The sequence below is a fragment of the Scyliorhinus torazame genome, chromosome 1 (genome assembly GCF_047496885.1).
Source record: "Scyliorhinus torazame isolate Kashiwa2021f chromosome 1, sScyTor2.1, whole genome shotgun sequence".
Taxonomy (NCBI): Eukaryota; Metazoa; Chordata; class Chondrichthyes; order Carcharhiniformes; family Scyliorhinidae; genus Scyliorhinus; species Scyliorhinus torazame.
Window position 1 is genome coordinate 129,390,481 of NC_092707.1, and position 72,089 is coordinate 129,462,569.

The window sequence follows — 72,089 nt, forward strand, 5'->3', positions numbered from 1 at the left end:
AACGTCTGCTTGCCTTCCTGAGGACGTCCACCTCCGGGGTTTCGCTCCCAATGTGGCTGGCAGCTCCAGGACCCATTCTCCTCCACAACCACGTGCGGATCCACAAGGCGGACCCGTTGATCGAAAGGGTACAACTACTTCATGCGCACCCGCAGTACGCCTACGTGGCGTACCCCGACGGCCGCCAGGACACAGTCTCCCTCAGGGACCTGGTGCCAGCTGGATCCCCACCCACGGCCCATCACCACCCAACCCCCCCCCCCTCCGATTGCCCTGGCGCCACTCCCCCTCCTCCCAGCGCACCTCACTACAGCCCCCGCCCCAGGACGATCCGTCCTCCCACTGGTTCCACCCGGGGATGAAGATGAAGACAACACTCTCCCGGAGTGACAGGCGACCAAGTCGGCGCCTGCATCACCACCGGGACCGAGGCGCTCACAACGGAGGATCAAGGCACCCGACCAGCTGAATTTGTAAATTTTCACCAGACTGTAAACTTAAAATTTTCACAAACCTGGAAAAAAAATTTCCATCACCCTCGCTGGACTCTTTTTTAACAGGGGGTGAATGTGGTAGTCACCACTGATTGTATAATAGTTGTTATTAGAGGTAATACGGTAAGGCTCCTGTACTACAGGTACGGGGGTAGATCCCTGGCTGCTGGCTCCGCCCAGTACGCAGAGTATAAATGTGTGTGCACACCGAGCTGCTCCCATTCTGATAGCAGCTGCAGGAGTCCACACATCTCTGCTTAATAAAGCCTCGATTACTCTCTACTCTCGTCTCGTCATAATTGATAATGCACCAAATAGTTTATCAGATCAAACGGCACTTTGTGGTGCTTTAGGTGAAATTGCTGGGGTGGGGTGGGGTGGGAGGGTGGGGGTGGGGGTGGTGGTGGGGGTGGTGGTGGGGGGGGGGGTGGTGGGGGGGTGGTGGGGTGGTGGTGGGGGGGTGGTGGGGGGGTGGAGGGGGGTGAGGGGGGTGTGGGGGTGGGTGGGGGGGTGGGGGGGTGGGGGGGATGGGATGGGGGGTGGGGGGGTGGGTGGGGGGGGTGGGGGGGATGGGGGGGTGGGAATGGGGGGGTGGGGCGGGTGGGGGGGGTGGGGGTTGGGGGGGGTGGGGGGGTGGGGGGGGTGGGGGGGGGTGGGGGGGTGGGGGGGGTGGGGGGGGGGTGGGGGGGTGGGGGGGTGAAATGGTGACAGGAAATACAGGAAATTGCACCAAGTGAATTGAAGGGCCTCCATCTGGATTATCTCTCTTATCAATCGAGAAGAGTTTGGACAGGCTAGGCTTGTATCCACTCAGAAAATTAAGGGGCAGTCTTATTGAGATACATAAGACTCTAAGGGAATTTGAAAAGGTGGATGCTGAAAGGATGTTTCCCCTTGTGGCAGAGACTAGAGAGACTAGAATGAGGGGACACGGGTAAAAAGCAAGGGCTTTCCCAATTAAGATGGAAACTTCTCCGAAGGTTGTGAGTTTGGGGAACGCTCTTCCCCAGAGAGTGGTGGAGGCAGAGGCATTGAATATTTTTAAGGCAGAGATCGATAGATTCATGACTAACAAGATATCAGGGTGCGGGGGTGGGGGGCGGGGGGGATGCGTAGATGGGAACTTGGAGTCGAGACCACAATCAGATCAGCCTAGATCTTGATTAATGATGGAACAGGTTCGAGAGGCCAGATGGCCTAGTCCAGCTTCTAATTCCTATGTTTATAAGTACTTGTGTTTATATATCTTTATGGCCAAAAGTGCTTTATAGCTAATGAAATACTCTGTTGTAATGAAGGAAGCATAACATTGCAGCCAATTTGTTCACAGCAAGCTCCAATAAATAGCAATGTGATAACAGCCAGAAAATCTGTTTTTAGGAACAGTTAATAGTAGCAGGAATTTGTTACATTAACTGCGAAAGCAGGTAGGCCCTGGGTTTAATGTGACATCCTAAATTTAGCACCATTTCAGTACTCCACTGAAGTGTCAGCCTGGATAAATGCTCAGCCTCTGGATGGGGCTTAAACCAACAACCTTCTGACTCAGAGGAGATTGTTACCCAACAGCCACTGCTGACAGTTTACGGATGGTAACCTGGAATGAAGTGAAACATTTGACCTCTTAATGAGGATTTTTTTTTGGATTCCCTATTGATAGCTTCAGCACACAAGGGATAAATATAGGTTTTTGTATAATTGTGGGGTTTTACTTGGAGCTAATTTATTCAGTCACAATTTTTGGCCCTTCCAACTTAGACTGATTCATAGCTCTAGTGGGCAGGGGCGATTTCCAATGAAACATTTGGCGGGATTCTCCCGCAATCGGTGAATTGGCCCGACGCTGGCGCTAAGAACGGCATCAACCACTCCAGCGTCGGACCAACCAGAAGTTACGTAATCCTCCACACGTCCGGGGGCTAGGCCGGCGGTGGAGGGGTTGGCGGCGCGCAGACCGGCGGCAAAGGACTGATGCGACTTAGCGCATGCGCAGAACCGCCGGTGTGGTTCCGCGCATGCGCAGACCAGCCGGCGTATTCTTGCGCATGTGCAGGGGGTTTCATCTCCACGTCGGCCATGGCGGAGCCTTACAGAGGCCGGCGCGGAAGGACGGAGTGCCCCCACAGCACAGGCATGCTCGCAGATCAGTGGGCCCCGATCGCGGGCCAGGCCACCGTAGGGCCCCCCCGGGGCCGGATCCCTCCGCGCCCCCCCCCGCCCACGAGGACCGCACCAGATGGCCTACCAGCCAGTTCCCGCCGTGTGGGACCATATCCATTTCATGCCGGCGGGACTGGCCAAAAACGGACCGCCGCTCGGCCCATCCGGGCCCGGAGAATTGCCGGGGGGGCGTCGGAGCGGTGAGGCGGGATTCACGCTGCCTCCCGGGGATTCTATGACCCGGTGGGGGGGTCTGAGAATCCCGCCCACTGTGCCCTGACATGGGGCCCCCAAAGGTATATATAGGTAGCAGATACAGCTGAAGTTAACTAAAGTTAACTAAAGTCATTTGAATGCCAAAAATGCATTGGAAAAAGAACTAACCAGATGGCATTCCCATGGTAAAGCTTTATAAGTTCTGTTAATGGCCCAAAAAGCCACAATGGTCCTTTGAAAGATTTAGCATGGTGGTTAGGATGAGGGAGTTTTATATGGCTGAAAAGTTTTCTTTTAATACAATTTAGAGTACCTAATTATCTTTTTCCAATTAAGGGACAATTTAGTGTGGCCAATCCACCTAACCCGCACATCTTTGGGTTGTGGGGGTGAAACTCAAACAGACACTGGGAGAATGTGCAAACTCCACATGGACAGTGACCCAGGGCCGGGATCGAACTGAGATTCACAGCGCCGTAGGCAGCAGCACTAACCATTCTGACACCTTGCCGCCCCATATGGCTGAAATGTTAATATATGCACAAATGATATTGACTCCATAAAAATAAATGTGTAAATGGCCTTAACTTGGCTTCAGGCATTGAAGTTTAATCAAGTTGCTGGACCTGATTTTGTTTGCACTGAGTGCTGAATTTGGTGCTTTTTGAGTGCGATAGTGAGAGTTTGGTGACCGAGGGAGTGCTGAATTTGGTGCTTTTTGAGTGCGATAGTGAGAGTTTGGTGACCGAGGGAGTGCTGAATTTGGTGCATTTGAGTGCGATAGTGAGAGTTTGGTGACCGAGGGAGTAAGGTGCTCCTTTCATTTTGTTTCCGACATTTCCGCAAAGAGTGCGAAGAGAGCCAGGAGTTTACAGGAAGTGTAGCTGACTGGGAGCAGAGTCGGAGGGCGGAGATCTAGTTAGTCCACACAGCAGCTATATTCTTTAAGGTAAGAGGGGATGGAGGCTAGGCCAGTTACATGCTCCTCCTGTAGGATGTGGGTGGTGAGGGATACCACCGGTGTCCCCACTGACTATACCTGCGGGAAGTGCACCCAACTTCAGCTCCTCAAAGACCGTGTTAGGGAACTGGAGCTGAAGCTGGATGAACTTCGGATCATCCGGGAGGCAGAGGGGGTGATTGAGAAGAGTTACAGAGAGGTAACCACACCCAAGGTACAGGACAAGAATAGCTGGGTTACAGTCAGGGGGAAAAAAACAAACAGGCAGACAGTGCAGGGATCCCTCGTGGCCGTTCCCCTTCAAAACAAGTATACCGTTTTGGATGCTGTTGGGGGGGATGACCTACCGGGGGAAGGCCCTAGTGGTCAGGTCTCTGGCACGGAGTCTGGCTCTGGGGCTCAGAAGGGTTAGGGGGGAGAATAGAAAAGCAATAGTTGTAGGAGATTCAATGGTTAGGGGAATAGATAGGAGATTCTGTGGTCGCGAGCGAGACTCCCGGAAGGTATGTTGCCTCCCGGGTGCCAGGGCCAGGGATGTCTCGGATCGTGTCTTCAGGATCCTTAAGGGGGAGGGGGAGCAGCCAGAAGTCGTGGTGCACATTGGTACCAACGACATAGGTAGGAAAAGGGGTGTGGCGGTAATAAACAAGTTTAGGGAGTTAGGCTGGAAGTTGAAAGCCAGGACAGACAGAGTTGTCATCTCTGGTTTGTTGCCGGTGCCACGTGATAGCGAGGCTAGGAATAGGGAGAGAGTGCAGTTGAACACGTGGCTGCAGGAATGGTGTAGGAGGGAGGGCTTCAGGTATTTGGATAATTGGAGCGCATTCTGGGGAAGGTGGGACCTGTACAAGCAGGACGGGTTGCATCTGAACCAGAGGGGCACCAATATCCTGGGAGGGAGGTTTGCTAGTACTCTTCGGGAGGGTTTAAACTAATTTGGCAGGGGAATGGGAACCGGATTTGTAGTCCAGCAACTAAGGTAGCCGATATTCAGGACGCCAAAGCATGTAATGAGGCAGTGGGGAAGGGAACACTGACAAAGGAGAGTATTTGCAGGCACGGAGATGGGTTGAAGTGTGTATACTTCAACGCAAGAAGCATCAGGAATAAGGTGGGTGAACTTAAGGCATGGATCGGTACTTGGGACTACGATGTGGTGGCCATCACGGAAACTTGGATAGAAGAGGGGCAGAAATGGTTGTTGGAGGTCCCTGGTTATAGATGTTTCAATAAGATTAGGGAGGGTGGTAAAAGAGGTGGGGGGGTGGCATTATTAATTAGAGATAGTATAACAGCTGCAGAAAGGCAGTTCGAGGAGTATCACCCTATTGAGGTAGTATGGGTTGAAGTCAGAAATAGGAAAGGAGCAATCACCTTGTTAGGAGTTTTCTATAGGCCCCCCAATAGTAACAGAGATGTGGAGGAACAGATTGGGAAACAGATTTTGGAAAGGTGCAGAAGTCATAGGGTAGTAGTCATGGGCGACTTTAACTTCCCAAATATTGAGTGGAAACTCTTTAGATCAAATAGTTTGGATGGGGTGGTGTTTGTGCAGTGTGTCCAGGAAGCTTTTCTAACACAGTATGTAGATTGTCCGACCAGAGGAGGGGCAATATTGGATTTAGTACTGGGTAATGAACCAGGGCAAGTGATAGATTTGTTAGTGGGGGAGCATTTTGGAGATAGTGACCACAATTCTGTGACTTTCACTTTAGTAATGGAGAGGGATAGGTACGTGCAACAGGGCAAGGTTTACAATTGGTGGAAGGGTAAATATGATGTTGTCAGACAAGAATTGAAGTGCATAAGTTGGGAACATAGGCTGGCAGGGAAGGACACAAGTGAAATGTGGAACTTGTTCAAGGAACAGGTGCTACGTGTCCTTGATATGTATGTCCCTGTCAGGCAGGGAAGAGATGGTCGAGTGAGGGAACCATGGTTGACAAGAGAGGTTGAATGTCTTGTTAAGAGGAAAAAGGTGACTTATGTAAGGCTGAGGAAACAAGGTTCAGACAGGGCATTGGAGGGATACAAGATAGTCAGGAGGGAACTGAAGAAAGGGATTAGAAGAGCTAAGAGAGGGCATGAACAATCTTTGGCGGGTAGGATCAAGGAAAACCCCCAGGCCTTTTACACATATGTGAGAAATATGAGAATGACTAGAGCGAGGGTAGGTCCGATCAAGGACAGTAGCGGGAGATTGTGTATTGAGTCTGAAGAGATAGGAGAGGTCTTGAATGAGTATTTTTTTTCTGTATTTACAAATGAGAGGGGCGATATTGTTGGAGAGGACAGTGTGAAACAGATTGGTAAGCTCGAGGAAATACTTGTCAGGAAGGAAGATGTGTTGGGCATTTTGAAAAACTTGAGGATAGACAAGTCCCCCGGGCCTGACGGGATATATCCAAGGATTCTATGGGAAGCAAGAGATGAAATTGCAGAGCCGTTGGCAATGATCTTTTCGTCCTCACTGTCAACAGGGGTGGTACCAGGGGATTGGAGAGTGGCGAATGTCGTGCCCCTGTTCAAAAAAGGAACTAGGGATAACCCTGGGAATTACAGGCCAGTTAGTCTTACTTCGGTGGTAGGCAAAGTAATGGAAAGGGTACTGAAGGATAGGATTTCTGAGCATCTGGAAAGACACTGCTTGATTAGGGATAGTCAGCACGGATTTGTGAGGGGTAGGTCTTGCCTTACAAATCTTATTGAATTCTTTGAGGAGGTGACCAAGCATGTGGATGAAGGTAAAGCAGTGGATGTAGTGTACATGGATTTTAGTAAGGCATTTGATAAAGTTCCCCATGGTAGGCTTATGCAGAAAGTAAGGAGGCATGGGATAGTGGGAAATGTGGCCAGTTGGATAACGAACTGGCTAACCGATAGAAGTCAGAGAGTGGTGGTGGATGGCAAATATTCAGCCTGGATCCCAGTTACCAGTGGCGTACCGCAGGGATCAGTTCTGGGTCCTCTGCTGTTTGTGATTTTCATTAATGACTTGGATGAGGGAGTTGAAGGGTGGGTCAGTAAATTTGCAGACGATACGAAGATTGGTGGAGTTGTGGATAGTAAGGAGGGCTGTTGTCGGCTGCAAAGAGACATAGATAGGCTGCAGAGCTGGGCTGAGAAGTGGCAGATGGAGTTTAACCCTGAAAAGTGTGAGGTTGTCCATTTTGGAAGGACAAATATGAATGCGGAATATAGGGTTAACGGTAGAGTTCTTGGCAATGTGGAGGAGCAGAGAGATCTTGGGGTCTATGTTCATACATCTTTGAAAGTTGCCACTCAAGTGGATAGAGCTGTGAAGAAGGCCTATGGTGTGCTCGCGTTCATTAACAGAGGGATTGAATTTAAGAGCCGTGAGGTGATGATGCAGCTGTACAAAACTTTGGTAAGGCCACATTTGGAGTACTGTGTACAGTTCTGGTCGCCTCATTTTAGGAAGGATGTGGAAGCTCTGGAAAAGGTGCAAAGAAGATTTACCAGGATGTTGCCTGGAATGGAGAGTAGGTCTTACGAGGAAAGGTTGAGGGTGCTAGGCCTTTTCTCATTAGAGCGGAGAAGGATGAGGGGCGACTTGATAGAGGTTTATAAGATGATCTCAGGGGAATAGATAGAGTAGACAGTCAGAGACTTTTTCCCGGGTGGAACACACCATTACAAGGGGACATAAATTTAAGGTGAAAGGTGGAAGATATAGGAGGGATATCAGAGGTAGGTTCTTTACCCAGAGAGTAGTGGGGGCATGGAATGCACTGCCTGTGGAAGTAGTTGAGTCGGAAACATTAGGGACCTTCAAGCAGCTATTGGCTAGGTACATGGATGACGGTAAAATGATATAGTGTAGATTTATTTGTTCTTAAGGGCAGCACGGTAGCATTGTGGATAGCACAATTGCTTCACAGCTCCAGGGCCCCAGGTTCGATTCCGGCTTGGATCACTGTCTGTGCGGAGTCTGCACATCCTCCCCGTGTCTGCGTGGGTTTCCTCCGGGTGCTCCGGGTTCCTCCCACAGTCCAAAGATGTGCGGGTTAGGTGAATTGGCCAATGATAAATTGCCCTTAATGTCTAAATTGCCCTTGGTGTTGGGTGGAGGTGTTGAGTTTGGGTATGGTGCTCTTTCCAAGAGCTGGTGCAGACTCAAAGGGCCGAATGGCCTCCTTCTGCACTGTAAATTCAATGATAATCTATGATTAATCTAGGACAAAGGTTCGGCACAACATCGTGGGCCGAAGGGCCTGTTCTGTGCTGTATTTTCTATGTTCTATGTTCTATGATACCTAGAATCCCACAGAAAATTGGAGAGCTATTAGTCAGCTGATGTGTGTGAGGGATGGGGGAGGGAGGTTGTGTGTGTGAGGGGTGGGGCGGGGGGGGTGAGAGGGTGTGTGTGAGGGGTGGGGGTAGAGAGAGTGTGTGTGTGAGGGGTGGGGGTGTGGTATTATCAGGTATTGCAGTACCCGAGATGCTGAAGTTCCATTGGTTAAACCTGGGGGTTTACCATTGGCTGTATAGTATGTAGCTCCGCCCTGATAGGCGGGGTATAAGAATCAGTGCCGTCCCAGTAGCCCTCATTCTGTACCTGAGCTGCTGGGGAACAGTTCTAGTCTATTAAAGCCTTCAGTTGTGCTACAACCTCGTTTTGGTAGTAATTGATCGTGCATCAATATAATAGACTTCACTTAAGTAGAAAGGATTGATCTCCGAATCAAGCCGGAGTGTCTGCAACTCAGTCCCCACGCGGCGAACTCAGCGGCGATTTTCAAGCACTGGCTGCCGTGTTTCAAAGGCTACCTTGAGACGGCTGGAGGCACACCCTTGGGGGAGCAGAAACTGCATCTCCTGCAGTCAAGGGTAAGCCCTGGGATCTACACCCTCATCGAGGAGGCGGAAGACTTTGATGCAGCAATTGAACTTTTAAAAGGACATTATATCCGCCCAGTAAATCAAGTCTACGCACGTCACCTGCTTGCAACGAGACAACAAAGCCCCGGGGAATCGTTGGAGGAGTTCTACCGCGCGCTACTGGTGCTGGGCAGAAGCTGTGGCTGCTCACACGTTTCGGCGAGCGACCACACGGAACTCCTAGTCCGGGATGCCTTCGTAGCAGGTATGAGCTCCTCAGAGATCCGCCAGCGTCTTTTAGAGAAAGACACCCTGGGACTTAGGGAGGCACGGGATCTGGCAGGGTCCATGGACGTTGCCTCCAGGAACGCACAATCCTACGTGCCCAACCGCGCAGTGGCCCCCTGGGCAGCATGAAATCCCTCAGCGGCAGCCCCACAGACCTTCCCCGTGTCCCCGCAGGCCTGCACTGTAAGGTGGCCCGCCAACTCCGATGGGCCCCGCTGTTTCTTCTGCGGGCAGGAAAAGCACCCCTGCCAGTGCTGCCCAGCCCGCACATCCACCTGCAAAGGGTGCGGCAAGAAGGGCCATTTTGTGGGGATCTGCCAGGCACGATATGTGGCCGCGGTCTCCAGCAGCGACTCTGGCCTGCCACAGCGAACTTCTCCTCGGGCCCGAGGCGGCCAGCAGTCACCGCCACCCCCGTATCCTAGGGCCACGTGCGGCCCACGGGCGCCGCCATCTTGTTCCCCGGACACCTCGCTGGATGGATGGGTGCCACCATTTTGTCCATCTCTGACCACCTCGTGCGACCCATGGGAGACACCATCTTGGATGGGGCCCCAGGACCCCAGCCCGGCCGACTACACACTGCCCGATCAAAATTCACAACTACTGCGTCTGGCCTCGGTGACTCTGGACCAAACTCGACACCGAACACTCTCAACAGCAACGACGACGGTCTTCATCAACGACCGCGAGACGTCCTGCCTGATCGACTCTGGGAGCACAGAGAGCTTTATACACCCCGACACGGTAAGGCGCTGTTCACTTTTTACCCACCCTGTAAATCAAAGAATCTCCCTGGCCTCCGGTTCCCACTCAGTGGAGATAAAGGGGTTCTGTCTAGCAAACCTCACGGTCCAAGGAAGGAAATTCAACAATTTCCGCCTTTATGTCCTTCCGCACCTCTGCACGGCTACACTCCTGGGGTTGGACTTCCAATGTAACCTGCAAAGTCTGACCTTCCAATTCGGCGGCCCTATACTCCCCCCTTACTGTCTGCGGCCTCGCGATCCTTAAGGTCGACCCGCCTTCCCTGTTTGCAAACCTCACCCCGGATTGCAAACCCATCGCCACCAGGAGCAGACGGTACAGTGCCCAGGACCGGACCTTCATTGGGTCAGAGGTCCAAAGGCTACTGAGGGAAGGAGTCATTGAAGCTAGCAACAGTCCCTGGAGAGCCCAAGTAGTGGTGGTAAAGACCGGGGAGAAACATAGGATGGTCATTGACTACAGTCAGACCATCAACAGGTTAATGCAGCTGGACGCGTACCCTCTCCCCTGCATATCCGACCTGGTAAACAGGATCGCGCATTATAAGGTCTTCTTCACGGTGGATCTCTAGTCCGCCTACCACCAGCTACCCCTCCGCACTAGTGACCGCAAATACACTGCCTTCGAGGCAGATGGGCGGCTCTATCATTTTTTAAGGGTTCCCTTCGGTGTCACTAACGGGGTCTTGGTCTTCCAACGCGAGGTGGTTGACCGGTACGGCTTACGCGCAACATTTCCGTATCTCGATAACGTCACCATCTGCGGCCAGGACCAGCAGGACCACGACACCAACTTCCGAAAATTTCTCCAGACCGCTAAAATCTTCAACTTAACGTACAATGAGGATAAATGCGTGTTTAGCACCGACAGTCTAGCCATTCCCGGCTACGTAGTGCGAAATGGAGTTATAGGACCCGACCCTGAACGCATGCGCCCGCTCATGGAGTTCCCCCTCCCTCACTGCCCCAAGGCCCTGAAGCGCTGCCTCGGTTTTTTTAGCTACTATGCCCAGTGGGTCCCTAACTACGCAGACAAAGCCCCTCCCCTGATCCAGTCCACAACCTTCCCCCTGTCGATGGAGGCCCGCCAGGCCTTCAGCTGCACCAAAGCAGACATTGCAACGGCCACGATGCACGCCATCAACGAGTCCCTCCCCTTCCAGGTTGAGAGCGATGCGTCCGACGTAGCTCTGGTGGCCACCCTCAACCAAGCGGGCAGACCCGTGGCCTTCTTCTCCCGTACCCTCCATGCTTCCTAAATCAGCCACTCTTCAGTCGAAAAGGAGGCCCAAGCCATAGTAGAAGCTGTGCAAACTGGAGGCATTACCTGTCCGGCAGGAGATTCACTCTCCTCACTGACCAACGGTCGGTGGTGTTCATGTTCGATAATGCACAGCGGGGCAAGATAAAAAACGACAAGATCTTGCGGTGGAGGATAGAACTCTCCACCAACAACTACGAGGTCTTGTATCATCCCGGGAAGCTAAACAAGCCTCCTGACGCCCTGTCCCGCGGCACAAGTGCCACCGCACAAGTGGACCGCCTCCGAGCCCTCCACGAGGACCTCTGCCACCCTGGGGTCACTCGCTTTTTCCACTTTGTTAAGACCCGCAACCTACCCATCGAGGAGGTCAGGACAGCCACCAGGGACTGCCAAATCTGCGCGGAGTGCAAACCGCACTTCTACCGGCCAGAGAGGGTGCACCTGATAAAGGCTTCCCGTCCCTTTGAACGCCTCAGCATGGACTTCAAAGGTCCCCTCCCCTCCACCGACCCCAACATGTATTTCCTGAACGTGGTTGACGAGTACTCCCGGTTCCCATTCGCCATCCCCTGCACAGACATGACCGCAACCACTGTCATCAAGGCCCTCCATAGTATCTTTGCACTGTTCGGTTTCCCCGCGTTCATATACAGTGATAGGGGGTCCTCCTTTATGAGCGATGAACTGCATCAATTCCTGCTCAGCAAGGGCATCGCCTCAAGCAGGACGACCAGTTACAACCCCTGGGGAAACGGGCAGGTAGAGAGGGAGAACGGAACGGTCTGGAAGACCGTTCTACTGGCCCTACAGTCCAGGAACCTCCCAGTCTCCCGCTGGCAAGAAGTCCTCCAGGAGGCCCTCCACTCCATCCGGTCACTGCTCTGTACGATCACCAATCAGACACCTCACGAATGTGTCCTTGTCTTCCCCAGGAAGTCCTCTTCCGGGACCTCGCTCCTGACCTGGCTAGCAACACCCAGACCCACCCTGCTCTGAAAACACATGCGGGTGCACAAGTCGGACCCGTTGGTCGAGAGGGCCTGCCTGCTGCACGCTAACCCCCAATACGCCTACATGGCGTTCCCTGACGGCCGACAAGATATGGTCTCCCTACGGGACCTGGCGCCCGCCGGAGCCCCAGGCGTACCCCAACCACCACCCTCACCCCCCGCTCCACAGCACCTCACAGGAGGGTCAGTCCTCCCGCCGCCGCTGCCTGGGCCCTCCCACCCACCGACGCCCCCTACAGGCGCCCCCCTCCCAGGTCAACCGTTTTCCCCACCAGCGCCGTCTAGGGGTGGCGAAGCTGCCATGGAGGCCGAAGCCACGCTCCTGGAGTCGCAGACGCCTGGACCCCCACCGGAATCACCACCGACTGATTGCTTCAGTTTAACCGATTTGTAACTGTAAATACTAAACACTGTAAGGAGGTATCACGGTACCTCCATATCTGATCATACCAAGTTGAATACAGTTGTAACCGCTGCCCACCACTCCCGCCGGACTCCTTTTTAACAGGGGGTGAATGTGGTATTATCAGGTATTGCAGTACCCGAGAGGCTGAAGTTTCATTGGTTTACCATTGGTTGATAGTATGTAGCTCCGCCCTGATAGGTGGGGTATAAGAATCAGTGCCGTCCCAGCAGCCCACATTCCGTACCTGAGCTGCTGGGGAACAATTCTAGTCTATTAAAGCCTTCAGTTGTGCTACAACCTTGTTTTAGTAGTTATTGATCATGCATCAGGGGGGTGGAGAGGGTGGGTGTGAGGGTTGGGGGAGAGAGAGGGTGTGTGTGAGGGGTGGGGGTAGAGAGAGGGTGTGTGTGAGGGGTGGGGGTAGAGAGAGGGTGTGTGTGAGGGGTGGGGGGAGAGAGGGTGTGTGTGAGGGGTGGGGGGAGAGAGGATGTGTGTGAGGGTGGGCGTAGAGAGGGTGTGAGTGAGGGGTGGGGGAGAGAGAGGGTGTGTGAGGGGTGGGCGTAGAAAGGGTGTGAGTGAGGGATGGGGGAGGGAGGATGTGTGTGAGGGGTGGGGGGAGAGAGGATGTGTGTGAGGGGTAGGGGAGAGAGGATGTGTGTGAGGGTGGGCGTAGAGAGGGTGTGAGTGAGGGGTGGGGGAGAGAGAGGGTGTGTGTGAGGGTGGGGGAGAGGGAGGGTGTGTGAGGTGTGGGCGTAGAGAGGGTGTGTGTGAGGGGTGGGCGTAGAGAGGGTGTGAGTGAGGGGTGGGGGAGAGAGGATGTGTGTGAGGGGTGGGGGAGAGAGGATGTGTGTGAGGGGTGGGAGAGAGAGGATGTGTGTGAGGGGTGGGGGAGAGAGAGGGTGTGTGTGAGGGGTGGGGGAAGCGATAGAGTGTGTGTGAGGGATGGGGTGAGAGGGTGTGTGTGAGGGGTGGGGGGAGTGGGTGTGGGTGAGGGGTGGGGGAGAGACAGGTTGTGTGTGAGGGGTGGGAGAGAGAGGATGTGTGTGAGGGGTGGGGGAGAGAGAGGGTGTGTGTGAGGGGTGGGAGAAGACGGTGTGTGTGAGGGGTGGGGGAGAGAAAGGGTGTGTGTGAGGGGTGGGGGAAGCGATAGAGTGTGTGTGAGGGATGGGGTGAGAGGGTGTGTGTGAGGGGTGGGGGGAGTGGGTGTGGGTGAGGGGTGGGGGAGAGACAGGTTGTGTGTGAGGGGTGGGGGGAGAGTGTGAGGGCGGATGGAGAGGGGTGTGTGTGAGGGGTGGGGTGCGAGGGTGTGTGTGAGGGGTGGTGGGAGAGGGTGTGTGTGTGTGAGGGATGGGGTGAGAGGGTGTGTGTGAGGGGGGGGAGTGGGTGTGGGTGAGGGGTGGGGGGAGAGAGAGGGGGTGTGTGATGGGTGGGGGAAGAGGGGGTGTGGGGAGACAGGGTGTGTGAGGGATGGGGGAGAGTGTGTGGGCGGATGGGGAGGGGGGGGTGTGAGGGGTGGTGTGAGAGGGTGTGTGTGAGGGGTGGGGGGAGAGGGAGTGTGTGTGTGTGAGGGGTGGGGGGAGAGGGTCTGTGTGAGAGGTGTGAGGAGAGAGGGTGTGTGTGAGGGGTGGGGGGAGAGAGATGTGTGTGTGAGGGGTGCGGGGAGAGAGGGTGTGTGTGAGGGGTGCGGGGAGAGAGGGTGTGTGTGAGGGGTGCGGGGAGAGAGCGTGTCTGTGAGGGGTGGGGGGAGAGAGCGTGTCTGTGGGGGTTCGGGGAGAGAGGGTGTGTGTGAGGGGTGCGGGGAGAGAGGATGTGTGTGACGGGTGGGGGGAGAGAGGGTGTGTGTGAGAGGTGGGGGGAGAGGGAGTGTGTGTGTGAGGGGTGGGGGGAGAGAGGGTGTGAGTGATAGGTGGGGGGAGAGTGTGTGGGTGGGGGGAGAGGGTGTATGTGTGAAGGGTGGGGGGCGGTAGGGTGTGTGTGAGAGGTGCGGGGAGAGAGGGTGTGTGTGTGAGGGGTGGGGGGAGAGAGGGTGTGTGTGAGAGGTGCGGGGAGAGAGGGTGTGTGTGTGAGGGGTGGGGGGAGAGAGGGTGTGTGTGTGAGGGGTGGTGGGAGAGAGGGTGTGTGTGAGAGGTGCGGGGAGAGAGGGTGTGTGTGAGAGGTGCGGGGAGAGAGGGTGTGTGTGTGAGGGGTGGGGGGAGAGAGGGTGTGTGTGTGAGGGGTGGGGGGAGAGAGGGTGTGTGTGAGAGGTGCGGGGAGAGAGGGTGTGTGTGAGAGGTGCGGGGAGAGAGGGTGTGTGTGTGAGGGGTGGGGGGAGAGAGGGTGTGAGTGATAGGTGGGGGGAGAGAGGGTGTGTGTGTGAGGGGTGCGGGGGAGAGAGGGTGTGTGTGTGAGGGGTGCGGGGAGAGAGGGTGTGAGTGATAGGTGGGGGGAGAGGGAGTGTGTGTGTGAGGGGTGGGGGAGAGAGGGTGTGAGTGATAGGTGGGGGGAGAGGGAGTGTGTGTGTGAGGGGTGAACGAGAATGTATGTGAGGGAGGAGAGAGAGTGTGTGTGACAGGTGGGGGGCGAGCTTGTGTGTCAGTTGTGGAGAATTGAGGGTCTGCGCACGAGGTGGTGAAGAAGGTGTATGCGAGGGGCGGGGGAAGATAGCGTGTGTGCGATTGGTGGTCCACTGCACGGACCTCAACGATTCAAGAAGGTGGATCACCACCACCTTCTCAAGCAGAATTAGGGATGGGCAACACATTGTGGCCTTGCTAGTAATACCCCATCCCAAGAATGAATAAAACAATCTGTGGTAGGGTGTTGGTTTGGGTTTGGTATGTCTGAAGAAACCTTCACTGTCATAAATAGTTGAACAGTAAGTCTTCTGGAATTATTTACAAATGTGCAGTCAGGGGAACAGGCTAGGAGTTGTCTCCATGAACCATAGAATTCCTCCTGTGCAGAAGGAGTCCATTCGGCCCATCGAATCTGCACTGACTCTCTGAAAGAGCTCCCCACCGAGTCCCACTCCCTCACCATAACCCCATTTTACCTACGCATCTTTGGACACTGAGGGGCAATTTATTTATTTATTTTTTCTTTTAAAAATTTAGAGTACCCAATTCAATTTTTCCAATTAAGGGGCAATTTAGCGTGGCCAATCAACCTCGCTTGTACATTTTTGGGTTGTGGGGGGTGAAACCAATGCAAACACGGGGAGAATGTGCAAACTCCACACGGACAGTGACCCAGAGCCAGGATCAAACCTGGGACCTCGGTGCCGTGAGGCCGCAGTGCTAACCCACTGCGCCACTCTGCTGTTCAACTGAGGGCCAATTTAGCATGACCAATCCATCTAATGCACATCTTTGGACTGTGGGAGGCAACTGGTGCACCCAGAGAAAACCCACTCAAATATGGGGAGAATGTGCAAACTCCACACAGAGGCCAGAATTGAACCCAAGGCCAGAATTGAACCTGAATCTTTGGTGCTGTGAGGCAGTATTGCTTTTTTAAAACATGTACTTTATTACAGACATGTATCAAAACAGGATACAATACATAAACACTCCAGGAAACACGCTTCCCAGCAATCATCTACACAGTCTGTACAGACCCACATTCCGGCGCCTGTTCGGGGAGGCTGGTATGGGAATTGAACCGTGCTGCTGGCCTGCCTTGGTCTGCTTTCAAAGCCAGCGATTTAGCCCTGTGCTAAAACAGCCCCTGATAAATGCCTCGTTTACCTTCCCCGGTTCCGACATCACATCTGCAGGCCCAGTCCGTATCTGCAATATTTACCTGGGCGTGGCCTGCCTCCACAGCTGGTGCAGCAGCATGTGGCTCACCTTCTCTCCATACTCATGTTGCACCCCTCTTTCCCTCTGCAGTTGCCCTACCGCCCTTCCCATTGTCAGCCTGTCAAACTGCCCCTGCAACTTTTTCCTCCTCGCCAATCCCTCCAAGATGGGCACCCTCGAATGTTCCCTGTCCACCTCCACTATCTCGCTCACTCGAACGGTCATGTTCCGCCCTCCTTTCCTTATCCGCACGAGCCTGAAACAAAATAATTTTCCCTTGGACCACTGCCTTCAGTGCTTCCCAGAAAATGGCCGTCAACAGCTCCCCATTCTGATTCAACTCCCCATACTCCTTAATCGCAGCCCGCACCTTATCACAAAAACCTCCATCCGCCAACAACCCCCGGTCTCTGCTCTCGTCCCGATCTGAATCGAATCTCCAGCCAGTGTGACGCATGGTCTGAGATAACTATCCCCGCATACTCTGCCCCCTCCAACCCAACCAAAATCTCCCGACTCACTACAAAGTAATTAATCCTCAAATACACCTTACAGGCGTGTGAAAAGAGAGAATACTCCCTTCCCCTGGGTACTGAAAGCACCATGGATCCACCATACCCATCCTCGTCATAAACACCCCAGCTCCCTCGCCATTCGTACCCTACCCATCGACCAGAGACTCGACCGAATCACCCTCGGCTCTAGGACACAGTTAAAATCTTCTCCCATGATCAACTGGTGCGTGGCCAAATCTGGGATCGCTGCCAGCAACCCTCTCATAAAATTCACTTCATCCCAATTTGGAGCATATACATTTACTCACACCACCAGCTCCCCTTCCAATACCCCACTCACAATCATATATCTCCCACCCGGATCCCTCACCTCCTTCACACTCACAAATCCCATTTTTTTGCTCATTAAAATCGCCACACCCCTCGATTTCAAATCAAACCCCGAGTGAAAAACCTGCCCGACCCACTCCTTCCTTAACCTTAATTCCACCCTATACCAGCCCATTCCACATGGCCCCTTCTCTGCCCCTGACCATGTCCTCTGTCACCCCCTGAAGGAGTGGACATCGCAACAACCTCCCCCCCACGCCCCCTCCCCGCCACCACTCCCCCCAGCGACCCTCTCGGCCTTCTCCCCCAGCTCCTCACTTCCAATCACCACAACCACCTGCTAGCGTGACAGCCCCTGCCCAAAGGCACCTCCCAATGACCTCCCCTCCCCCCACTCCTCAGCTCAAGGAAGAAGGCTCCCTGCTGACCTTACCCTCACCCGCCCAGACAAAGACTTCTCCTGAATCCCACACCACCTCCCCCAAAAGCAAACTAACAAATGCTAAACACAAACAGTCCCATAAAACAGGAGGGGTGGATGGGAACATCCATCCCCACATAAACATTTCACCCCTTACAATCTCAACAGTAAACAGCAAACCCAAAAAACGACCCCCTCCAAACCGGAGGGGACGAAATCCTCCAAACCCTATCCCCACTTTGAACATGTTCCCAACCATTATGAAGTGCCAACATGTTCCCAAGCATTATCCACTCAGTTTTCCCCCAGTTTATGCTCCTTAATGAACTCTTCAGCCGCTTCTGGAGTCTCAAAATAATACTCGTGGCCTCCGAACGTCACCCATAATTTCGCCGGGTAGAGCAGCCCAAACTTGATCTGCTGCCGGTACAGAACAGCCTTGACCTTGTTGAACTCTGCCCGCCGCTTCGCCAACTTGTCTCCGAAGTCCGGATAAATTCGGACCTTGTTCCCTTCCCACTCGTAGGAACGTTTCTCCCTGTCCCAACGGAAAATCTTCTCACTCTCCACAAATTTGTGGAATCTCACGATCACCGCCCGCGGCGGTTCCCCATCTCTAGGCTTCTGCCTCAGGGACCTATGCGCTCGGTCCACTTCAGGGGCCTTATCTAGCACCCCTTCTGCCACCAGCCCCGCCAGCATCTTCGAGACGTACCTTGTGGTACTCACACCTTCCACTCCTTCAGGCAGGCCCACTATTCGCAGGTTCTGCCGTCTTGAGGTATTCTCCTGCTCCTCCACCTTTGCCATCAGCGTTTCACACAGCTCCCCTAGGAGCCCCACTTCCGCCTCCAGAGCCACCACACGATCGCTGTGGTCCGAGATCACTCCTTCGAACTCCCGAATCTGTGAACACTGCACCTCCAAACACCTTTCCACTCGCTCCAGAGAACTCTTCAGGGGTGCCACAGCTCCTTCGATGGCCTTCGAGCGATCCTCCTGCATTTCCTTCCTCTGTTGGTGGATTTCCTCCTTAATAAAAGCCATCAACTCCTCCAGCTGGTGCCTTCCACCTTGCACCGGCCCTTCCCCCTCAGCCATCCTTACACCGGCTGCTGCAGCACAGGTTTCCTCTTTGACCAGGTCTCTCACCGCCTTCTGCCGGGTTTGGTAACCAGCAAATGTACCACTCCCGGGGGAAACTATTTCTCCAACCTTCACTTGCGTCTTTTCAGTAAAATTCCACAGAATAGCACGTAAAAAGAACTCTCCGCTGTACCTTGAAGCAGGAGCTTATCTGTGTGCGACCACTCATACCGTGGCCGCCAGCAAAGGTCGCGAGGCAGCAGTGTTACTGTCCACTGTGCCGCTCACCGTCCAGAAGTATTATTCACTCCTGGAGAGTATCTCAAGCTTTTAATCTAAAATAGAAACTCATTTGGTTTCTCAGTGCTTTTACTGCTGGCGTTAATGACCACATTACGACACTGACATTTCTGAAAGCACTTAATCTTCAAAATATATAGTCTCACCTTTTCTGATCGAGTCACTTAGTGCTCACTGTCTTTCCTCCAAAAACTATCTGAATCAACCCACCGGAGAACTCGAGTCTGTTAAATGGAGATAATAATCCCTTTCAGGAGCGTAACATGCAGAGACGTTACAGCACTTTGCACAATCTCACACCATGCTTTTCCAAAAAATAACAAGCACTGTTTGAATTAAGTATGAAGCTGGAAGAATGACAGACTGGAAAGGGATCATGGTCCATTAAGCCCGTCCCATAGAGTCTATTTGTTCCCCACCATCCAGTCGACACCACCCCAAAACCTGCCAACGTCTCAGGTATGTTCTGCCATCCCAGCAAATCCATATCTGAGAGACAGAGTTCCAGATGGAACCTTTCTACCTCCTGGAATTTAAAATCCAAATGAAAAGTGAGTCGACATTTTCTTCCCTGATTGGATGTTTATAACTGTCGGTTAACTACTTACTGGTACACACAGCTTTGTACAACACTAGACTGACCCTGTGTGTGGGTCATGTGCTCTCTTACATCATTGTGTAGGGGTACTGAACTCCATCCCAAATTAACCCGATATATGACCTTGGGTAGGGTGCTCTTTCCAAGACCCGATGCAGACTCGATGGGCCGAATGGCCTACTTCTGCACTGTAAATTCTATGATAATTTATGATGTGCCAGATCCGGCTTGTACTGTACAATTTATCAATTGCCATCTTCTATTTACAGTTTACAATCCGAAGGGACTGGGTTGTTCGAAATCAACTAAGACAATTGTTCTCATGCTCTTTTAATGTTTACAGTGCAAGTCCTTTGTGAGATAACTTAGAAAGGATCAGTTTTATTTTCTACTGGCAACAAGTGCCCAAAAGGTTAGCGTACTGTTTTTTTGAATATTTTTATTGGCATTTTCAATTGTACACAGGAACACTTTACTTTCAATATTTACAGCATGTACGGTTCTTATATACATATAATAAATCTTAGTGTTTCCTCCCTGTGATGAATAATAACTGTATAACTGTACCTTTAATGTGATGATCCCTTTAAGACTGGGTTTCGAACCCTGGGGGACTCCGCCTCCTGATCCGCCCCCCAGGGAACTGTATATAATGTAATGTTCAGTGGGCAGCGTGCAGTGAGCACACTTCTCGGCGGCTGTCTGGTTCTCTGCTAATTAAACCCTTTGAATTATCAATCTTCTCTCTCGAATGGAGGAAGGCGCAGGGTGTACAGTATGAATATGGAGAGAAGGCGAGCAGATTGCTGGCACACCAATTGAGGAAAAGGGGAGCAGCGAGGGAAATAGGGGGGGTGAGAGACGAAGATGGAGAGACGGAGCGGGGAGCGGAGAGAGTGAATGAAGTGTTTAAGACATTTTATAAAAAATTGTATGAAGCTCAACCCCCGGATGGGAGGGAGAGAATGATGGAGTTTTTGGATCGGCTGGAAATTCCCAAGGTGGAAGAGCAGGAAAGGATGGGATTGGGAGCACAGATCACGGTAGAAGAAGTGGTGAAAGGAATTAGGAACATGCAGACGGGAAAGGCCCCGGGACCGGACGGATTCCCAGTTGAATTTTACAGAAAATATTTGGACTTGCTCGCCCCGCTACTGACGAGGACCTTCAACGAGGCAAAGGAAAGGGGACAACTGCCCCCGACTATGTCAGAAGCAACGATATCGCTTCTTTTAAAGAAGGAAAAGGATCCGCTACAATGCGGGTCCTACAGACCAATCTCCCTCCTCAATGTAGATGCCAAGGTCTTGGCCAAGGTAATGGCAATGAGAATAGAGGAATGTGTCCCGGGGGTGGTTCATGAGGACCAAACTGGGTTTGTGAAGGGGAGACAGCTGAACACGAACATACGGAGGTTGTTAGGGGTAATGATGATGGCCCCACCAGAGGGTGAAACGGAGATAGTAGTGGCGATGGATGCCGAGAAAGCATTTGATAGAGTGGAGTGGGATTATCTGTGGGAGGTGTTGAGGAGATTTGGGTTCGGAGAGGGGTATGTTAGATGGGTGCAGCTGTTGTATAGGGCCCCAGTGGCGAGTGTGGTCACGAATGGACGGGGATCGGCATATTTTCGGCTCCATAGAGGGACAAGGCAGGGATGTCCTCTGTCCCCATTACTGTTTGCACTGGCGATTGAGCCCCTGGCGATAGCGCTGAGAGGTTCCAAGGATGGAGGGGAATACTTAGGGGAGGAGAAGAACACCGGGTATCTTTATATGCGGATGATCTGCTACTATATGTGGCGGATCCAGCGGAGGGGATGCCAGAAATAATGCGGATACTTGGGGAGTTTGGGGATTTTTCAGGGTATAAATTGAACATGGGAAAGAGTGAGCTGTTTGTGGTGCATCCAGGGGAGCAGAGTAGAGAAATAGAAGACCTACCGTTGAGGAAGGTAACAAGAGACTTTCGTTACCTGGGGATCCAGATAGCTAAGAATTGGGGCACATTGCACAGGCTAAATTTGACGCGGTTGGTGGAACAGATGGAGGAAGATTTCAAGAGATGGGATATGGTATCATTGTCAATGACAGGGAGGGTGCAGGCAGTTAAGATGGTGGTCCTCCCGAGATTCCTTTTTGTGTTTCAGTGTCTCCCGGTGGTGATCACGAAGGCTTTTTTCAAAAGGATAGAAAAGAGTATTATGGGTTTTGTTTGGGCCGGGAAGACTCCGAGAGTGAGGAAGGGATTCTTACAGCGTAGTAGGGATAGGGGGGGGCTGGCACTACCGAGCCTAAGTGAGTATTATTGGGCCGCTAATATTTCAATGGTGAGTAAGTGGATGGGAGAGGAGGAAGGAGCGGCGTGGAAGAAATTAGAGAGGGCGTCCTGTAGGGGGACCAGCCTGCGGGCTATGGTGACAGCCCCATTGCCGTTCTCACCAAGGAACTATACCACGAGTCCGGTGGTGGTAGCTACACTGAAGATTTGGGGACAGTGGAGACGACATAGGGGAAAGACCGGAGCACTGGGGGGGTCCCCGATAAGAAACAACCATAGGTTTGCCCCGGGGGGAATGGATGGGGGATATGGAATGTGGCAAAGAGCAGGTATAACGCAATTGAAAGATCTATTTGTGGATGGGAAGTTTGCGAGTCTGGGAGCGCTGACCGAGAAATATGGGTTGCCCCAAGGGAATGCATTCAGGTACATGCAATTGAGGGCTTTTGCGAGGCAACAGGTGAGGGAATTCCCGCAGCTCCCGACACAAGAGGTGCAGGACAGAGTCATCTCAAAGAAATGGGTGGGGGACTGTAAGGTGTCGGATATATATAGGGAAATGAGAGACGAAGGGGAGACTATGATGGACGAACTAAAAGGGAAATGGGAAGAAGAGCTAGGGGAGGAGATTGAGGAGGGGATGTGGGCAGATGCCCTAAACAGGGTAAACTCGTCGTCCTCATGCGCCAGGCTAAGCCTGATTCAGTTTAAGGTATTACACAGGGCACATATGACTGGAACACGGCTCAGTAAATTTTTTGGGGTGGAGGATAGGTGTGCGAGGTGCTCGAGAAGCCCAGCGAATCATACCCATATGTTTTGGTCATGCCCGGCACTACAGGGGTTTTGGATGGGGGTGACAAAGGTGCTTTCGAAAGTAGTAGGAGTCCGGGTCGAACCAAGCTGGGGGTTGGCTATATTTGGGGTTGCACAAGAGCCGGGAGTGCAGGAGGCGAAAGAGGCCGATGTTTTGGCCTTTGCGTCCCTAGTAGCCCGGCGCAGAATATTGCTAATGTGGAAAGAAGCCAAGCCCCCGGGGGTGGAGACCTGGATAAATGATATGGCGGGGTTCATAAAGTTAGAGCGGATTAAGTTCGTCCTAAGGGGGTCGGCTCAAGGGTTTACTAGGCGGTGGCAACCGTTCGTCGAATATCTTGCGGAACGATAGATAGGGGAGAACAAAGAAGGCAGCAGCAGCGGCCCAGGACTTGGGGGGGGGGGGGGGGGGGGGAGGATGGGGGGGGGGGATGGGGGGGGGGGTGTGGCCTGAGACAAGGCAGTTGCCAATTAGGGCTAGTTTTTATTTTTTGTTATTTAATATTTATTTATTTGTTGTTGTTTTTGTTTAAATTTAAAAAAGGTCATTATTATCTGTATTGTTACAATGTTGTGTAAAGGATGCACAATGTACTGTGTTGGTTGACCAAAAATTTTCAATAAAATATTATTTAAAAAAAAAAAAAAAAATCTTCTCTCTCGAGTCGTAATTGAGGGTATCTCAATTTAATTAGCAGAATATGTCGAAATGGACAGCGCACTAAGGCCGGAGAAGCTCAAATCTGGACGCTCGGTTGCCGGAGGCCACTGAAATTTTTAAATACTGGCTCCGGTGTTTTGAGGCCTATCTGAACTCCTCAGAGACTGCAGTAGACGGACCTCGCAAGCTGAGCTTACTACATGCTCGGTTGGGCCACAGACTCTCCTCCGTGATCGAGAAGGCTACGACGTACAAAACAGCGCTCAAAATCCTACGGAAGCGCTTCGTTAAGCCGATAAACGAGGTACACGCCCGACATTTGCTCTCGACCTGCCACCAGCGTTCTGGGGAAACGTTGGACGAATACTTGGGGAGAGTCACCACGCTCGCCAGGAACTGAAATCATAAAGAGGTGACGGCAGAAGTCCATATGAACTTACATATTCGTGTTGTGTTCGTGTCTGGTATCTGATCCATGTACATCAGGCAGCGGCTCCTAGAATACGGGGCAAAGGAGCTCCAAGGCACAGTAACGCTCGCCTCTTCTCTGGCAGCGGCCCACCATAATCTCCGCACGTACTCCGCGGACCTTGCGAACCCCTCATCGATCCCCTCCAGACTCGGCCACGCTACAGGCCTGCGCCGCGCGGCGACCTGCTCACACCAAGGGCACACCATGCTATTTCTGTGGGCAAGGCCATCACCCACGCCTGCGTTGCCCAGCCCGCTCCGCTATCTGCAACAACTGCGGGAAGAAAGGCACTTCGCAAAGGTCTGCCTGGCTGGGCCCAAAGGCCAGAAACAAAAGTCTCATCGGGCACAGAAATCGAACTCCCAGGCTCACAGGCCCCGCAACGCGGCTGCGCGCCGGCTGGACATGCCCACTTCTGACACATCATCGGCCTCGTGCGAGACATGGGGGCGGCCATCTTGGTGGCGGCCATCTTCAAAATCCGACATGTGCGATCGACGGCGGTGACCATTTTGTGACTCCCGGCGGCCATTTTGCGAGTCCGACTCAACCGAGGACTCTGACTATCCGTAACTGGGAGTGATCACTCTCGATCAATCACGGCTGAAGCACCTGCGGAACTCAATGATGCTGGTCCAAATCAACGGTCGCGACACCCCCTGCCTATTTGACTCCGGGAGCACGGAGAGCTTTGTTCACCCAGACACGGTAAGACACTGCTCCTTGCGCACCTATCCCTCCTCCCAAACTATCGCCCTCGCATCTGGGTCTCATTCGGTCCAAATCACGGGGTATTGTGTAGCGAACCTCGCTATTCAAGGCGCTGAATACGCCCAAAGCCTGACACTGAAGTTCGGCGGATCCCTGCCCCCCCTCACGGTATGTAGCCTGGCAACACTTAAAGTTGCACCGCTCCCACTTTTCGCGAACCTCACTCCCGACTGTAAGCCCATCGCCACCAGGAGTGGGCGGTACAGTGCCCAAGACATGACTTTCATCAAGTCAGAGGTTCAGCGACTACTAAAAGAAGGGGTCAAAGAGGCTAGCAACAGCCCTTGGAGAGCACAAGTATTGGTAGTCCAGTGTGGGGAAAAGCAACGAATGGTGGTGGACTATAGTCAGACCATAAACCGTGTTACGCAACTCGATGCGTACCCACTTCCCCGCATAGCAGAAATGGTGAACCAAATCGCTCAGTATCGGGTATTCTCCACGGTCGATCAAAAATCCGCCTATCATCAGCTCCCTATCCGCCCGGAGGACCGCCCCTACACGGCCTTCGAAGCAGCCGTCGGCTTTTTCACTTCCTCAGGGTCCCTTTTGGCGTCACAAACGGAGTCTCCTATTTTGAAAGGGTGGTTGATCAAATGGTGGACCAGTACGGCTTATGGGCTACATACCCGTACTTGGACAACGTAACCATCTGCGGCCATGACCAGCAGGACCACGACGCAAACCTGAGGAAGTTCCTCCAGACCGCCCGGGCCCTCAATCTGACATACAACAAACAGAAATGTGTGCTCCACACAACCCGACTAGCCATCCTCGGCTATTGATGCGCAATCAATTACTCTCAAGATGAAGTGATTCATAACTGAAGGCTTTAATCTGCTAGAACTCTTCCCCAGCAGCTTCGATACAGAAAGTGAAGGCTGCTGGGACGGCACTGGTTCTTATACTCCGCCTCTCAGGGCGGAGCTATGTACAACAGCCAATGGTAGACCCTTGGGTCTAACCAATGGTCATCCACCTCTTAGGTACCGCAATACCTGGTACTACCACATTCACCCCCTGTTTTAAAAAAAAGAGCCCGGCGGGGGTGGTGGCCAGGGTTAATAGTCGCCTTTCGCATGGTATGACCAGGTATGGAGGTACCGTGACGTCGAGGGAATTTACAAAGTGTTCATAGTGCAGCAATCAGTCGATTGGGTGGCCTGGTCGTCCTTCTGGAGCGTCTGGGCCTCGGCGGTGATTCTGATGAGGGTCCCGGCGGTTGCGACTCCGGGCGCGTGATGTTGTCCTTCCTGGCAGCTTCATCACCCCTAGGCGGCGCTGTTGGGGCAAAAGGTGGACGGGGGGGAAAACACCTGTAGGGGGCATCGGTGTGTGGTCGGGCCTAGGCAGGAGCGGCGGGAGTACTGACGCTCCAGTCAGGTGCTGCGGGGAGGGTGTGGGTGGGGGCAATGGTTCGGGTGCGCGTGGGGCTCCAGTGGGCGTCAAGTCCCGAAGGGAGACTGTGTCCTGCCGGCCATCAGGGAACGTACTGGTAGGGTTCCCTACCAGTAGGCGTAGGCGTACTGGGGGTTGGCGTGCAGCAGGTGGACCCTCTCGACCAACGGGTCCGACTTGTGCGCCCGCACGTGCTTCCGAAGCAGGATGGGTCCGGGTGTCGCTAGCCAGGTCGAGGGAGCGAGGTCCCGGAGGAAGACTTCCTGGGGAAAACAAGGAGACGTTCATGGGGTGTCTGATTTGTGGTTGTACAGAGCAGCGACCGGATGGCGTGGAGGGCCATCGGGAGGACTTCCTGCCAGCGGGAGACTGGAGATTCCTGGACCGTAGGGCCAGCAGGACGGTCTTCCAGACCGTTCCGTTCACCCTCTCTACCTTCCCGTTTCCCCGGGGGTTGTAACTTGTCGTCCTGCTCGAGGCAATGCCCTTGCTGAGCAGGAATTGACGCAGTTCGTTGCTCATAAAGGAGGACCCCCTATCACTGTGAATGTATGCGGGGAAACCGAACAGTGTAAAGATACCCTGGAGGGCCTTGATGACGGTGGTTGTGGTCATGTCTGGGCAGGGGATGGCGAATGGGAACCGGGAGTACTCGTCAATCACGTTCAGGAAGTACGTGTTGCGGTCGGTGGAGGGGAGGGGGCCTTTGAAATACATACTGAGGCGTTCAAAGGGACGGGAAGCCTTTATCAGGTGCGCCCTCTCTGGCCGGTAGAAGTGTGGTTTGCACTCCGCGCAGATTTGGCAGTCCCTGGTGACTGTCCTGACGTCCTCGATGGAGTAAGGCAGGTTGCGGGTCTTGATAAAATGAAAAAAGCGAGTGACCCCTGGGTGGCAGAGGTCCTCGTGGAGGGATCGGAGGCGGTCCACTTGTGCGGTGGCACAAGTGCCGCGTGACAGGGCATCAGGAGGCTCGTTCAGCTTCCCCGGACGGTACAAGATCTCGTAATTGTAGGTAGAGAGTTCTATCCTCCACCGCAAGATCTTGTCGTTCTTAATCTTGCCCTGCTGTGCATTATCGAACATGAAGGCAACTGACCGTTGGTCCGTGAGGAGAGTGAATCTCCTGCCGGCCAGGTAATGCCTCCAGTGTCGCACAGCTTCTACTATGGCCTGGGCATCCTTTTCGACCGAGGAATGGCGAATTTCGGAAGCATGGAACGTACGGGAGAAGAAAGCCACAGGCCTGCCCACTTGGTTGAGGCTGGCCGCCAGAGCTACATCGGACGCATCGCTCTCAACCTGGAAGGGGAGGGACTCGTTGATGGCGCGCATCGTGGCTTTTGCAATGTCTGCTTTGATGTGGCTGAAGGCCTGGCGGGCCTCCGTCGACAGGGGGAAGGTTGTGGACTGGATCAGGGGTCGGGCTTTGTCTGCGTAATTGGGGACCCACTGTGCATAATAGCTGAAGAATCCGAGGCAGCGCTTTAGGGCCTTGGGGCAGTGAGGGAGGGGGATCTCCATGAGGGGGCGCATGCGCTCAGGGTCGGGGCCTATGACTCCACTTCGCACTACGTTGCCTAGAATGGCTAGATGGTCGGTGCTGAACACGCATTTATCCTTATTGTAGGTCAAATTAAGGATTTTCACGGTCTGGAGAAATTTGCAGAGGTTGGTGTCGTGGACCTGCTGGTCATGGCCGCAGATGGTGACGTTATCCAGATACGGGAACGTTGCGCATAAGCCGTACCGGGCAACCATTTTGTCCATCTCTCGCTGGAAGACCGAGACCCCGTTCGTGACACCGAAGGGAACTCTTAAAAAGTGATAGAGCCGCCCATCTGCTTCGAAGGCAGTGTACTTGCGGTCACCATTACGGAGGGGTAGTTGGTGGTAGGCAGACTTGAGATCCACCGTGGAGAAAACCTTGTATTGCGCGATCCTGTTTACCAGGTCGGCTATACGGGGGAGAGGGTACGCATCCAGCTGCGTAAACCTGTTGATGGCCTGACTGTAGTCAATGACCATCCTATGTTTCTCCTCGGTCTTTACCACCACTACCTGAGCTCTCCATGGACTGTTGCTCGCTTCGATGACCCCTTCCCCCAGCAGCCTTTGGACCTCTGACCTGATAAATGTCCGGTCCTGGGCACTGTACCGCCTGCTCCTGGTGGCGACGGGTTTGCAATCCGGGGTGAGGTTCGCAAACAGGGAAGGCGGGTCACCCTTAAGGGTCGCGAGGTCGCAGACAGTAAGGGGGGGTATAGGGCCACCAAATTTAAATGTCAGGCTTTACAGATGGCACTGGAAATCCAGACCAAGGAGGGTGCCTGCGCATAGGTGCGGCAGGGCGTACAGGTGGAAATTGTTGAATTCCCTGCCTTGGACAATGAGGTTCGCTCGGCAGAACTCCTTTATCTCCACCGAGTGTGACCCGGAGGCCAGGGAGATCCTTTGATTTAGGGGATGGGTGACAAGAGAACAGCGCCTTACCGAGTCGGGGTGAACAAAGCTTTCCGTGCTCCCAGAGTCAATCAGGCAAGACGTCTTGTGGCCGTTGATGGAGATTGTCGTTGTAGCTGTTGCAAGCGTCCGGGGCCGACTCTGGTCCAGAGTCACCGAGGCCAGCTGAAGTAATTGAGGGTTCTGGTCAGGCAGTGTGTAGTCGGCTGTGCTGGGGGCCTGGGGCCCCATCCAAGATGACGTCACCCATGGGTCGCACATGGTGTCCGGGGATGAAGAAGATGGCAGTGGCGAGGGACAAAATGGCGGCGCCCACCCATCCAGCGTGGTGTCCGGGGGGCAAAATGGCCACGCCTGCGGGTCGCATGTGGCCTTAGGATAGGGGGGTGGCGGTGAGCGATGGGCGGTCTGGGCCTGAAGGGGGGGTTGCCGATAGTCGCTGGAGACCGCGGCCATGGCGCGGGCCTGGCAGACCCACACATAGTGGCCCTTCTTGCCGCACCCTTTGCAGGTGGCAGTGCGGGCCGGGCAGCGCGGGCGAGGATGATTCGCCTGCCCGCAGAAGAAACAGCGGGGTCTTGCGGCGTTAGCGGGCCGTCTCGTCGCGCAGGCTTGCGGGTTCAGGGGGACGGTCTAAGGGGCTGCCGCTGCGGGGTGCCACGCAGCCCAGGGGGCCGCCGCGCGATTGGGTGCAATGGACAGCGCGTTTTTATAGGCAACGTCCATGGACCCTGCCAGGGCCCGTGCCTCTGTAAGTCCCAGCGTGTCCCTTTCTAGGAGCCTTCGGCGGATATCGGGGGAGGTCATACCTGCCACAAAAGCATCCCTGATCAAAAGTTCAGTGTGCTCGCTCCCCGAAACTGGCGGGCAGCCACAGTTTCGGCCCAGCACCGGCAGCGCCCGGTAGAAGTCTTCCAACGTTTCCTCGGGGCTTTGCCGCCTAGTCGCCAGCAGGTGACGACTGTAGACCTGGTTCACAGGGCGGATATAATGTCCTACAAGCAGCTCGATCGCGGCAGCATAATTCGCTGCCTCCTCGATAAGAGGGTGGATCCCAGGGCTGATCTGTGAGCGTAGGAATTGCATCTTTTGTCCTTCCGTGGGGGTGTCAGCGGCCATGTTGAGATAGCCCTTAAAGCACGCCAGCCAATGTTTAAAAATAGCAGCAGAGTTGTCCGCGTGGGGGCTGAGCTGAAGGCACTCCGGTTTGATACGGAGATCCATCCTTCCAACTGAAGTTGTAGCAGATTAAATTGATGCACAATCAATTACTCTCAAGACGAAGTGATTCATAACTGAAGGCTTTAATCTGTTAGAACTCTTCCCCAGCAGGTTCAATACAGAAAGTGAAGGCTGCTGGGACGGCACCGGTTCTTATACTCCGCCTCTCAGGGCGGAGCTATGTGCAACAGCCAATGGTAGACTCCTGGGTCTAACCAATGGTCATCCACCTCTTAGGTACCGCAATACCTGGTATTACCACAGCTACGTTGTGGAAAGCGGGGTCCTAGGCCCAGACCCTGACTGCATGCGCCCCCTTCAGGAACTTTCCCTCCCCGTATCCTCAAGGCACTCAAACGGTGCTTGGGGCCCTTTTCCTATTACGCCCAGTGGGTCCCCAGATATGTGGACAAAGCCCGACCACTCATTAAAACCACGGTTTTTCCCCTGACGGTTGAGGCTCAGTTGGCCTTCAGTCGTATCAAGATGATATCATCAAGGCCGCCATGTACGCGGTGGACGAAACCATCCCCTTCCAAGTAGAAAGCGATGCATCAGACGTCGCCCTGGCTGCTACCCTCACCGCACTGGAAATCCGGCACTCTGCAGTTGAGAAGGAGGCACAAGCCATAGTGGAGGCCGTGCGGCACTGGAGGCACTACCTAGCTGGTAGGAGGTTCACCCTCATCACCGACCAACGGTCGGTCGCCTTTATGTTCGATAATGCACAACGGGCAAAATAAACAATGATAAAATTCTGAGGTGGAGGATAGAACTCTCCACCTATACATATGATATTACATATCGTCCGGGGAAGCTCAACGAGTCCCCAGATGCCCTTTCCCGCGGCACGTGCGCCAACGCACAGAAGGACTACCTGAGGGCCATCCACAATGACCTCTGCCACCCGGGGGTCACGCGGCTTGCTCACTTCATCAAGTCCCGAAACCTACCTTACTCCACCGAGGAGGTCAAGGCCATGACCAAGGCTTGCCAGATCTGTGCGGAGTGCAAACCGCACTTCTACCGACCAGACAAGGTTCGCCTGGTAAAGGCCTCTGGGCCCTTTGAGCGACTAAGCGTGGACTTCAAAGGGCCCCTCCCGTCCACCAACTGCAACGTCTATTTCCTCACTGTCATCGATGAATTCTCCCGCTTCCCATTCGCTGTCCCCTGCCCCAATATGACCTCGGCCTCAGTAATCAAGGCACTGCACAGCATCTTCACCCTGTTTGGTTTCCCCGCTTATATCCACAGCGACCGGGGTACATCGTTCATGAGCGATGAGCTGCGTCGATATCTGCTCAACAAGGGCATCGCCTCGAGCAGAACGACCAGCTATAACCCGCGGGGAAACGGGCAGGTGGAGAGGGAGAACGCGATAGTTTGGAAGGCTGTCCTTCTAGCCCTACGGTCAAGAAGCCTCCCAACCGCCCGCTGGCAGGAGGTCCTACCGGATGCCTTACACTCCATTAGGTTTCTCCTCTGTACGGCCACGAACGAGACCCCTCACAACCGTTTGTTTGTCTTCCCCAGGAAGTCCACCTCTGGGGTCTCGCTTCCACGTTGGCTGACGACTCCGGGACCAGTTCTACTCCGGAGGCACGTGAGGAGCCATAAGACAGATCCATTAGTCGAGAGGCTCCAACTGCTACACACAAACCCTCAATACACCTACGTCAAACGCCTCGACGGCAGGCAAGACACCGTTTCCCTGCGAGACCTGGCACCTGCTGGCTCTCCCACCCTTCTACCAACGCTCCCCTCCCCGCACTGGCTGCCGACTCTGACAGCAGCCCCCCCCATAGCGCCCCTTTCCCCCCAGCCGGTGCTGGCACCAATCACCCTAGTCACCCTGGATACTCCCCCTGCTCCAACACGGGCAAAGGCTCAGACAACCGTCCTCCCGGATATACCCCCACTGAGGACGACCGTATCCGCCGCACCACCGCCGGAGCTGAGGAGGTCAACACGGACAATCAGACCACCCAAAAGACTGAACATGTAATTCCACTTCACCCCCGACGGACTATGCGTTTTTTTAAAACAAGGGGTGAATGTGATGAATGATAACTGTATAACTGTACCTTTAATGTGATGATCCCTTTAAGACCAGGTTTGGAACCCTAGGGGACTCCGCCTCCGGCTCCACCCCCCCAGGGTAATGTTCAGTGGGCAGCGTGCAGTGAGCACAATTCTCGGCAGCTGTCTGGTTTCTGCTAATTAAAGCCTTTGAATTATCAATCTTCTCTCTCGAGTCGTAATTGAGGGTATCTCACTCCCCCACTGTTTCCCTTCTCCCTCCCCTCCCCCTCCTTGGCATCCCCCTCTTTCATTCAGGGTGTTCTGTCCCCGAGTTCTTATTCTCCCCTTTCTCCTCCCCCCTCTCTTCCCTTTACCTTTTTTTTCCCGTTGCCGGCCTTGTGGGTTTGAAGGCCCCCACCTCCCCCCCCCCCCCCCCATGCTTCGCTGAGTAATGGGGGGGGAGGGTGAACAGCCAGCTGTCGTGGTGCACGTAGGCACCAACGATATAGGTAAAAAACGGGACGAGGTCCTACAAGCTGAATTTAGGGAGCTAGGAGTTAAACTAAAAAGTAGGACCCCAAAGGTAGTAATCTCAGGATTGCTACTAGTGCCACGAGCTAGTCAGAGTAGGAATATCAGGATAGAGAGGATGAATACGTGGCTCGAGAGATGGTGCAAGAGGGAGGGATTCAAATTCCTGGGACATTGGAACCGATTCTGGGGGAGGTGGGACCAGTACAAACCGGACGGTCTGCACCTGGGCAGGACTGGAACCGATGTCCTAGGGGGGGGGTGTTTGCTAGAGCTGTTGGGGAGAGTTTAAACTAATGTGGCAGGGGGATGGGAACCGATGCAGGAAGTTGGAAGGTAGTAAAACAGGGACAGAAATAAAAGGCAGTAAGGGGGAAAGTGTAAGGCAGAGAAGCTATAGTCAAAAATCAAAAAGGGCGACAGTACAAGGTACAGTGACTGAGGGGAGCTCAGTGAATAGGACCAGGAATACTAAAAGAAATAAAATAGGAAGTGAAAACATTAATGGTAAGCGATGCGGCAGGTTGTTACAGGAAGATGTGGGTTCGACGACAAGGAAAATTAGGAGAAAGGTTAAGAGGAAATATAACTTAGGAGAGGTTACTGATCGAGGTGTTAAGATTAAGAACAGAGGTAAAAAAGCCAACATAAGTGTACTTTACCTGAATGCTCGTAGTATTCGGAATAAGGTAAATGAGTTGATGGCGCAAATCATCGTGAATGACTATGATTTAGTGGCCATTACTGAAACATGGTTAAAGGATGGTCACGACTGGGAGTTAAATATCCGAGGGTATCAAACTTTTCGGAACGACAGAGTGGATGGTAAGGGAGGTGGTGTAGCTCTGTTATTTAAGGATGACATCCGGGCAACAGTAAGGGATGACATCGGTGCTATGGAGGATAAGGTTGAATCCATTTGGGTGGAAATCAGGAATAGTAAGGCGAAAAAGTCACTGATAGGAGTACTCTATAGGCCACCAAATAGTAACATTATGGTGGGGCAGGCAATAAACAAAGAAATAACAGATGCATGTAGAAATGGTACAGCAATTATCATGGGGGATTTTAATCTACATGTTGATTGGTTTAACCAGGTCGGTCAAGGCAGCCTTGAGGAGGAGTTTATAGAATGTATCCGCGATAGTTTCCTCGAACAGTATGTAATGGAACCTACGAGGGAACAAGCGGTCCTAGATCTGGTCCTGTGTAATGAGACAGGATTGATTCAGGATCTCATAGTTAGGGATCCTCTCGGAAGGAGCGATCACAATATGGTGAAATTTAAAATACAGATGGAGGGTGAGAAGGTAAAATCAAGCACTAGTGTTTTGTGCTTAAACAAAGGAGATTACAATGGGATGAGAGAAGAACTAGCTAAGGTAGACTGGGAGCAAAGACTTTATGGTGAAACAGTTGAGGAACAGTGGAGAACCTTCCAAGTGATTTTTCACAGTGCCCAGCAAAGGTTTATACCAACAAAAAGGAAGGACGGTAAAAAGAGGGACAATCGACCGTGGATATCTAAGGAAATAAGGGAGAGTATCAAATTGAAGGAAAAAACATACAAAGTAGCAAAGATCAGTGGGAGACTAGAGGACTGGGAAATCTTTAGGGGGCAACAGAAAGCTACTAAAAAAGCTATAAAGAAGAGTAAGATAGATTATGAGAGTAAACATGCTCAGAATATAAAAACAGATAGTAAACATTTCGACAAATACATAAAACAAAAAAGAGTGGCTAAGGTAAATATTGGTCCTTTAGAGGATGAGAAGGGAGATTTAATAATGGGAGATGAGGAAATGGCTGAGGAACTGAACAGGTTTTTTGGGTCGGTCTTCACAGTGGAAGACACAAATAACATGCCAGTGACTGATGGAAATGAGGCTATGACAGGTGAGGACCTTGAGAGGATTGATATCACCAAGGAGGTAGTGATGGGCAAGCTAATGGGGCTAAAGGTAGACAAGTCTCCTGGCCCTGATGGAATGCATCCCAGAGTGCTAAAAGAGATGGCTAGGGAAATTGCAAATGCACTCGTGATAATTTACCAAAATTCACTAGACTCTGGGGTGGTCCCGGCGGATTGGAAATTAGCAAACGTGACACCACTGTTTAAAAAAGGAGGTAGGCAGAAAGTGGGTAATTATAGGCCAGTGAGCTTAACTTCGGTAGTAGGGAAGATGCTGGAATCTATCATCAAGGAAGAAATAGCGAGGCATCTGGATGGAAATTGTCCCATTGGACAGACGCAGCATGGGTTCATAAAGGGCAGGTCGTGCCTAACTAATTTAGTGGAATTTTTTGAGGACATTAACAGTGCGGTAGATAACGGGGAGCCAATGGATGTGGTATATCTGGATTTCCAGAAAGCCTTTGACAAGGTGCCACACAAAAGGTTGTTGCATAAGATAAAGATGCATGGCATTAAGGGGAAAGTAGGAGCATGGATAGAGGATTGGTTAATTAATAGAAAGCAAAGAGTGGGGATTGATGGGTGTTTCTCTGGTTGGCAATCAGTAGCTAGTGGTGTCCCTCAGGGATCAGTGTTGGGCCCACAACTGTTCACAATTTACATAGATGATTTGGAGTTGGGGACCAAGGGCAATGTGTCCAAGTTTGCAGACGACACTAAGATAAGTGGTAAAGCAAAAAGTGCAGAGGATACTGGAAGTCTGCAGAGGGATTTGGATAGGCTAAGTGAATGGGCTAGGGTCTGGCAGATGGAATACAATGTTGACAAATGTGAGGTTATCCATTTTGGTAAGAATAACGGCAAAAGGGATTATTATTTAAATGATAAAATATTAAAACATGCTGCTGTGCAGAGAGACCTGGGTGTGCTCGTGCATGAGTCGCAGAAAGTTGGTTTACAGGTGCAACAGGTGATTAAGAAGGCAAATGGAATTTTGTCCTTCATTGCTAGGGGGATGGAGTTTAAGACTAGGGAGGTTATGCTACAATTGTATAAGGTGTTAGTGAGGCCACACCTGGAGTATTGTGTTCAGTTTTGGTCTCCTTACTTGAGAAAGGACGTACTGGCACTGGAGGGTGTGCAGAGGAGATTCACTAGGTTAATCCCAGAGCTGAAGGGGTTGGATTACGAGGAGAGGTTGAGTCGACTGGGACTGTAGTCGTTGGAATTTAGAAGGATGAGGGGGGATCTTATAGAAACATATAAGATTATGAAGGGAATCGATAGGATAGATGCGGGCAGGCTGTTTCCACTGGCGGGTGAAAGCAGAACTAGGGGGCATAGCCTCAAAATAAGGGGAAGTAGATTTAGGACTGAGTTTAGGAGGAACTTCTTCACCCAAAGGGTTGTGAATCTATGGAATTCCTTTCCAAGTGAAGCAGTTGAGACTCCTTCATTAAATGTTTTTAAGATAAAGATAGATAGTTTTTTGAAGAATAAAGGGATTAAGGGTTATGGTGTTCGGGCCGGAAAGTGGAGCTGAGTCCACAAAAGATCAGCCATGATCTCATTGAATGGCGGAGCAGGCTCGAGGGGCCAGATGGCCTATTCCTGCTCCTAGTTCTTATGTTCTTATGTTCTTATGTTATGTTCCCCTGAGTTCCCTCCTCTCTTCCTCCCCCTAGAGTTGTGTGTCACTGTCTGTCTTCACCCGTCTCTCACTTTTTCCCTACTCGCTGTTGGCTTCGAACAGGTCTTGGAACAGGCCGCCAAACTACCCCCATGCTTTGAATCATAGAATCATAGAATTTACAGTGCAGAAGGAGGCCATTCGGCCCAACCAAGTCTGCACCGGCCTTTGGAAACAGCACCCCACTCAAGCCCATGCCTTCACCCTATCCCCGTAACCCAGTAACCCTACCTAACCTTTTTGGACACTAAGGGCAATTTATCCTGGCCAATCCACCTATCCCGCACATCTTTGGTCTGTGGGAGGTAACCGAAGCACCCGGAGGAAAGCTACGCACACACGGGGAGAACGTGTGGTCTCTGCACAGACATTGACCCAAGCCGGGAATTGAACCTGGGATCCTGGAGCTGTGAAGCAACTGTGCTAACAACGATGCTGCAGTCCTGCCCTTGAGGAAGCCTTCTTCCAACTCTAATATGGTGTATTTGATCTTCTCGCAATGGAAAAATTCCGTCTGGTCTGCCAGCCCGTCTGCAGCTGATCAGCAGCTGAGGAGGATGCTCCAGCGAGCGATTAGGGTGGCAAAAGCTAGGGCGTCGTCCCTCTTCCCCATGTGTCACTCTGGCTATTCCAATACCCCGAAGATTGCCACTCTCAGGCATGGCTCCACCCTCGCCCCCACAACCTTGGACATTGCCTTGGAGAAGGCTGTCCAGAACCCTACAAGTTTGGGACAAGCCCTGTAGTGATCTCTGTATATCAATATACATGATCAATCTATGCAAAGCTAGTACAGGCAATTGAACACTAGATGTCTCACTATCAGGACCTATATGAATAGATTTCCCGCTCCTTCTGAAGGAATGTGTATCAGGAGTGCAGAGAGAACAGACATAGGAAGGCTAGAGCGAGAAGAAGTTATTAGTTATCCAAGTGTTGTATTGTATAATTTAATTAGTTATCTCTACAATTGTTCCTTTGTTTTACAAGTTGAGTATTAAGTAAAAAGAACTCACAGTATTCTTTCCAAGAAGACTACTGCTCATTTCAACAACTCGGCTGGTTCAAAAGAGTGATATATATATTACACAAAGTAATATAACATGGTACCAGGTTAAATTAGGCTTTTAAGAAAGGTTAGTAAAGCAAATGAGAACAATGAGACAAAAATCGGAATCACTATTCTACTGGGGAAGTCATCGCAATTTCTGAATCATTGACAATGGAAACAGATTTTCATTGGACCAAGTGCAAGCTCCCAGATATCTAAAGACCACTGGTCGTCTTAGTCTTAACTGGAAGTTGTTCAAATAACTTTCCAACTGTTCTTGAAGCTAGTGACCTAAACACTGCCCCAGAAGCAAGACAAATTGCTTTGCTTCTGTCCCTTGCAGGACAGCAGGCAATTGAGACCTACAATCCGTTTGTCTTTGCAGCAGATGAAGACAAAACAAAATTTCAACAAATAATCACAAAGTTTGATAATCATTGCAGAATGCAAACTAATGAAATTCGAGAGAGATTAAGATTTAACAAGCAAGTTCAAAATGTTGGCAGACCAGTGAATAACTCTATAACAGACGTGAAATTTCTCTCAAATTGCTGCAATTTTTTAATGCTGCATGATTCTAATATTCGTGATCAGATAGTTTTTGGAATAAGAGGTGAAAGTTTGCAAGAACGTTTAAGGCAAAATGATTTAACACTGAAACTAGCAATGGAAAAATGTTTATATCACGAACAATCAAAGAATCAGTATAATCAATAATTAGAGAATAAATTTCTTGAAAATGGTGCGAAAACTTACCACGAGGTAGAGGCAGTAACGTACTCGATGAAGAAGCACATTTTGAATGGTATCCATTATGAGCGAGAGCAGTACACACATGTCCACATCGGAAAAGACGCAAACCGGCAAAATTCCGTTCTGTGCATGCGTGTGAAGCTGCGCATGCGCAGTTGAAAAAATAGCGCACTCTGGAAGAAAATCGATTTTCGCATGCGCAATCGATGACTACTCATTACGTCACTAGCGTCATGACGTTAGAAGACTCAGACCATGCCCACTTAAAGGGAAACTGCCCTAAACTTGTTAAAAAACAGTTTTAAAGCTACAAAACTCAAATTATTTACCTCGAAAGCATGACAATGTCTGAACTTCAAAAAACAGTTCAAAATAACTTTCACAGCACCATGGAACAAGCAGTTTGCAGCACAAAAAGTGAAGAACACAATAACAACTCCGAAATCAAAGAAGATTACTATGCAGACATAGCTACGTTATTCGGACATGATGATCATAGCATCAGCAACACGGTTTAAAAGCTCAATACGACTCTACTCATGGTAGATGAATCCAATACCATTTAAAAAAAAAAAAATTTTTATTAAAGTTTTCACAAAATATCAACAACAAAATGAAAAAGGAACCCAATAGAATTAAATACAAAACAAAACAAAACAACCCCATGCCCCCTCCCCCCTGTACATAAATAATATATTAACACCCGCCAAAACACATAGCAAACATAGCAAATATATACACCCCCTCAGGTCCCCCAGTACAGACAAACAAAAATAAAAAAAAAAAAAATGAAATAATGAAATTGCCCCCCCCCCCCCCCCCCCGCCAAGGTTGATGCTGCTGCTGACCATTGTCTACCGTTCTGCCAGGAAGTCTAAGAACGGTTGCCACCGCCTGAAGAACTCTTGCATTGATCCCCTTAAGTCAAATTTCACCCTCTCCAATTTAATAAACCCCGCCATATAGTTTATCCAGGATTACACGCTTGGGGTACTCGCATCCTCCCACTGAAGAAGAATCCTTCGCCGGGCTACCAGGGATGCAAAAGCCAGAATACTGTCCTCTTTCGCCTCCTGCACTCCCGGCTCCTCTGCAACCCCAAATATTGCGAGCCCCCAGCCCGGTTTGACCCTGGATCTTACCACCCTCGACACCGTCCTCGCTACGCAAAATTCCTCCAGTGCTGGACATGCCCAGAACATATGGGTGTGGTTTGCTGGACTCCCTGAGCACCAAACACACCTGTCCTCACCCCCAAAAAACTGGCTCATCCTTGTCCCGGTCATGTGTGCCCTGTGCAGCACCTTAATCTGTATGAGGCTGAGCCTCACGCACGAAGAGGAAGAGTTCACCCTCCCTAGGGCATCTGCCCATGTCCCCTCCTCGATCTACTCCCCCTACATCTCCTCCCACTTACCTTTCAGCACCTCCACCGAGGCCTCCTCCTCCTCCTGCATCACCTGGTATGTTGCCGAGATCTTCCCCTCTCCAACCCACGCCCCCGAGAGCACCCTGTGCCTGGCAAATGCCCTTACCTGTAGATACCTAAAGGCGTTTCCCGGGGGGGAGCCTGTATTTCTCCTCCAACTCACCAAGGCTCGCGAACTTCCCGTTCACAAACAGGTCCCCCAACTTTTGTATACCTGCCCTGTGCCACCCCGCAAACCCTCCACCTGTTCTTCCTGGGGCGAACTGGTTGTTCCCCCGTAATGGGGTCCCCGCCGAGGCCCTCACTTCCCCCCTGTGCCGCCTCCACTGCCGCCAAACTTTGAGGGCAGCCACAACCACCGGGCTCGTGGTATACCTTCTTGGAGGAAGCGGCAGCGGCGCCGTTGCCAGCGCCCCCAGACTCGTACCCACACAAGATGCCGTCTCCAGCCTCTTCCATGCGGCCCCCTCCCCCTCCATCACCCACTTGCGCACCATTGTCTCATTGGCGGCCCAGTAGTACCCACAGAGGTTGGGCAGTGCCAGCCCCCCCCTATCTCTACTCCGCTCCAGGGACATCCTTCTCACCCTCGGTGTCCCTCGCACCCACACAATCCCCATTATACTCCTGTTAACCCGCTTGAAAAAAGCCTTCGGGATAAACACGGGGAGGCACTGGAACAGGAACAAAAACCTTGGGAGCACCGTCATTTTGATTGACTGCACCTACCCGCCAAGGACAGCGGCAACGCGTCCCACCTCTTGAACTCCTCCTCCATTTGCTCCACCAGCCTTATAAAATTAAGCCTATGCAGGGCCCCCCAGCTCCTGGCCACCTGGACTCCCAGATACCTGAAGCTCCTCGCTGCCTTTTTTAGTGGGAGCTCGCCAATCCCCCTCTCCTGGTCCCCTGGGTGAACTACAAACAGCTCGCTCTTCCCCATGTTGAGCTTGTACCCCGAAAAGTCCCCGAATTCCCTAAGAATCCTCATTACCTCTGGCATTCCTCCCACCGGGTCCGCCACATACAGCAGCAGGTCGTCCGCATAAAGTGACACCCTATGTTCCTCCCCACCACGCACCAACCCCCTCCAGTTCCTTGACTCCCTCAATGCCATAGCCAGGGATTCAATCGCCAGTGCGAAGAGCAGGGGGAATAGGGGACACCCCTGTCTCGTCCCACGGGGCAACCGAAAGTACTCGGACCTCCTCCTGTTTGTGGCCACACTCGCCATCGGGATCTCATACAACAGCCTAACCCACCTGACAAACCCCTCCACAAACCAAAACCTCTTCAGCACCTCCCACAGGTACCCCCACTCTACCCTATCGAAGGCTTTCTCAGCGTCCATCGCCACCACTATCTCCGCCTCCCCCTCCCTCGCCGGCATCATGATAACGTTCAAAAGCCTCCGCACATTCGCGTTCAACTGCCTCCCCATCACAAACCCCGTCTGGTCTTCATGGATGATCTGCGGCACACAATCCTCAATCCTCGTGGCTAAGACCTTCGCCAGCACCTTGGCATCTACATTTAGCAAGGAAATCGGTCTGTAAGACCCACACTGCAGGGGATCCTTGTCCCGCTTCAGGATCAAGGAGATCAGTGCCCAGGACTTTGTCGGGGTTAAAGCCCCCCCCTCCCTTGCCTCATTGAAGGTCCTGACTAACAGCGGGCCCAACAGGTCCATATATTTTTTATAGAATTCGACCAGGAAACCGTCTGGCCCCGGTGCCTTCCCCGCCTGCATGCTTCCTATCCCTTTGAACAGCTCCTCCAGCCCAATCGGGGCCCCCAATCCCGCCACCAGTCCCTCTTCCACCTTTGGAAACCTCAATTGATCCAGGAAGTGGCCCATCCCTCCCTCCTCCCGTGGGGGCTCGGATCGGCACAATTCCTCGTAAAAGTCCCTGAAGACCCCATTGATGCCAACCCCACTCCGCACCACACTCCCTCCCCTGTCCTTAACTCCCCCGATCTCCCTATCTGCGTCCCGCTTCCGAAGCTGATGCGCCAGCATCCGGCTTGCCTTTTCCCCATACTCGTAGACCGCCCCCTGGGCCTTCCTCTACTGCACCTCTGCCTTCCTGGTGGTCACCAGGTCGAATTTGGCCTGGAGGCTACACCGCTTCCTCAACAATCCTTCTTCGGGCTCCTCCGCATACCTCCTGTCTACCGTCACCATCTCCCCACCAGCCTGCCTTGCTAATAAGTTGTTTAACAATGTGGACACCCTTTTCCACTTTCCCATTTGACTATGGGTAGCGCGGACCGCATGTTACATGCCAAAAGCTGTAGCGGTCTGAGAACTCTTTCCATTCCCAGCTCGCGAAGCAGGGACCATTATCTGACATTACCTCAGGCAGGATTCCATGTCGCGCGAATGTCTCCTGGCACGCCTTGATGACAGATGCCGACATGAGATCATGGAGTTTCAGTACCTCCGGATAGTTTGAGTAATAGTCCATGATCAAGACGTAATCACGCCCTGTGGCGTGAAATAGGTCAATGCCCACTTTTGTCCACGGCGCCATTGTGAGTTTGTGTTGCTGCAGTGGTTCTTTACACTGTGCGGGTTGATGTCTTTGATAGGTGTCACATGTCGTGACCATGTCCGTTATGTCGTGATTCATGGCCGGGCCAGTACACAGCCTGTCGTGCTCGCTTTTTGCATTTCTCAATGCCTAGGTGGCCTTCATGAATCTTACGTAGCACCTCGGCACGGAGTGTGGACGGAATCACAATCTGCACATTGCGTAGCAGCAGGCTGTCAACTTAAATCAGATTTGACTTGACATTCTGAAATTGTGGACATTGTCCCCTCGTCCAACCGTGCTGGAGTAGGTGCAGCCCCCTCCGTAAGGTTGCATCTTCCTGCGTCTTGTTGCTGACTTTTGGTTGGTCCAATTGGCTCTGTTTTATAACCTTTGCTCTAGAGTCGCCAGCTATCTTTATAATACCGTCACAAGGTTCAAGTTCAAGTAATGATCAATAACTCAACACACCAATTAGTAAGATTCAAATGAATACACATTTATTATACACAGTAAATCGCTACTCATGCATAAACTCTACTTTCTAGGCTATTTCTATAACTAACAGGCCTATACTTAGCTTTGGACTGGCCCACCAGGTTAGAGGAACAAATGGCTTTTCGTTCGGGTTCTGAGTCTGCGGGATTCAAAAGCTGGTATAGATTGGTAGCTAGGAACGCCTATCTCATAGCGAGCGTTGACTTGAGACTTACTTTCTTGGAGGCCGCCGGACAATTCACTCTCAAGGGTTGCTGAGTGGGTCTGTCAAGAAGGACGAATTGAACTTGGGGGCTTTGCTTTATAGTCCCCAGGGGCTTCCCGCCTTTCGGGGCGGACCCCATACCTGGTTTCAAGTGATTGGACTTCGTTCCAATCACTTGGTTCGATTTCTCCAATGCTGGAGCGGTTCCCTGATCGTTGGGCGGTCTTTAAGTGTCCGTTAACCTCTTTTGTGTTGGTTCCTGCTGGCGCTGAGGAGTCTGGCTTGGCTTTGTTTACCTTAAAATGTTTTGATTGTCCCCGGGGATCGTTCATTAATATGTAGATGACTGCTACATTACTATGCAGATGGCTGCTGGTTTCAGTGCTGTCTGGTTCCTTACAGGTCTTAATACACATGATTTCTGTATTTGCTAGTCTTTGCCTGTGTTGGCTGAATTTCCCTTCAGCCTTTGCGGTTCTCCATTTTAAGTCTGGAAGTGGCCAACTCAGGTGGCTACACTTCCTCCTTGTGATCCTAACGTGAAGCGTGAAGGATCACATAACTGCGTTGTCTTCATTCCCTGACCCGGCGAGCACCCTTCTATGGCCTCCACACTGACCATAACTATGCAAGAAAATTTTAACCAACATTCTAAGTGGCGCTATGTCAAAACAGGGACATGCATTACAAAATAAGAAAAACGGTACCTCTAACTGTCCTCACTAAACTACACTCACTCAAACATTCAATCATACTAACTTCCTCAATGATACAAACAAAATCATAGCAGCATTATTCACATTTTTCCTGGCTTGGCAGTCAAGCTCAGGATTGTACAATCGCTCATGAAACACATTTCTTTATTCACAAAAAGAACGCAAACAAATGTCCTTTATTATTGATCGCGGGGGTCGGGGGTCTGGTCATAACCGAAAATAGGGGATCTTATCCTATATACCGGGTGCGAGCGCGGTAGGCTCTCCTTCTCCATTTCCTCATGCGGTTAGTCTGCACGATGCTGCAGAGTATCGCCAACACTAATAGGGATTCTATTAAGTAGGACAGGGAGTACCAGGTTATAAACCTGTCACACCAAGATGGTGTGGTGTCGCTTGTGACTGGGCTCTGGGTGCTATGGGGAAGTGAATCATTAACGGGTGGGGGGGGGGGGTTGGGGTCAGGGGGTTTGCGTTCGCGCGCAACCAAATGTTCATTAGGGTGATGAGCAACACGGAGGATGTCCTCATGGTTCTTCTTCTTTCTCTTCTCTTCTCTTCATTTCGTCTCTTTTCCTGGAGCTTCTGGGGTTCTGTGGGATCAAGCATAGTGTCTGTTACTATCTTGGTTTAATATCTCGTCTGTTAATATGTCTGTCCTTCAGTGCCAATTCTCCCTTTACAATTTGTCACCATGTGTGACTCCCTCATTTAAACATTTTTTTTTAACTGAATATTCAGGACAAGCACACTTAAAAATACGGAAACACTGCGAGCAGTTTCGCAGGCTCTGCGATTTACCATCCAAATGTTTGAGGATGTAAATAGCATAGGGATGGCAACATAAGGGTCACCTGAAAACAAAAACAAACTTTTTGAATGAAAATTGCCGAAATGAGGTGCGTCTGGGCCGCGACGGGTAAGGCTTGGATGGAATCCCCGGGTAGGACGGTGACCAATGCCGTGTGTGCTCTACCCGAGCGTAGCTGACCAGAGGGGGATTCCCAGGCAGGGCGGGTCCCAAGCCGTTTCTCCACTGCCTGAGCAACCGACAAGAACGGGCAAAAATGTAGTCATCGTGCGGGGTTGCCTTATTGGTTTTACCTTCGAACCAGAAGGGCAGTTATGAACGGGCGTCTGTGTTTCTGTCGACAGCCGAGTTCCTCTGAACTGGCGTCTGGGACATTAACAAGTCTCTGTGGACAAACTAGTTCCTCTGAACTAGCGTCCGGGACAAACTAGTTTCTCTGACTGCCAGTGGGCGTCAGAAGGATGGTGGCGTAGGGCTGTGAATTTTTTTTTCGATCTTGCAAACAATATTTAACAATACCACAACAAACACCATTAAACATGCTGCAGGTTCCATCAGAAAGGACTCCGTTTCACCCAAGCGGATCCTTTTTAAAACATCATCTGGACACCTCAGTTATCGGTTGCGAACAGGGTCGCAAAGGGTTCTCGCTTTGGGAGTCAGGCTCAAAGTCGTCATCTTCTCCCGGATGCCATACTCTGGAATGTATCAGGGCTGATAGGGCTGCATGGTGCGATTTGGGGTCCATCTCGTCGTTCCGGACGAGCCTGTATGAGTTATCTTGGTGTCAAAAGGTGGTGACTAATTCTGTGGGGACGGAGTCGGGGTCGTCATCGTAGGGCGGTGGTCTTTGGTGGGGTTTATTGAGCAATGTGATGAGGAAGGGATCACTCGAATCGTGGTCAGATTCGCTGGGTGTGAGTCCTGTTGCATGGGGATAGTAGGGAGGCGTGCTGTGGCTATCGTCCGAGTCACAGTCGCTGTCGCTGCTGCTGCAGTCTGTGGGCGTTCCGGGGCGGAGTCTAGAGGTCTGGGGTGGAGTTGAGGGCGAGTCCGAGGATGTGGTGGGCGTGTTGGAGGGGGGTTAGGGATACGTTGGCTGTGGGTGGGGTGTGGTCTGCTGCGTCGAGCATGACGTGGTGTTCATGGTTGGACTGTGGGCCATATGCCTTAAGCTGGTTGATATGGAACCACGCAGTCTTTCCGTTGGGGTACTTTATTTTGTACACGGAGGGGCTTACTTTGTCCGCAATGGAGTACGGACCCGAATATTTAGGTGACAGGAATGTGCTGGGGTTGTATACAGAGAGCATGACTTGCTGTCCTACACTGAACTCAGTCGCATGTACTCTCTTCTCGAAACAGGCCTTGCTCTGTTTCTTCTGTGTGCCTAATCGTACGGCAGCTGCCAGCTGAGCCGTTTTAACATTCTCTACCAGTTCTACTGCTTTCTCGTGTGTGAGGGCCGTCACTTCGGGGCTGGTCAAATCTAATCCCAATAAAAATTCTGTGCCTTTCATGGGGTGTCCGGTCATGAGGGTGTGTGGGGTGTAACCTGTAGATGTTGAAACCGTATTTCGCAAAAACATTAGCGCCAAAGGGAGGACTGAGTCCCAAGTGGTGTTGTTTTGCTGGACCATTTTTCTGAGGGTGGATTTTAGGGTCCGATTCATGCGTTCCACGATACCACTCGACTGTGGGTGGTATGCGATGTGGAATTTTTGGGTAATGCCAAATATCGTGAGGACATTCTTCATGACACGTCCCGTAAAATGGGAACCTTGGTCGGATTCAATGCTGCGGGGGAGTCCCCATCTCGTAAAGATGTGGTGGGTTAAGATCTTGGCTGTGGTCTTTGCCGTGTTAGTTCTGGATGGGAATGCCTCTACCCATTTTGTAAACGTGTCTACGTGTAAATGGTCCTATAAAATCAATCTGGAGGTTAGTCCAGGGGCCATTAACGGGGCGGGTGTGACTAAGTTGAGCTTTCTTTGCGTACCTGACCGGATTGTTCTGGGCACAGATAAGGCAATTCTCAACGTAGTGCGTTACATCTTCTTTTAAACTTGGCCACCAACAGAGCTGCCTCAGGTGGGCTGTAGTGGGATCAATTCCCTGATGTCCATGACCGTCATGTAACAAACAAATGAGCTGATTCCTGTCCTGTTCAGGAACCACATAAAGGGTGTCTTTTAACACCACACCATCATGTGTGGTCAGTGCATTTTTAAACCTATCGTAAGGTGCTGTATAGTTTCCTTTTAAAATCTCCCTGAGATTGATATCCTGCTTCTGGGCCTGCACTAAATCCTCGATATTAGTCTGCAAGACCTGAACTGCATTCACTGGTGCACTTTCGGGGGGTGTCCAAAAATACCCGTGCCTGGAACCTGCTTTTGCCAGTGCATCGGCTTTTACATTTCCAGGGGGGGAGGAACGATGGTGACTACGAACTTTAACGATTCCGAATGTCCTGTTCTGTGCTTTTTCTAAAATGTGACGGAGCAATGGGGCTGAGGGGAGGGGTTTTCCGTCTGTGGAAACAAATCCTCTTGCTTTCCACAGGGGTAGGAATTCTGTAAGGCTGTTGCAGACATAGAGGCTGTCCGAGTATGTGTCTGCCGGGCTGGGGTAGGAATCTGGATGATCTACAATGTACGCCACGGCTGCTAGTTCTGCCGCCTGTGCGCCTAAGTGTCCTGGAGGTTTTATTGTGATTTCTTCTAGGGCGCGTCCCTGCACGCCCTCGACATAAATGCCGCAACCTGTTATGCGCTTCCCTTCTAATATTGTGAAAGATCCATCCACATATATTCTTATGGGTTTGCACATGTCTGTGTGCTTGGGGCTCTGAGGTGAACTACCTATCTTTCTGGGGGGTGTTTTCGCAATAAAGGGGCCTGTGTTGTGGTGCGGTGAGAGGATTTCACATTCATGGGGGGTTCCGGGGTACTGTAGGTTATCTGCTAAGAAAGTGTGGGTCTTGGTCCTTTTAACAGTGATGTCCCGTCCCTGCAAAAGAAGGGTTCATCTGGCTGCTCTTATTTGACTGACTGTACCGTCCTTAAGTCGTCCGTCCAGTAAAAGTTGGGTGGGGGTGTGTTCCGTCAGGACTGTGATGGGGTTCAGTCCAGTTATGTATGAAAAATATTGTACTGCCCAAAAAACTGCGAGCAGGTGCCTTTCACAGTTTGAAAATCCCTGCTCCACAGCATCTAAGACTCTGGAGGCGTAAGCTGTCATGATATTCAGGTAAACATCATAGCACATACATACTGATGGACAGATCAACGGACCAATCAACACACACACAACACCACAGCCAATCACAGGCAAGAGCATACACAGTACAAAACAGGGAACACAACACTTCCTGAGCATTCCAGCAGGAGACAGCTCAGGGCACAGAGCTCATAGCAAGCCACTCAGACATCCACCATGGGCTGAGTGCCACTACAAGATAGTATTAGGAATATGTCCACAGATTCTAGGGTTATGATCGAACCTCAGTAACCAGCTTACCACTGTAAATAAATGTTAGCAATAAAACCGAGTTGTACCATTCGCAACCGTGTTGGTTCGTCTGTGTAGCAGAGTACCCAACACATCATAGCACCAGGAGTAACTGAGGGACATACCTCCGGATCCTCCGGAATCTGCCATCCTGCGCCATGGACACCGTCAGCACACCGCAGACGCTACAAGTCTCTGGAAACCTCGGCGATAATTGGAAGCTGTTCAAACAGCGCTTCCAACTCTTCCTGGAAGCCAACGAAAAGGAGAGTGCTTCGGACACTAGAAAGATCGCCATCCTCCTCTCCACGGCAGGTCAACACGCCATCCATGTCTACAACTCCCTGGTGTTCGCGGAAGGTGAGGACAAGACCAAGTAGAAGACGGTCCTTCTCAAACTCGACCAACACGTCAACGTCGAGGTCAGCGAGAGCTTCGAGAGGTATCTCTTCCAGCAGCGCCTGCAGGGTAAGGATGAGCCCTTTCAATCCTTCCTTACGCATCTCCGTATCCTCACGCAGTCCTGCGGTTACGACACCACCTCCGATTCCATGATTCGGGACCAGTCGTTTTTGGGGTCACCTCGGGCACCCTACGCCAGCAGCTATTAAAAATAAAAGGCCTCACCCTAGCCTCTGCAATCGAAGCCTGTGTCCTGCATGAAAACCCGACTAGCCGCTACTCCCAATTTCAGGCGGCTGAATCGGCGCGGCAGGGGTCCTACATGGCCAGATCGGCGAGGCAGGCGTCCTACGAGGCTGAACGGGTCCAGGCGATCGAGTTCCTCCCGGCCCGCGGCCCAGACGAGGGCGGCCATTTCGCGCGCTTTTCGAGGCCTCCCGCGTTTGTGCACGCCAAAAACGACGTCGACACAGAGGGACGTGATGCGCAGACGTGCTCGACGCAAGACCGAACTGCGCATGCACGGTGGCGCAATGAACGCCATGACGTCACGACGTGCGGCAACTGCGGAGCCGCACATTTAAAGCGGCAATGTCCCGTAAAGAAACCGAAAATGCCTCCACTGTGACAAGATGGGCCACTACGCTGCCTGCTGTCGAGCAGCTCAACCTGCCAATGTTCCCCAATTCCGACAACCTCTCAGGGACGTGCGGACCATTCAGCCTCCTTATTACGAGTCGTGCCCAGACGATATCCAGACCAGTGACACAGACGATGGGAACAAAATGTCTCCAGCCAGGACCCACCAGCCGTTGCATGTGAACACTGTCAATCCGGGTGATGAATGGTGTGCCACCCTAACGGTCAACCGATCACCGATAACATTTCGTCTGGACACTGGCGCCTCCGCCAACCCCATAGCATGGTCAGCCTTCTATGCCATGAAGGTCAGACCACCAATTCGGCCATCCCGTTGCAAGATGGTCGACTACAATGTGAACGTTATCCCGGCCATGGGATCCTGCCAGCTCCAGATGACACACAACACACACACGGCCACACTCTCATTCGAGATAGTCGGGTCATCAAAGGACTCCCTGCTCAGCGCACAGGCATGCAAGATTCTCCACCTCGTGCAACGAGTCAACACTCTGTCTCCAGAAGGCACATCTGACTTCCCGGATGCAGAATTCAGGGCACAGCTCCAATCGTTCCTCGCCCACAACCAGGAGGCATTCGAGGGCATGGAAACACAGCCCTACGCCTACAGAATTCGGCTCAAACCGGACGCCACTCCGGTCAGTCACGCACCTCGCAGGGTCCCAGCGCCACTCAAAGACCGCCTTAAACAGCAGCTGCAGGATCTCCAGGACCAAGGGGTGCTATCCCGGGTCACGGAGCCCACGCCATGGGTCAGCTCCATGTGTGTGTTAAGAAGCCCTCCGGCGAGCTCCGGATCTGCATTGATCCAAAAGACCTCACCAACAACATAATGAGGGAACACTACCCCATACCCAAACAGGAAGAGATCACGAGCGAAATGGCCCGGGCTAAAACCTTCACAAAACTGGATGCTTTGAAGGGTTTTTGGCAGATCCAACGGGATCAGTCCAGCCGAACGCTGTGCACCTTCAACACCTCTTTCGCAGGTTCTGCTACAACCGGATGCCATTTGGCATCATCTCGGCATCCAAGGTCTTTCACAGGATCGTGGAGCAGATGATGGAGGGCATCGAAGGGGTGCGCGTCTACGTGGATGACGTCATCATCTGGTCCACCACACCACAGGAGCACATCTGTCGTCTCCAGCGTGTCTTTGCGCATATACGGGAAAACGGCCTGCGCCTCAACCGAGCCAAGTGTTCTTTCGGCCAAACCGAGCTGAAGTTCCTGGGGGACCACATTTCCCGGTCAGGGGTCCGTCCGGATGCAGACAAGGTCAGCGCCATTACAGCCATGCCGCAGCCGGCAGACAAGAAAGCAGTGCTACGCTCCCTTGGCATGGTCAACTTCCTGGGGAAGTTCATTCCCAACCTTGCCTCCCACATGACGGCTCTGCGCCACCTCGTCAAGAAGTCCACGGAGTTCCAATGGCTGCCCACACACCAGAAGGAATGGGAGGAGCTCATAATTAAGCTCACCACAGCCCCGGTATTGGCGTTTTTCGACACATCTCGTGACACTAAAATTTCGACTGATGCCAGCCAGTCCGGCATTGGGGCGGTACTCCGACAGTGGGATGACACTGCATCATGGGCCCCGGTCGCCTATGCCTCACGGGCCATGACCCCCACAGAACAGCGCTACGCGCAGATCGAAAAGGAGTGCCTGGGTTTGCTGACCGGAATAGACAAGTTCCATGACTACGTGTATGGTCTCCCCCAGTTTACTGTTGAGACTGACCATCGCCCCCTGGTCAGCATTATAAATAAGGACCTGAACGAGATGACCCCTCGCCTCCAGCGCATCCTGCTTAAACTCAGGAGGTATGACTTCCCACACCCCGGGAAAGGACCTTATCATTGCGGATGCCCTATCCAGAGCAGTGAGCCCACCGCCCGATTCGGAGGGGTTCGTCTGTCAGGTCGAAGCGCAGGTGGCCTTCACATCAGCAAATCTGCCAGCTGACGACTCCAGTCTGGCCCGTATTCACCGGGAAACTGCGGCTGACCCCCTTCTACAACGGGTGATGCGCCACATGACGGGAGGGTGGCTCAAAGCGCAGTGCCCGCAGTTCTACAATGTCCAAGGCGACTTGGCCGTCATTGATGGTGTCCTTCTAAAGCTGGACCGGATTGTGATTCCGCACAGCATGCACAAGCTGGTCCTCGGCCAACTACACGAAGGCCATCTGGGGGTCGAGAAGTGCAGATGGAGGGCCCGAGAGGCGGTATACTGGCCGGGCATCAGTGATGACATTGCCAATATGGTGCTCAACTGCCCCACCTGCCAAAGGTTTCAACCGGCACAGCCTCCTGAGACGCTTCAGCCCCATGAGCTGGTGACGTCCCCCTGGGCGAAGGTGGGTGTGGACCTTTTTCATGTGCTTGGCAGGGACTATGTAATCGTCATTGATTACTTTTCCAACTATCCAGAGGTCATACGCCTGCACGATTTGACATCGTCCACTGTCATAAGGGCCTGCAAAGACACCATCGCTCGCCACGGCATTCCGATTACTGTCATGTCGGACGATGGGCCCTGTTTTTCCAGCCAGGCATGGTCGTCCTTTGCTGCTTCGTATGGCTTCACACACGTGATGTCCAGCCCTCTGCATCCTCAGTCCTATGGAAAGGCGGAAAAGGGCGTTCACATCGTCAAGCGGCTCCTCTGCAAGGCTCCTGCTGCCGGATTTGATTTCTGCCAAGCCCTGCTGGCCTATCGCTCGGCCCCACTAGCCACTGGCCTCTCACCAGCCCAGCTGTTGATGGGTCGCGCCCTCAGGACCACTGTGCCATCCATTCTGGTACCCACAACCAACCATGCTCCGTTACTACACAGAATGCAACAGCAGTGCTTTCGCCAGAAGATGGCATATGACACACGGGCAACTGATCTTCCCGCCCTGGCGCCTTGAGACGACGTCCGCATCCACCTACCAGAAGGTGGCTGGTCAGCACCTGCCGAAGTTGTCCGACGCGTGGCTCCCCGCTCATTCCTGGTTCGCGTGCCTGATGGCTCCATTCGTAGGCGCAATCGCCGGGCTCTTCGCCTACTTCCACGCTCGCTACAGGAACTTACACCGACACCGCGCCCTCCTGTTGTTCCTGATATCAACTTCGTGGAGCTTCCTGCCACCATGCCCCTTCTGTCGTCGCCCGTGGCCAGGCCCATTCCTCAGCCGGTGGATCCAGACCCACCCTTGAGGCGGTCAACCCGAATTCGTCGCCCACCTATTAGACTGGCTTATGAGCCTGTTTGTATATTGAACTCATGATACCACTTGTAGCCACTTAAAATGGCCAACTCCCGATTTAAAATGGCGAATGGCAAAGGCTGATGGGAAAGTCAGCCAACAGGACACAAACGAGCAGCTGCAGGTTGGCTGTGTATTTACCTCTGGAAAGGCCAGACAATATCGATACCAGCAACCATCAGCATAACAAAACAACAGCCATCTGCATACTAATGAGCAATCCCCAGGAACAATAAGCAATATTTAGACACACAAAGCCAAACCAGACTCTTTGGCGCCAGCAGGAGCCTACACAAAAGGAGGTGAACGAGCACCTCAAGACCGCCCATCGATCAGGGAACCGCTCCAGCATTGGAGAAAATCGAACCAATCGATTGGGACCAAGTCCAATCACTTGGGACCGGGTACAGGGTCCGCCCCGAAAGGCAGGAAGCCCCTGGGGACTATAAGAATTGAGCCCCAAGTTCAAATCGCTCTCTTCTCTTCCTCTCCACCTCTTCGCGCTCTTCGTCCTGCCCAGGTCACCCAGCAACAACAAACCAACATTGACTGTGACCGGAGCAGTGAAGATCGAACTCAAAAGTTTAATTCAACGCTCGCTACGAGATAGGCGCTCCTAGCTACCAATCTGTACCAACTTCGAATCCCGCAGCTCAGAACCCGAACGAAAGGCCATTTGTTTCCCTGACCTGGTGGGCCAGTTCAAAGTTAAGGATAGGCCTGTTAGTTGTAGAAGTAGCTTAGACGTAGAATGTGTGCATGAGTAGCGATTACTGTGTATAATAAATGTGCTTTGATTTAAATCTTACTAATCGGTGGATTGGATTATTGATCATTACTCGGACTTGAACCTCGTGGCGGTATCAGAAAGATACCTGGCGACTCGAAAGCAAAGGTAATAAAACAGAGCAATTGAACTAAGGCAAAGTTAGCAATGCACTGTGTTAATATGTTTCTGTTCTTCCTTGTCGTTACAGGAGTTTGTTTTTGTCGTTCAACATTTCCCCGTTCTTTATTTATGGTACAACCTCGTTGTTATGTCGCACCCGAGATCGCCCCTTGTATATAGTTTAGCCCCATGTACATGCTGTAGATATTGCACACACACACATTCAGCTGCACTCAGTACACATCTCTATTTATAACCACATAGGCACATGTTCTTGTACAGAAAGGGGGATGTCATGATATTCAGGTAAACATCATAACACCTACATACTGATATCAGGACAGATCAACGGACCAATCAATACACACACAACACCACAGCCAATCACAGGCAAGAGCATACACAGTACAAAACAGGGAACACGACACTTCCTGAGCATTCCAGCAGGAGACAGCTCAGGGCACAGAGCTCATATCAAGCCACTCAGACATCCACCATGTGCTGAGTGCCACGACAAGATAGTATTAAGAATAGGTCCACAGATTCTAGGGTTATGATCGAACCTCAGTAACCAGTTTACCACTGTAAATAAATGTCAGCAATAAAACCGAGTTGTACCATTCGCAACAGTGTTGGTTCGTCTGTGTAGCAGAGTACCCAACACATCAGTGCCTTTCACATACTGAAAATCCCTGCTCCACAGCATCTAAGACTCTGGAGGCGTAAGCCACGGGCCTTAACTGTTCGTGCCGTTCCTGGAGGAGCACGGCCGAAAGGGTGCGGTCTGTGCTTGCTACCTCTATCGTATCGGGGGAAAACGGGTCTGGAACTTGTAGTGCGGGGGCTGCTATGAGTGCTCTTTTCAAAGAGTCCACAGCATCTGTATGCTGCGGAAGCCATTCCCAGGGAGCTCCTTTCTTTAGGAGGTCTGAGAGGGGTGCTGCCTTGCTGGCAAAAGCGTCAATCTGGTTTCGGCAGTAGCCAACCAGTCCTAAAAATGACCGGAGAGCTGAAACATCCTGGGGAAGGGGCAATTTGGCAATCGAGTCAATCCTTTAATGCTCGATCTCGCGTTTACCATGTGTGATAATTGTACCCAAATATATCACTTTGTTTTCCAAAATCTGGGCCTTTTTGGGGTTTACTTCGCATCCAATTGAATGTAAGAGTTCCAGGAGTTCGGACAGAAGCTCGATGTGCTCTGCCTTGGTGTCTGTCTGCAGTAATAGGTCGTCCACATACTGGACCAGACATTCGGGGCGAGAACATTTTGACAAACCATTTGCCAGCTGTTGGTGGAAAATGGAGGGGGGAGTTGTGGAATCCTTGTGGAAGGCATTTCCACGTGTACTGCTTATTTTTAAAAGTGAAGGCAAATTTGTACTGGCACGCCTTTGCCAATGGAATGGACCAGAATCCATTACTGACATCCAAAACCGTAAAGAATTGTGAGTTGAGTCCCTGTTTGAGCATGGTCTTGGGACTTGTGGCTAGCGTGGGGGCTGCTGCGGGGGTAACTTTGTTGAGTTCCCGGTAATCGATGGTCAGTCGCCATGATCCATCGGGCTTTCTCACTGGCCAAATCGGGGCATTATTAGTGGAGGCTACTGATCTGAGTACGCCCTGCTCTAATAAGCTGTCCTGTTCTTTTGTAACACTGCCCTAACCTGCTTGTCTGTGCTAATTGTGGTCGGGTCAAACCAAAATTCGCCGACTGCACTAATCTTGTTGGCATATTCTCCTATTGTGAGCATTGCGAGGGCTCTTGCGGATTTTGCCATTCTCCAGACACATTGGTTGACTGGATCAAAGGACATGTTGTGGGAATTCATAAAACTTATGCCTAAAATGTGTTCTGCTTTGTGGGGTAGATCGACTAAAATTATGGGGTGCTTGGTGGTGATGTTGCCGATTTGAATGGGTACAGGGGCTGTGATGTGTCCCTGCTGTGAGTGGCCTGTAAAGCCGCTAAGGGTGATAGTGGCTGTAGTGGGCCACGTGTCGTTTTGAAACAGGGTGGAGGAATTGATTGTGGTGCGGGACCCTCCTGTGTCCCAGAGAAACTCGATGGGCTGTCCCCGAATCTTTGCTGCAACTACTGGTCAGCCGGACCTATCCCAAAGGGTGCCGCAGACCCAACTGGGGGAGCCCGAACACCGTCAGTCCGTTCCGTCCAGGTCCGTCTGATCTGAACGGGTGTTCACACTATGTATGGGCTCTGTCCTATTCTTATTCAGAGTGCCTGCCTGCTGGGCTCTCTGTGGCTTTCGTGGGGCATTGCATTATCTTGCAAAGTGCCCCAACTGTCCACAGTTGTAACACTCCTGTGACTTTTGTGGGGGGCTGTTCTTGCCTTCATTTACCCATGTGGGGTTCTGGTGTGCCTTAACTGTGTGTATGTCTGCTTCTGCCTGCTGTTCTTCGGGATTTTTATTCGTGGGTTTGTTTTGAACAGATTGCTCCCAGGTGCGGGACAATCTTTTTACAACCCATTTCTCATTATGAGCCTCCTCTAAGGGATCATAATTGCCACAAGCTTTTTGTCCTGTTTCTGTGGCATGGGAGATAAGGGTGCGGGTCCATTTGGCCATGTTGTCTGGGGACAAATGGGCGCGGTCTAAGTCTCCGAAAACTGCTGCAAAATGGATCCACAGGCGTCCAGCAAACGCTGTGGGGTGCTCGGTTTTCTTTGTCTGCACTTATTGAGGCCATGTACAGGGCCACCCCTGTTATACCCGATCGCGTCTAGGATCGCTGTATGCATTTCTGCAAGGGTGCCTCCTCCTACATTCTGTGGGTCGGGAAGGGCTGCTACGACCGAAGGGTCTAAACTCAAAACTGTGAGCTTTACTTGCTCTCGCTCGTCCAGGCCATACATGGTAGCCTGCTGTTTTACTCTGGCAAAGAAGTGGTGGGGGTCTGAGGTGGGGAGGAACGGTTTGATTTTATCGCATGCGTCCCGTAATTGGGTCACTGTTAAGGGTGTGGTGTACAGAAATTCTATGTCGTCCGATGTGGCTGGGCGGTGGGTGGTGACTGGGTTCATTGGAGCCTGACCTATCTGCTCTGTGGGGGCTTGGGGCGCTTTTCTCTTCTGGGGCTTTCCCTGCGCACATGTTCCCTGAACATATCTCTGCGCTGTCTCACTCAATTCTTCCCAATCAGGGCCGTCTTCCTCATCTAACTGTGATCCAAAGGTTTCCTGGAATCCTTTTTGAACTGAAAGCAGAGATTGCAGTTCTGCAATCTGCTTCCGGCACTTTGCGTGGTCTAATGAGCTTTGTCTTTACTCCGTGGTGGCAGCATGGAGTGCTCTTAGCGCTGCCTTCAGGTCACTACACTGCCTCTGCAATGCCTCTACCTGCTTCTCGGTTTCCTCTCGTACCAGGACTGCACGTTGCGTGTCTTGATAGGCCTTTTCGTACTGGGATTGGAAGCTGCTTAGGTGTGCCAGACAAGACTGGTGTGGCCGCTTGGCATCATCCACCTCTCCGTCCTTTGCTGCTAACTTCCTCCTTATTTCTAGGTTCTCTTTCTCACTGACATCGACCTTGCTCATTCGATGTATGCCTTCTATCTCTTTTTGGAGCGTCCTAACGACCTCCTCTGTGCCTCACAATTGTACCAGACAGGACACGATTGCCATCGGCTTGCGAGCTTTTCCTAAGCTCTTCTTGTGAATCTCGCTCAGATTCTCCCACCAAGTATGTCCTATACTCCCGGGAACTGTTTCCTAATTTTCACAGAATTCTCTCCAAAGGGGCCATCCTTTCCCTTTGAGGTACTTTCTGGTTTCCTCTTCCCAAACGGGACACTGTCCTACTCTACTGCTGGTTGCTGTGACCACGAATTCTTCGGGGTTCATGTGGCGTTGCATTGTCTGCATTGCCATCTTTCTTATCTGAATGCTTCTCTTGAAATTTGGAACGAGGGGTATTGAGGCGGTGCTGTAATTACGGGGGCGGCTTTCGCTATTTTCCGGAATACAAACTCCCGACAGTTTTGTCCCAACAAAAAATCTATCAGTTTACCTTATCGCCCTGTTAGTTACGCATGCATTAACACACTTCCGAATTATGAGGATTGATCAGAACTGCTTGAACATTTGTGGTTTTTCTGTTCCCAATTGGATTTCTAAATCAAATTTTGGGTTCTCCCGGAGTGGTTAAGCCACTTCTAGATCGGGTCCCGTCAGGATATCGCCAGTAATATGTTGCTAACTTTTGGTTGATTCAATTTGCTCTGTTTTATAACCTTTGCTCTAGAGTCACAAGGTATCTTTATGATACCGCCACAAGGTTCAAGTTCAAGTAATGATCAATAACTCAATACACCAATTAGTAAGATTCAAATCAATACACATTTATTATACACAGTAAATCGCTACTCATGCATAAACTCTACTTTCTAGGCTATTTCTATAACTAACAGGCCTATACTTAGCTTCGGACTGGCCCACCAGGTCAGGGGAACAAATGGCCTTTCGTTCGGGTTCTGTGTCTGCGGGATTCAAAACTGGTATGGACTGGTAGCTAGGAGCGCCTATCTTGTGGCAAGTGTTGACTTGAGACTTACTTTCTTGGAGGCCGCCGGACAATTCACTCTCAAGGGTTGCTGAGTGGGTCTGTCAAGAAGGATGATTTGAACTTGGGGGCTTTGCTTTATAGTCCCCAGGGGCTTCCCGCCCTTTGGGGCAGACACCGGACCTGGTTTCAAGTGATTGGACTTTGTTCCAATCACTTGGTTCGATTTCGCCAATGCTGGAGCGGTTCCCTGATCGTTGGGCGGTCTTTAAGTGTCCGTTAACCTCTTTTGTGTTGGCTCCTGCTGGCTCCAAGGAGTCTGGCTTGGCTTTGTTTACCTTAAAATGTTTTGATTGTTCCCAGGGATCGCTCATTAATATGTAGATGACTGCTACATTACTATGCAGATGGCTACTGGTTTCAGTGCTGTCTGGTTCCTTACAGGTCTTAATACACATGATTTCTGTATTTGCTAGTCTTTGCCTGTGTTGGCTGAATTTCCCTTCAGTCTTTGCGGTTCTCCATTTTAGGTCTGTAAGTGGCCAAGTCAGATGGCTACAGTCTCCTGTCGGATTAGGCAAAGCTTCTCATCCAAAGCAAGCAAATTCTCCATGCATAACTGTGTTTGGGCCTCGATTTCTCTGATAGGGGCTGATGGTGCGTTGTCAGTGCCAATGGATCGGGACAGTGCGTCGGCAAAGGTCTCGTCCCGGGGTGTATATTAGGGTGAAATCACACCTTCGCAGCTTCATCATGATGCGCTGCAGACGAGGTGTCATGTCATTTAGATCCTTGTCTATGATATGGACCAACGGTCTGTGGTCGGTTTCCACTATGAACGTGGGCAGGCCGCACACATAGTCGTGAGCTTCAGAATCCCAGTGAAGAGTCCGAGACATTCTTTTTTGATCTGTGCATATCTGCACTCAGTTGGGGTCATGGCCCTGGACGCGTATGCCACCAGGACCCAGTCAGACTGGTCGTCCTGTTGGAGGAGAACAGCGCCATTCCCGTCCTGGCTGGCGTCAGTGGAGATCTTGGTGGGTCTGGTTGCGTCAAAGAAAGCAAGGGTCTCGTGCCCTTGTTAGTTGCTGTTTGAGATCCACCCATTCATGTTGGTGACATTGTGTCCACTCAATCGCAGTGGTCTTTTGTAGGAGATTGTGTAAAGCTGCCGTCCGTGCGGACAGGTTTGGGATGAACCTGCCGAGGACGTTGACGAAGCCCAGAAACCGTAGCACCGCCTTCTTGTCGTGTGGCGTCTTCATGGTCCATATTACAGCGATTTTCGCTTCATCGGGGCTGACACCCTGAGATGATATGGTGTCACCCAAAAAGGTTACAGACTCCTTCGCAAATTTGCATTTTGCATGGTTCAGTTTCAAACCATATTTATGAATCCTCTGAAACACCATCTTCAGACGACAGAGGTGTTCTTCTTCAGTGGTGGACCATACGATGATGTCATCCACATAGACTCTGACACCCTCGATGCCCTCGGTCATTTGCTCCATTAACCTGTGGAAAATCTCTGATGCAGAGATAATACCAAAGGGCATGCGATTGAAGCAGCAACGTCCGAATGGCGTGTTGAACGTGCACAGTAATCTGCTCGAATCATTGAGCTGTATCTGCCAAAATCCCTGCGAGGCGTCGAGTTTGGTGAAGATACAAGCATTCGCCATTTGGGGCAGCACGGTAGCCTTGTGGATAGCACAATTGCTTCACAGCTCCAGGGTCCCAGGTTCGATTCTGGCTTGGGTCACTGTCTGTGCGGAGTCTGCAAATCCTCCCCGTGTGTGCGTGGGTTTCCTCCGGGTGCTCCGGTTTCCTCCCACAGTCCAAAGATGTGCGGGTTAGGTGGATTGGCCATGATAAATTGCCCTTAGTGTCCAAAATTGCCCTTAGTGTTGGGTGGGGTTACGGGGTTATGGGGATAGGGTGGCGGTGTTGACCTTGGGTGGGGTGCTCTTTCCAAGAGCCGGTGCAGACTCGATGGGCCGAATGGCCTTCTTCTGCACTGTACATTCTATGAGATGAGATCTATCTCAGATGTGATCTCTTCACGCTTGGGGATGGGGTAGTGTTCCCGGCGAATGTTCTGGTTCAGGTCCTTCGGTCTATGCATATGCGAAGATCTCCAGAAGGTTTCTTAACACAGACAATGGAGCTAACCCAGTCAGTCGGCTGTGTGACTCGCAATATGATGCCTTGTGACTGCAGTCTGTTGAGTTCCGCTTTCAACTTCTCCCGCAGTGGAGTTGGAACCCTCCTGGGCGGCTGAATGATGGGTTTGGCGTCTGTCTTCAGCATGATTTTGTATTGGCAGGGTAGGGTGCACATGCCTTTGAATACGTCGGGGTATTCTTGCAGCATGTTGTGGAATTTAGCTTTCAGGCTTGATGGATCCTGGGTGTGCATGTAAATGCGTTGCACCAGCCGCAGGTCTTTGCAGGCCTGAGCGCTGAACAGTGATGATTTGTTGTCGTCTACAATCTCGAATCGTAGCTGCTTGCGTATCGTCTTGTTGTCCACCCAGAGATGGCACGATCCCTTTGAGGCAATCTGATTGCCGTTGTAGTCCTTCAGCCGACATGCAGCGGGTATTATTTCATTGTCTCCAGGAATCGAATGGAGATCCTTGCTAGTGAGGAGATTAGCTGAGGCCCCAGTGTCAAGCTTGAAGACTAATGGAAAGTCATTGACTTGCACAGTCGCAGTCCACTCACTGCTGGAATCAATGCTGTTGACCGGGTGAAGCGTGGCGATTGTTGCGTCATGTTCCTCGATTGTCTCGACCGTGTCCACAACAAGCGAGTTGTCGCAATCGAGGTTGTCTTTCCGAGGAATACTCATCATTGGGTTTTTTGTGCTCCGTTGAATCTATGCTTTTTACATTGAAGTTCATGTGTTTCTGTCTAGTTGTCTTCATTAGCAGTGCAGCTCTGCACTGTGAGGCACAGTGATTGTATTTGCCACACTTTAAACATTGTTTTTCAGAAGCTGGACATCGCCCTTTTAAGTGGGCATGTCCGCAGCGGGGACACGTCATGACGCTGTCCCTCCACGCTCGCGCGTGCGCAGTAGGCCTTTCTTCCGTGTCAAATCTTCGGGAGAACTGCGCATGCGTGTGGCCTGCATCCAGGTTCACGCGCGCAGGATTGCCGCTGGAGGAGCGCCTTCTGGATGCCTGGGCCACCATTTTGACGGGCTCAACCTCGTGGTGAAGGCCTTGGTCCCGGTAAGTAAACTCCTCATATTCTTCTTTACTTTTTTCATAAGTAGAGCATCTTTGCATGGCTGTTTCTAGGGTTAGGTCTTTTCGTTTAAGTAAGCATTTTCTAAGTCCCTCATCAGATATACCATTGACTATCTGGTCTCTGATGAGGGAGTCACGGAGGTTTTCAAAGTTGCAGGATTGAGCTAGTAATTTTAAATCAGTTACAAAACTGCTGATAGATTCTCCCGGTTTTTGTAAACGCCCGGGGAACTTGAATCTTTCAAATATCTCATTGACTTCAGATTGACAGTGGGTTTCAAATATTTTGATGATTATTTCCAGCTTGCCCTTGTCCTCCCCTTCCAGGTAGGTAAAGGAATTATATATTTCTGGTGCCTGCGGCCCAGCCAGGGATAAGAGCGAGACTATCTTCCTGGCATCAGACGCTGAGGTTAGATCCTTAGCTTCTAGATATATTTTGAACTGTTATATAAAAAGTTTCCAATTGGATGCATATTACCAGTGGTCTGGAGCAGGAGTGGAGGTTGGATTGGGCCCATCATGCCGCTTGGTATCTGAAGGGTCCGAATGCTGCGAGGCCTTCCGTGGTCGAATGTCTGGTTTAAGTCCTCTTCTCTTGCTGTTGTCTAGCTAGCTTGCTGAAATCACACCTGGTACCATATGTTATTCTCTAAGTCTGAATGAAGACTGAAGACTTACAGTTAACACAAGCTCTTTATTCAAAGGGTTTGTTCTGCTTCCAGAGCTCAACTAGATGTAAAACAGTCAAGAGGTATGACCAGTGAAACTAAGGTAAACTGCCTATGCTGAGCTGTCTCTGTGTGCTGCTGCTCCCTAGCTCTGCACTTCTCAAAGAGGCTGATCCTCCCTTGGGCTCGACCCTTTATACCCACCTCTGATGCTGCCCTCTATTGGTGCTGTGACTGTTACATCTGTGCTGCAGTCCCTGGTGTATGTGCAGATGTATGTACAGATGCACAGATCACTACAGGGTGGGTTATAATGTTCGGGGAACAGACGTATGACAGTTCCCTGCATTTTATGAGCCTGGTAGCAAGGAGGCAACGTGGCTAGGGCTGTTCCCGTGTTCGTACAATAAAAATATCTTGCGCAACATTAAAACAGTAGCCATACGACAATCAAGATTACAATGGCGATTATAATCCAGAACACAATCCTCTGTTCTGACGATCCTACCATCCAAAGCCAAAGTCCCATTCCTCATTTTCGTGTAATCTTGTTACCTCTCTACGAATGTGATCCACCAAATTATCAATTTTTTCTGAGTTATCAGGGATGTACGTGCAACAGTCACTTCCAATCAGGGCTCAAGTGCCTCCCTTTTCAGCTGACAAGAAATCAAGAGCCATTCTATTCTGCAGGGCAACTCGGCATATTTTAGTGATGCCTCATCTGCTCATATTAAGGCTACTGCCGCTGGAGTCATTGGGTGTTTAGTTCCAGTTGTCATGGGACGTTCCATTAATATCTCATACGGGTTAAACCCGTATTACGATTTCTCTGATTTCTCAGGGCATACATCACTATGGGTATGGCATCTGGCCAGAGCAGCCCATTTTGTTGACACACTTTCGGAACTGCAGTTTTAATTATTCCATCCGCCCTTTCCACCATTCCTAAGGATTGTGGCTGATATGGGATATGCAATTTCCAATCAAATCCCATGGCTTCTGTCAGGGCTTTGGTCAATTTGCTAGTGAAATGAGTTCCCCTGTCACTGTTAATACCCACTGGTATCCAAACCTAGGTATTATTTCCTAGCAGAATATTTACCACTGTTCTAGCATCATCTCTTTTGGTTGGAAAAGCCTCTACCCACCGTGAAAACATGTCCACTATCACCGATTATTCCTTTGACAAATCATACATGCACTTCAACTTCATCTTCGCTCTTTGATTTCTCCTCTGTGACTTTGCGTCCTTGTTACTACAGAATCTGGAAAAATCCCAGGATATTCGTCCTTCAACACTTCAGGGGCGGGATTCTCCGACCCCCCGCCGGGTCGGAGAATCGCCGGGGGCTGGCATGAATCCCGCCCCCGCCGGTTGCCGAATTCTCCGGCACCGGATATTCGGCGGGGGCGGGAATCGCACCCCGCCGGTTGGCGGGCCACCCCCCCGGCGATTCTCCAGCCCGCGATGGGTCGAAGTCCCGCCGGTGTGGATTGAACCACCTTTTGGGACAGCGGGACACGGCGGCGCGGGCGGGCTCCGGGGGCCTGGGGCGATCTGGCTCCGGGGGGTGTCCCCACGGTGGCCTGGCCCACGATCGGGGCCCACCGATCCGCGGGCGGGCCTGTGCCGTGGGAGCACTCTTTTCCTTCCGCCTTCACCATGGTCTCCACCATGGCGGAGGCGGAAGAGACCCCCTCCACTGCGCATGCGCGGGGATGCCGTGAGCGGCCGCTGACGCTCCCGCGCATGCGCCGCCCGGCAAAGTCAGTTTCGCGCCAGCTGGCGGGGCACCAAAGGCCTTTCCCGCCAACTGGCGGGGCGGAAATCAGTCCGGCGTGGGCCTAACCCCTCAAGGTGAGGGCTTGGCCGCTCAAGATGCGGAGACTTCCGCACCTTTGGGGCGGTGCGATGCCGGACTGATTCGCGGCAGTTTTTGGCGCCGGTCGGCGGACATCGCGCCGATATCGGAGAATCCCGCCCTAGTTGTTCGATTTTCCACTGGCTTATCTACCACAGTAGGCATCACTCCCACCTGCAATCCAGCCATATCATTACCCAAGATAAACTGTATTCCTGGACAAGATAGTTTCTCCATTACTCCTACTACCACTTCATTGCTCTTCACTGAACTTTCCAACCTTACCTTATATAATGGAACACTACTCCTCTCACCCTCAATTCCACATATTACCACCTTTTCTGGCAACATTCTTCCCAGACTACATAACTCCTCATCTCTTACCATCAAAGATTGACCAGCTCCCGTATCTCTTAAAATTGTGACTTCTTTACCTGCTCCTCCTGATACACATGAGTAAAATTTACCCACACAAGTAAATTCTTTAAAAAGATCTGGCACCTTCTTATCAATCACCTCTTGATCAGGCTGTACATTCTTTTGCACCTCCTTCGCTTCACTTGGGTTTTCCTTTACCACTTTAACAAACCCCACTGTCTTATCCTGTTTTACCACATCAGCCTTCCCAGTGCTTTTCTTCAACCACCAACACTGTGACTTTTCATGGCCTAGTTTATTACAGTGAAAACATTTGAAACTTTTCATTTCTTTTCCACACTACTGGATTTCTTTTTTAATCTGAGATACACTCTCCTTATTATCGCCCAAAATGGGAATATTTTTCATGTCCCCAGTTTCTATCCCTCACAGGCTGAAACTGATGTCGGAAACCAAACTTTGATTTATGAACTAATTCATAATCATCTGCCATTTCTGCTGCTAATCTCGCAGTTTTAACCCTCTGCTCTTCCACACGAGTTCTCACGACATCAGGAATTGAATTTTTAAACTCCTCGAAAAGTATAAATTCTCTGAGAGCTTCATATGTTTGGTCTATTTTCAAAGCCCTTATCCACCTATCAAAATTGTCTTGATTGCAACCTGCTTTTAGCCAAGAGCGATGCTCCTGTTGGGAGGCTTGCTCCTGTGCCTGTTTTAACTTTGGTTCTGTTATGGTGGATGGAAGTTCAACTGCAGCCGCTTGCAGTTGTGGCTGCTGTTTGAGAGCCAATTCCTTTGCTATTTTATCAGCAAATCTAATGTCGCATGAGACTTCATCGTCTGCGGTAGTACACGCCTCACACTTTAAGACGGCTATCTTGCTGGGCAGCTGAACAGCATCTAATAAATTTAAAAGCAATTTAGCATGTTTAATAGGTTGGCCGGAGGAAGTTATGAATCCCCTGTTTTTCCATAATTGGCCAAAATCGTGTACTACCCAAAAAGCGGATCGGGAATCAGTATAAATATTGACTGTTTTATTTTTGGCTAGAATACATGCTTTAGTAAGGGCAAACTATTCGGCCACTTGAACAGACATTCCCGAAGGCAGAGCAAAAGCTTCCACTATCTTGAATGGAGTTACTATTACATTACCGGCCAGGAGAGTCATATCATTTGGTCGGTTTGCTGACCCATTGGTGAAAAAGATGATGTCTGGATTTTCTAGTGGGTGACTCAATGAATCAGGTCGAGGGGTTGTGGTGGCTTCAACCAATTGTAAACAGTCATGATCATACATATGTTCTGCTTCCGAGGGCGTGGGCAAGAGTGTAGCAGGGTTGACAGCTGGCGCTTGCTTGTCGGTAAAGTTGGTTTTAGAGAGGATTACTTTGTACCCAGCGTGTCGAGCCGCAGTAAAATGCTACGTTGCAGATGAATTAGGCAGCAGCAAAACTAATTTTTTTCTACTATGGCCGCTGTGGCTGCTCCTGCTCTTAAGCAATTTGGCATGCCCTTTACCACAGCACATAGGGCCACCGAGTAATAGGCAAGGGGTCTTTTCCCTCCTCAATGCTCTTGCACCAGGACCCCTGTTGTAAATCTCCCTGCTTCATTCAGATGAAGAGTAAAGGGCTTGCCAAAATTAGGAAGTTCCAAGGCAGGGGCGCTAATCATGGCTTGTTTCAAATTACGAAATGCTTGTTCCCTCTCTGGTAATAACTGAAGGGGCGTCCTGTAGGATAGCCTTGTGCAGTACTGCGTCTATATCTCTCTAGTCCGGTATTCACTGCCTGCAATAGTCCACCATGCCGAGGAAGGTAAGGGTCTCCTTTTCCGTGCGCGGAGTTGGAACCCTTGCTATAGCCTGTATGCTTTCAGACCCAAGCCTCTGCTGTTCTTGCTGCAGCTGAAATCCCAAATACTGAACTGTCTCCTGACAGAATTGCAGTTTGTCCATTGAGACCCTAAGCCCTCTTTCTGCCAGCTGCGATAATTACAAAAGGGATAATAACAAAAGTTGACAAACTAGCTCTCCCTCTGAGGCTATCAATAAATCGTCATCATATTGAGGGAATGTTGAGCCTGCAGACAACTGGCACTCATCCAAGTCTCTTTTAATACTGTTAATTCCGATACGTAAAGGCAAATAGATATTGACTTTCTGGGTGCAATGGTATGGGGAAAAAGGCTGAGAAAGTATCCGTTGTTGGTGGTATAGAAGACAAAATGACATTTGTGTCCGGCACCAATGGAGCAATAGTGTAACAATTTTATTGATGGCTCTGAGATCTTGCACAAACCACCACTCATTGGGTCTTCCTATCTTTGGAATGGCGAGCAGAGGGGTGTTACAGGGGCTTTGTGTTCTCTTCAGCACCCCTTGCTGTAATAGTGCATTGATCACTCCCTCTATCCCTTTTTCTGCTTCCGGTGCCAACCTGTATAGTTTTAAGCAGGGCAGGGCAACGTTCTTCTGTAACTGCACCCCATGCGCTGGGGCAGAATGTACTTTTCCAACATGATTTTTATGTTGGGCCCATAGATGTGCCAGTACCTGGGCCAGGATTGAAGGGATGTAATTGCTGTCTCTCTCGGGGAGGTTGTTGTCTTTCAAATGTAGCGGGCCATTGCTCCTCTTTCCAGGTCACCCTGCCCTCCTGTTTGCCATAAAATTCTATCAGGCAATTTTGCCCGTCTATTTCAATATAAATCCCATGTATTACTTTTTTCCTTTGGCCTCTTTGATCACTTCTCCTATTTGCTTTGCCTTAGCGGGATGTCTTACGGTCAATGTTAAATGGGGTTCTGAAGTTAAACCCGCCCTAAAAAGGTCCCTCTGACTATGGGTCAACTGTACTAACATTCCGAATCCCACAACACCGAAAAATAAAAATGAGTGATATGCAATGAGGTCTACTTTCCAAAGAGACTTTGTGTTTGTAAATTGTATGCGTGCTCATCCTCACGAGCACACCAAGCTGTGCAATGGATCACTATATTCTCTCATCTGGACTCTATCAGGTGTTTTAATAGCTGTGCCCAAGGGTCAACTGAGGCTGTTTAACACAGGGCTAAATCGCTGGCTTTGAAAGCAGACCAAGGCAGGCCAGCAGCACGGTTCAATTCCCGTAACAACCTTCCCGAACAGGCGCCGGAATGTGGCGACTCGGGGCTTTTCACAGTAACTTAATTTGAAGCCTGCTTGTGACAATAAGCGATTTTCATTTTCATTTCATTCATTAATCTTTTGTAAGACTTCCTGCAGTTTAAAATGTTTTTTTTTTAAACAGTGGTACTGTAAGGGTTAACGTTCAGCTGCCAGCACTGAATTCAGACACAGAGCGATCGGGCGCAGGCTCAGAAGTTATTAAATTTTGCAGCTGGTGAGCTCGTATTTGAGACAGTTCTATAAACATTCCATGATCAATGCAATGTATTACCGCTCCTAATTTACAGAGTGTCTGTCTGTCTAATAGGGGGAGGTGTTGCTAGGTGGGGTACATCCTTCCTGGGGGGTTAAATGCTTCTTGGCCCCTTGCATGATAGCCTCTTTCCCTCTATTTGCTAACCAGTGTTCGAGGGACTCATTTCCTTCATTCAAATGATTATCATTATTGGGAACCCAGCCCCCATTTATGCCAAGTGGGACTGCAGTCCCATACTTCAAAGCTGGCCAAGATGCACCATAAGAGTATTTTAGAAGCTGCAATTTCCAATGATTGATTTTTATAGGCATTAGCTATTCTTAGAGATGTATATTTTTCTTTGTCAATTCAGAAAAGGTCAACTGTCCGCTGAAATGGTTAATGTTTCCTGCGGAGAACTTGGAATGATGCCATTTACGTCTTTTCACGTAATCTAAACACGTATTCATATTCAATTACTTTTATTCGTAAAGGCACTTTCTTTCTTTTAAACAGATCGTAATCTCCAATGTTTCAGTTCATTGGAGAAATCTCACTAAAAATCACGCAGGTTATAATCTCTGACTCACAATTACAGACGATAAAAAATACAACCCACTTAGCACTTCATGCTTTGACTAAAATTAATTGGTTAAACAAAACACACAGATTCTCACAGCTCACAAATATCACAGTTAACCGTTAACCTTATCTCACGGCTACAGAAAATCTGAATTCCCTTTCACTACAGGAACTCATCTGTTATGCTTTGACCTTAATCTTCTATTTACTTTTACTCCCCTGTTTTTTTTTTCCGAGAGGGGGTCAACTTCATTAGATTCCTATGCGGGACATATAGGTTTTCCGACCTCATTCCGTTGCTTTATGATTGTTTCTTTTCATTTTCTTACTCATTTTGACTCCGTTATCTGTCCTCTTTAAGGAGTTCACCTTCTTTCTTGCTCCAGATGTCTTTACCGAGGCTTCGGGACGACCTGTGAGGGGGCGTCGAGCTTATTGCTCATCGTTCCTTCTGCAAAATACTTTAGAGGATATATATAACAACGACCGCTGAAATCATTTACAAATACTACAGGGAGCGCACACCGGTGTTTATCCTTTCACGAACATCAAAGTCTTTTTTTTAAATTTTAGTCGCTAAGGCACCTTTTTTTTCCCATGCAGCTATCATTAATTTATTAAGATAACTCTCCTAGCATGAGTCACAGGCCAGTAATTAAGGCTGCCGAGACCCCCCTTTCAGCTGTGGTCGTGCTATGGCTCTCTCCCTTTCAGCTGAGAGAATCCTGTTGAGAGAATCGTTTTGGGGTTCACATCCCGTTAAATTAGGGAAACTGCACTGCAACGACTACGCCAATTTGTTGTGGAAATCATAATAAAGACAAATTCCTTGAGGTTCGATTTAAGGAAATTTATTTACACAAATATATTTGTGGAGAGAGAGTGTTCTAGTTGCAAAGCCAGTGCACTGCACTCTGAGATTTGATTGAAGACAGCATGTTTTTATAATCTGAAGTAAACAGGCATGTTTATATTAAATAGACCTTGGAAAGTACGCAAGATGAAATACGTAGTACATATGTTCTTGCCCTTGGCTAAAAACAATTTCAGTACACATTTTGTTATCTTTTGGAGGACAATGTGTTTTCATAATCAGGCCAAGACCAGAATATTTCAGCATTTTTGCGAAAAAGCAGTGTTAACTATAGTCAAGCCTTTCCCACCATGCTTCTAAATTGGCAACTCATTAATTTCCCTGAACATTCAGGTGGTCTGTGACCACCGCATGATGATCCTGCACATCTGCACCCGGTACCCAGGCAGTGTACATGACTCATTCGTATTGGCGCAATCTTTCATCCCCGGCATGTTCGAGGGACACCGGCTGAGGGGCTGGTTGCTGGGCGACAGGGGTTACCCGTTGCGGCCGTGGCTGATGACGCCTATACGGAGGCCACAGACTGACGTGGAGAGCCGCCACAATGATGCCGATGCAATGACTAGGGGTGTGGTAGAGAGGTGCTTTGGGTTGCTGAAGATGCGTTTCAGGTGCCTGGACCGCTCTGGAGGGGCCCTCCCGTACCCGCCAAATAGAGTCGGCCGCATCGTTGTGGTCTGCTGCGTCCTGCACAACATAGCCCAGCAGAGGGGCGATGTGCAGCAGGCAGAGGAGGGGGAAGGGGAGGAGCAGCAAGACGAGGCGCAGACCTCCCTAGATGAGGAGGATGGGGCATGGTCCGGGCAGACGGGCTGGACATGGACGGGAGGCTGCCGACCTTTACCAGCTGGGCCAGCGGGCACGGGACAGGCTGATAGCCGCCCGGTTCACTGTCTAGGGGGGCGTGGGAATCGGTGAGCATGGGCACAGACTGCACACCACGGCACCAGCCGTCCACCCTCACCCCCCCACCCACCCACCACCAACCACCCGCATGCACACCACCCCTCCATTGCACATCCACCTACGGCACAACGGGCCGGGCTCACACGGTCGCCGGTGGAGGCGTGTCTGTTGCAGGCCATGGAGGATGATGTCAACCCACTCTGCGATGAGCTCTGGGCTCTACATCACTGGACAATGCCTGACCCATGGCCACAGTACCACCCTCCACCTGGACCGTCCCTGCATGTGGCTGTGACACCGCAGCGCACGGCCCCGTCGTCTGCCCGGGGGGACGGTGAGGGTGATCGGGGGGGGGGGGCACACTCACCTGAGGCCGACGTTCTATTACCCCTCACACTGGCGCTCACCTCACACAACACCCCCACATGCATCGGACAGAGCACAAAGGCAGCTTCTGCAGGTGTGAAAGTGATTTTAATCACAAACAGTTCATATACGTGCCCTAGCCCCAAAAACTCATCTGTGCCCTACACCCGTGCCAACTTACTCAGTGTCTAATTGTTTGGCCTTACGGGCCCTTTGACTACGTCTAGGTGGTTCCCCAGACGGTACAGCAGAACTGGAGGTGGACTCCTGTGATTCCTGCATTGTGACTCGGGATCCCTTTGGCGGCCGTTTCCTGGGGCGGCCCGGCCTAGATGGGCCAGGCTGCGGCTCGGGCGACTTGGATGGTGAGCTGCCAGCCTGTTCTGCGCGTTGCCCACCAGATGCACCTGGGACGGAAGGGGGGGGAGTCCGAGGTGTCGTGGTGTTCCGAGACCTCCCCTCCAGGGGGACCCAGAACGGACCTCAGCACCTCCTCCTCCCTCGGGGTGCCCGATGGCCCCCGGGCCTCTACATGGGTCGGGGATGCGAACGGACAGACCATCCGAAGCCCCCCCGACACCTGCCGCAGGCAGTCCTGGAGGCCCGCCCTGGTATCAACAAGGGACAGCAAGTTTGCAGCCATGGAGCTCAGGGAGATTGCAGAGATTGAGCCATTGCCTGCTGAGACTGGGCCACGGCATTGAGCGCGTCTGCGATCTGCCGCTGGCTCTGGCTCATGGCTTCCTGTGAGAGGGCAGCCATGTCCTGAGCCACAGACGCCGCCTGCACGGAAGGCCCCAGGCCTTGCATACTGCTCCCCATGTCTGACACCGTCGCATCCATTGCCTCCACCGCGGACGCCACACTTGCGGTTTCAGCCTGGGTGGCGCGCATGACCGGCACCACTCGCTGCTCCTGGATGCGGGTGGACTCCTCCACCTTTGTCTGCAGCTGCCGCAAGCCGGCCGTCTCCCCCTTCGATCATCCCTTGGTCCGTGACTGCGTCGGATCTATGGGTGGGTGTGGTAACTCCAGGAACCCGGGACCTGTCTGGGCGGCAGATGATTGCTCGCGCGGGGATGCCCTCCGACCTCCCAGCCCCTCGACTGCTCCTGCCTCCACCTGCTGTACCAGGACGGCTGTGTTGTGCGCACCAGAGTGTATCAGGAGCCTCATCACTAAAGTGCCCAACCGAGATGAGTGTCTCTGCGATGGTGGAGGGTGCAGGAGATAGCAGTGGCGTAACGGCGTGCTCCTCATCTGTCCCAAAGTCCATAGTCCCCTGAAGTGGTGGTTCTTGTCCACCCGTCCCCTGTGTGTCAGTGTCGTGTGTGTCAGTGTCCTGTGTGTCAGTGTCCTGGGTAGGTGTGTCCTGGGTAGGTGTGTCTTGGGTAGGAGGGTCCCGGGTAGGGGTGTCCTGGGTAGGGGTGTCCCGGGTAGGGGTGTCCTGGGTAGGGGTTGTCATGATATTCTGATAAACATCATGGTGCAAACACACATACACACTGATAGACAGATCAACGGACCAATCAACACACACGCAACATCACAGCCAATCACAAGCAAGAGCACACGCACTATAAAACGGGGAACACCACAGTTCCCGCTCTTTCCAGCAGGAGACAGCTCAGAGCACAGAGCTCATAGCAAGCCACTCAGACATACACCATGTGCTGAGTGCCTCTCTAAGATAGTGTTAGGGCTGGGTCCACAGGTTAAAGGGTAAAGAACGAACCACAGTCCTAAGTTTACAGATGTTATTATTGATAGTAATAAAACAGAGTTGTACCATCTGCAACAGTGTTGGTTCGCCTGTATAGCGGAACAACCAACGTGACATAGTACCAGGATTGGAACCCAGCAACTGTGAGACCTACCTGCACATCTTCAGAAATCCGCCATCCTGCGCCATGGACACCATCAGCCCGCCGCAGCCACTCCAAATCGCTGGAAATCTCGGCGTCAACTGGAAGTTGTTTAAACAGCGCTTCCAGTTCTTTCTAGAAGCCACACAAAGGGAGAATACTTCGGACACCAGAAAAATCGCCCTCCTCCTCTCCACGGCAGGGCAACACGCCATCCACATCTACAACTCCCTGGTGTTCGCGGACGGTGAGGACAAGACGAAATACAAGACGGTCCTTCTTAAACTCGAGCAGCACTTCAGCGTCAAGGTGAACGAGAGCTTCGAGACGTACCTCTTCCAGCAGCGCCTGCAGGGTAAGGATGAGCCTATTCAATCTTTCCTGACACACCTCCGTATCCTCGCGCAGTCCTGCGGTTATGAGGCCACCTCCGATTCCATGATTCGGGACCAGATAGTTTTTGGGGTCACCTCGGGCACCCTACGCCAGCAGCTCCTCAAAATTAAGAGCCTCACCTTAGCCACTGCCATCGAAGCCTACGTCCTCCATGAAAACGCGACCAGCCGGTACTCCCAATTCCAGGCGGCCGAATCGGCACGGCAGGGGTCCTACGAGTCTGAGCGGGTCCAGTCGATTGAGTTCCTATCGGCCCGCGGCCTGGACAAGGGCGGCCATTTCGCGCGCTTTCCTCGGCTTCCCGCGCTTGTACGTGCCAAAAGAGATGTCGACGCAGTGGGACGCGATGCGCAGGCGCGCTCTACGCAGGACCGAACTGTGCATGCGTGATGGCGCAACGAACGCCATGATGTCACAACGTGCGGCAACTGTGGATCCGCACATTTAAAGCGGCAATGTCCAGCAAAGAATCGACAATGCCTCCGCTGTGGCAAGATGGGCCACTACGCTGCCTGCTGTCGAGCAGCTCAACCTGCCAACGCTCCCCAATTCCGCCAGCCTCGCAGGGATGTGCGGGCCATTCAGCCTCCATAC